This window comes from Aythya marila, assembly GCF_965140915.1.
Source record: "Aythya marila genome assembly, chromosome: 21".
Classification (NCBI taxonomy): domain Eukaryota; kingdom Metazoa; phylum Chordata; class Aves; order Anseriformes; family Anatidae; genus Aythya; species Aythya marila.
Genome location: NC_139062.1, coordinates 3354225 through 3425006, shown reverse-complemented (window position 1 = coordinate 3425006; position 70782 = coordinate 3354225). Strand labels below are relative to the sequence as shown.

General features: G+C 44.1%; 2 protein-coding genes across 2 annotated transcripts; both read left to right on the top strand.

The window, feature by feature from the left end:
• The first annotated feature begins 2347 nt into the window (after positions 1 to 2347).
• Positions 2348 to 8716, top strand: UBE2J2 (ubiquitin conjugating enzyme E2 J2). The gene is made up of 7 exons (XM_082777254.1): positions 2348 to 2520; positions 4001 to 4131; positions 4352 to 4392; positions 5239 to 5341; positions 5452 to 5590; positions 6077 to 6157; positions 7616 to 8716. The coding sequence occupies exons 2-7, from the start codon at positions 4001 to 4003 to the stop codon at positions 7898 to 7900; spliced, it is 780 nt and encodes a 259-aa protein (XP_082633380.1). The 5' UTR covers positions 2348 to 2520; the 3' UTR covers positions 7901 to 8716.
• Positions 8717 to 14043: 5327 nt separating this feature from the next.
• Positions 14044 to 40479, top strand: C1QTNF12 (C1q and TNF related 12). Its single transcript, XM_082776766.1, has 9 exons — positions 14044 to 14372; positions 15074 to 15333; positions 26952 to 27071; positions 28201 to 28312; positions 28572 to 28753; positions 32576 to 32684; positions 33191 to 33281; positions 37390 to 37468; positions 38069 to 40479. The coding sequence occupies exons 2-9, from the start codon at positions 15163 to 15165 to the stop codon at positions 38165 to 38167; spliced, it is 963 nt and encodes a 320-aa protein (XP_082632892.1). The 5' UTR covers positions 14044 to 14372; positions 15074 to 15162; the 3' UTR covers positions 38168 to 40479.
• The last annotated feature ends 30303 nt before the right edge of the window (positions 40480 to 70782 follow it).

The following is a 70782-nucleotide window of genomic DNA, read 5'->3' as shown; positions in this document are numbered from 1 at the left end:
TCAGGGTACCTAAATCAAGTTCAAAGAAAAGGATACAGTCTGATAAACTTAACTAAAAGACTCTCAGAAAGTTTTGACAAGGCCATAGGTGGGACATGTGAACACTTCGCATATAAAAAAATCTGTTTATTGTGGATGGAATATGAGCTAATCATGGAACATACTATACAGTTCAAATGAAACTACTGTGAAATGAAAATTTTGTTTCCTCTCAGAGAACAGAAAATACTTTTCCTTGGTTAGTTTCTCTCTTTATGATTTTCAGATTTCAGATTTTTTATTTTATTTTATTTTATTTTATTTTATTTTATTTTATTTTATTTTATTTTATTTTATTTTATTTTATTTTATTTTATTTTATTTTATTTTATTTTATTTTATTTTATTTTATTTTATTTTTCCCCAAAGGTCTCTTTCCCTACTTGTGGAAAAAATATTTGTTCTTGATGTTTGATGTTTAAATAACAAGAATTGCTACATCTCTGTGTGTGGCCCTGTGCGTCCATACACCACTCCAGTTTGCTGCACGATTGTAGCTGTCTCTGGGGTCTAATACGACAGTCACTTGGCACAACAGCTCTGCCTCAATGCGTAGAAAATAAATGAAAACCAAGTACTCCCACTAAACAAGGGCAGATATACTCAAGTGAGATATTTCACAAGGACACAATATTTTGCAATCCCCAGTCTGTACAAACAAAGTTAAGTTTAACATGTATAGATGGTTCCAAATTTGGTTTTCAGCCATCGGTACTGACATCACAGCCATTTGTTTGTATTTTTCCTTCTTGCTGTTGACTAACCTCCACACACCCATATGTAGAGTGCAACCCTAGAAAACAGCTCATACAATAAAAAGGAACTAAGAGCTTAAAAAAAGTGTGGGCTACCACTGCCCTCTGTTGGGTACGGATGAGAAATTCTCAGGTACAGAGAACTGGAAACTCCAGTTTCTATCCCTGTGGAAGATGCCTGCATCTCCTGGAACATAAGGAAAAATTCTGGCCTTTATTGCAATCATGGGGTTTTGCCTATGAATTCCATTTCAGAAATATTATCTGGGTGTCAAATTTCAAAAGCCTTGAAAGAAAAGCAGTGAATTGAGCAGAAAATTCCTCTACATTGAGATACACACACACACACAGATCACACAGAATTTCTAGGTTGGAAGAGACCTCAAGATCAGTATATCGGTGACAACTAGTGTGCTATAACATTAAATGTTAACCAAAATTAGGTAATTTCTTATTTTGAAGAGTTATTTTTATTTGCATGGAGATTTTTGTGTGTGAACAAATACAATAGGAATTACAAGTATTCCAATTCAATATATCTGAAACTCAGTTTAGAGCTGGATTCAAATCACTGCTGTTAATTCTTTTTTTTCTTTTTTCTTTTTTTTTTTTTTTTTAAAACCATCAAATTTGACAGCGGACAGCGAGCTAAGTAAGGGCTGAAGACCCAGAAGAGCTCTGCATTCACTTCAGTGGAGCAAGACTTCTGTGATTACACATGAGATGACCTGGATGTGTGATCCTAAATTAACAAAGAGGTAATACCCATTCAGTTTTTATCACAGTTGGCCCAACTATAAAGGAATTATTTGTTTTGCTCTTCTTAAACATTATTGAGGCAACAACTAATTATATACAGTATGATATAAAACGTTTTGCTCTCTTTTTATGGGGCCATGGGTAGAGTCTTGGAACAGAAATACTGGCTGTGTACTGACTGGCCACTGATGAGTTGGCACTTACACATTTGAGGGATTTAAAGAAGATTTAAATAGTAATGATACTAAAGAGCAGTCAGGCACTGGAACTGTCCCTGGGGGTGTTTAAGGAAAGGTTGGACATGGTGCTTGGGGACACGGGTTAGTGGTGACATTGCTGGTAGGGGATGGTTGGACCAGATGGAGGGCTTTTCCAACCTTCGTGATTCTGTTATTTGGGCGCCGTGTGGCACAATACAGGCAGAGCAGGCAACAAAAGTCGAGACAACCCCGAGTTTCCCCCTAAACACAATTTCACGTGAAGCCATAAAGGCTGAACGTCCATGTCACAATACACTGCAGTGCTTTTGCCACAGTTCTTTCCCCTGCAGCCAACTTGCATGACCGCTTAGAGGTGATTTTTGACTGGAAAGGGGCCGGGAGAGAACCCAGAGGGCGAGGCAGAGCCCAGCACCCCCCTGCCTGCACCCCCGCGGCCGCCATGACGGGGCGGGAGGGAGGTGGTGAGGGCAGCCAGCCGCCCGGACGTGACGTCCGTTCACCCCGGAAGCAGGGCGGCTCCTTCCCGGAAGCGGCCGGCAGCACTGCGCCGGGCCGCCATCTTGGCTGGGAGCCGCGGTCGCTCCGCAGCGGGAGGCGCGGGGGTCGCGGCCCTGCCCGGCCCCTCCTGCCCGGCCCTGCCCGGCCCTGCCCGGCCCTGCCCGCCGCCCCCCAGCCGCTCCCGGCCTCCCTCGCTTGGCCGCCGGGCCGCGTCCGGGCGCTGGAGGGGGCTGCCGTAGCGAGGAGAGGTGAGTGGGGGCCTGAGGGGACGGGGCCCGGCCGCCCCCTGTCCCCGGGCCTCGCCCCTCGCCCCCTGCCCGGCCCCCAGCTGGGCCGCGGGGGCTGTGGGCAGCACGCTGAGGGCAGCCTGGGGGTCCCCTTCCTCCTTCTCCTCTTCCTCGGGGAGATTTCTGGCTGCTGTAAGCGTTCCTGTTCGGTTTCGCGTTTTAAATATAAATATTCTCTTAGATAAACCCCTGAGGGTTATCAAAACCTCGATAACTCTGCGTCAGGAGAGGTTTCAGTGTGTTTTCTCGCAGTCCGTAGTGAGGGGCACTGTTGCAAGGCTGCAGAATGATTTTTTTCCTTCAGTTAAAAAAATACAAAGTGAACCGTAAACTTCTGAAGTAAACTTCTTTAGAGAAGAATTAGTATTTTGATTTAAAGGCAGGTGACTTAAAAGCACGTGCAACTTCTTTCAAGGAAAGCTACCGTGTGTTCAAATGGTGTACAATGATTTTAACAAAAAATGGGTTAAGCGGGGTTATTTTGAGGAAGGTCTGCGTATTTGACCACATGTGGTTATTGCTAGTGACATAAATACCACTTCTCAAGAAATGTATTTGGCTATCTTCTTGAAGTGAAGGAATAAGAAGGTTCAAAGGCATTTCACATACTTTTGGAGTCAGATGCTGCTATCACGTGAGCATTGTCTTATCTCTTTGTACAAACTGCTTCTAAAATCTTTCATTTTCTTCTGAATTTCGAAGTGTAAAGAAGTCACTTGTTCTCTGAGGGAAAGCAAGCTAAATGGCAGTTATTAATTGCTGTGTGTTCTGTAGATGCCCTGTAAGGGGTAATACTTTCTTTGTTTTGAAAACAGCATGGAGTTTCCATTCTTCACACTGACTTGTCTGATTTTGGGTGAGGTTTTTGTCTGGAAGAGAATAACCTGTGCCTGAAGTTCCCTTCTGTAAATTTAACTGAATCCTGAGCAGGTTTAACTTAAATTTCCTCACCCCAAAGTCATTAATGCAATTACGGTGTTTTCTCGTTCGTTATTATTTTAAATAACTGGATGTGGTAGAAAGAGCAAATGAATTTAAACTGTGAATAGTTTCACATAATAGATACTCAAACTAAATTGGAAAATGAATTAGTCCAAAGGACTAAGCCCTTTCAAAAATTATCTTAATGGCGCATGGTCAGCCTAAACACAGAAATGGTTATTAACAGTGCACGTGCGTTCTGTGGGGCAGCTTGTTCTCTTGGTGGCTGTTTGCTGCTTATACATTTACGCAGCAGTTTCCTGGAAGGAGCATCTTCCAGCTTGGATGATGTATGGAGTCTTTTGGGAATGTGTTAGTTGGTTAAGCTGCTACTTAACAGTTATGGTAATTATATTTAAAAATACTCTAGATTTTCCAGAAATCTGGAGCTTCAGTGAAACGTAATAGCTCTACACCTATTAAGACTGTGTTTATTTTATTTTTTTTTTTTGAAAACTAGATGAGCAACAACAGTAATAAGAGAGCACCAACGACAGCAACACAGAGACTTAAACAAGATTACCTTCGAATTAAGAAAGATCCAGTGCCTTATATATGTGCAGAACCCCTCCCATCTAATATCCTTGAATGGTAAGAACTAGAATGAACTGTTCACACACTTGTGGAGAGAACAAGACTTTCCAGGTTGTCAAGTCTGACTCCCTTACTCCTCCAGATTGTATGGGAATCTTGGTTTTGGGAGGTGGCGCATGAAACTGTTTTGAAGTGATACAGCTCTTCATTTCTCTAGAGAAATGGATGGCTGATTGTATGCTGGCTCTCACCCTGCTTTAATTTCTTTTTCTCTTAGGCACTATGTTGTCCGGGGACCTGAAATGACTCCCTATGAAGGTAAAAGCACGTCGTGAAAACGCGCGTGTAGTTTACGCTGTGATTGGCGTGTTTGAGTAATTGCATGGCTGTTTTGAATGGGCAAAGTATAACTATGGTTAATAGCTCTAAAACTGTAAATACAGTTTCAAACCTATCTGACGTGCATGATAGGTTGTTGAAAAGAGTTAGGGATACAACTGACTTAATTTTTCAGTTGTTGAGGGTGCTAGCGAAACCATGTTTGTGTTAAATTGAAGGGAGATGAGTTTCTGTTAAGTAATTACAAAGGTCTTGGAGTAGATAGCTTGCTTTAGGTATCATGATAGTCAAAATAATTTTAAAAAATCCTAAGAAATGAAACAAGAATGGAATTTTTTGAATGGGACTTATTTATCTGCTACCATACAAGCAGCTCTTACTGAGCTGAGGCATGTATTCTCTATGAATTTTTCTAGAGAAAGTGGGGAACAAAAAAAGCTGCATTAATTAACTTCTGCAGCCTTTTGCAAAACGCTTTTAAACGTCAGATTCTTCACAAGGCTTCATTTGTGGTTAGTTATGTTGGTGGGAAACTGATGCGTTTATATTGTATTAAATACACTTGGGCTGATATTCCTTAAACGTATTAGGGACCTGAAAAGAGAAAGTACTGATTGTGATATGCATGTCAGGGAATAGCCTTCAAAGTAAATTTACTGCAGGTGTGGATCAGTATTCCTGTGTTTAGAGGCACAGGATAATGAACTTGGTCTCTAGTGAGAGGGGGTGAAGGAGTAAGGTAAAGGGTTGTATTTGGCCCAGGTTGAGTAGCTTAGGGCTTCATCTTCATGCAAAATAAGTAATTCATCTCTTTATGTAATGCAGGTGGCTATTATCATGGGAAACTAATATTCCCCAGAGAATTTCCTTTTAAACCTCCTAGTATTTATATGATTACACCTAATGGAAGGTTTAAGTGTAATACAAGGTAAGGATTTTCTTCTAACACTTAAGCAATTAACACTGTTTTAGCAATACGTATAACGTGTAATCATTTTAATGGCAAAAATAAACACATTCTGTCTTATATTTTTGAAGGTTATGTCTTTCAATCACTGATTTCCACCCTGATACATGGAATCCAGCTTGGTCAGTCTCAACGATCTTGACGGGCCTTCTTAGTTTTATGGTGGAAAAGGGCCCCACACTGGGCAGCATAGAGACTTCAGAGTTCACAGTAAGCTCCAGATTGTGTCATGTACCTTCTGCCAGTTGAGGAAAGGTTGAACGTGACCTCGAAGTTATCACAACAGCGATAGATGATGTTTTGATATCTATGGAAGAAATATATTGTGGTCTACTGCAAGTGATGGGCAGTCGAATCAAGTCAGTTTTAGGAAGTGTGAGGACGGGGGGAGGGTTTTGAAGAAAATTTCAAGTGTTTTTTGCTAAAAAGTATGCTTTAAATTCTCCGTTAGAAATATCTGCCAAGCAGGCACACCAGTACAGAACACTAATCCCATAAAATGAAGGCACAAGAACGCAGTTTGAGTTTAGAAATCTGTGTTATAGTGAATAATACTGACAGGTATAAAGTTGTAAATGTTAGAAACTAGTTGGCTAGCGGTTTTCACCATTCTTGTGGGAAGTAACCAGATGCAGCATTAAAGTGTGTTAACTTTGCTTGTATGGTACTGCTGCTAACTCTTGTTTTCCTCCACAGAAAAGACAACTCGCTGCACAAAGCTTAGCATTTAATTTAAAAGATAAAGTCTTCTGTGAGCTCTTCCCTGAAGTGGTGGAGGTAAGGGAATCCATTCATGCAGTAATTTGTTTTTCGATAAATCTACACAGAAGTTGAAAATCTAACTAGTTGTTTAGGACTCTTCCAAGACACTGGCTACATTTGTCAACCTTGGAAGCCTTTTAAAAGGCACTTTTGCAAGGTCTAAGAATTAAAAGCTTGAATGTTGACTAAGCTGCACACACAGCAGGTAGGGTTGTGTTGCCAATATTTTAGAATTACACACTATGTTGAATTGAGGTAGGACTGATCTTTGTATATCTGGACTTGGTCCCTCATTGTCCCAGATGTTTTTTTTTAATAGACCTTTACAATCAGAGGTCATTATGTTCTTCCTGTTCAAGTTCTGAGAATGAGTGACATCTTATCAGGACGTGTATCTTCCTTGCACAACACTAACCCTCTGGGTATATTGATGGGCAGTTTGTATCTTCAGCTACAGGTAACAACTGAAGTGTGTAGAAGAAGTCTTACTTCATTGACACCTTTTGGATTCACTAGCTAATTTCCACTCGTGATTCTTGGTTTTGAAAGGTCTTATCTGTTAAGAATGAAGGGTCTGCCTTTGTTCTCTCCTGTCTCAACGTGATTCCTTCATGTAACTTCTTAGTGAGGGAATTCAGTTCTTTCAGCCTACTGTTCAGACTTTGAGGGTTAACTTTCTGGATACCACATGAAGGGAACAGGTCCTGTGAGAGACTGTTTCATGAGCCCACCATTAAACTGTAAGAATGCTGATGCTCACTGTCGCTTGGAATTCTGAGGATAAAATGTATTATGTCAGGCATACTCTGTTGTGTGGTACAAATTCTGTCGAATTGCAAGTCTTAATTACTGTACAAAGAATACATACTCTAAAAATGAGGAAAAGATGTAGAAGACCCTTTTCCAGACGTTTTCTTAAGTGGGGGAGAGATGTGTTTTTGTTGGAGATACCTGAAGTCATGAGGTCATGTTTTGGTAGAACCTAAATCATCAGAAAGATTGTTTTTTTAATTTTTTTTTAATGTGATGTTCATCGATAACTGCTGTTCCAAGTACAGGCAGATTTTTAACATATAATACTTATAGTCTTAATTTTACTAAGCCTCTATGATTTCCTTCTTCAATTTTTTAGTATCTTGTGTTCAGAATAAGCTGGACATGCAAGGCTGTTGATGCAAGAATTTCTCTTTTCTGAAAAAAGCTTCTAGCAGATGTACAGGTGGACTAAAAATAAACTTGGACAAATGATCGCTAGCGTCAATTACTGAAGTAGGTCATTTTGGAGGAAGTTGAGGAGACTGTACAAATGTAGCACAGCTAATTTAGCTTGAAAGATCTACAATATGAGGAAATGTACCATATCCTTTTCCTAAAGTTATGTAAGAACTTGGCTACTGTAATCTGTTCAAAACACCTAAAAGTTTCACTACTTTAATTTGCAGACTTTTTTTTTTTTTTTTTTTTCCCCTCCAGGAGATTAAACAAAAACAGAAAGCACAAGAAGAGCTCAACAACAGACCTCCATCCCTCCCTTTACCAGATGTTGTCCCTGACGGGGAAGCACACTATGGTCAGAATGGAATACCCCTTCTTAACGGGCACGTTCCGCTGGCACCTGCCAATCATCCAGGCCTCCAGCAGGCCAATCGTAACCATGGACTCTTAGGTGGAGCTTTGGCGAACTTGTTTGTTATAGTTGGTTTTGCAGCCTTTGCCTACACAGTCAAGTATGTACTGAGAAGCATAGCGCAAGAATGAGGAGAATAAAAGAAATCCAAGACCAAATTAGAGGTAGTTGCAGAGTGAGTGGGACTCTTTGGGCATCTGACTTTTGACACTGGGATAAACATTTGTGTTACCAAGTTGCAGGTGAAACCTTGGTTGGCTCATGGGTTCTGTTTGGGAAATGGAGTATGTTCAGTTAGTCAGAAAACTAAAAGACGTTCTGCTCACAGATCCTGTTAAGTCAAAGCATTATTGATGAAACACTAACATTTCTAGTGCTTTGATTTTTCTAGCACTTCTCCATCTGTTATTTGAGATTTGAAAATCTTAAGCAAATAAGGCTTTTTACTTCATTGAACAATTTTTAAAATTTAACACTTGATGCATATCATTTTAGTTTCGTTAGCAAAGAGTCTGTACAGGATGCAAAATGAGTCAAGTGGAGAAAACATGGACTCGGTAAGGATTTGGTTAATGTGAACATTTACTACAGAAGATGGCTGTTTGTTTTTTTTAATAGGACGGACATCATTGCATATCTAGTCAGTAGTGATTAGATGAGTGGGAAAATAACACCATGTGTGTTAAATTTGTCGTCTAAATTATCACAATGTAATTGAAGCTTTTATTTGGGCTACAAGAAGTGCAGTTGTCAGACTTTAGGAATGAATAGCCAGAAAAAGTGTTTGAATCAGTCTTTAGTGGGAATACAGATATCCAGTACTGTTTTGTATTTGTTCACTTAGGGATTTCCATTCTGGGAGATACTATATTTTAAAACTGTAATACTTTGTTTTGATCACAAGGTGCCACTGTTGAAAAAATAATAAAAATGCACAGACCAATGGAGAGCTGATTGTGTATTGAGAAAATCTCTGGAATTCCTGGGTTTTGGTAAATGGAGTAAACCTAGCCCTTGTGAAGTTACAAAGTTAAATGTGTCTGAATAACAAATGAGCTTCTTCAGCACAAGCTGAATTAGCCTGAAGTGTCATTAGCTGAAGTAAACCCTTAGCAGTAGTTCTGCTTGCTTAGTTGAAAATTGGCCAAAAAAAAGCAAAACAAACAAAAACCCACAAAGCCCAAACCCTACTAATTTATCTAAGTTTCTAGAAGCTTTTGGCTTGTAGATCCACGTTCCTCTCCGTTCCCCTTCAGATGATTGCAACATTGATGTTTGTTCATGAGAATACAGGGTTGTGCGTAAACACTGAAGCTGCAAGTGTAGTTTGAAAGTCTGAAGTTACTTCAACTTAGTTTGCTTTTTTTTTTTCTCCTGCTTAGTTTTATCAAAGTGCTTTGATTTATCAGAGGCAAACATACTGTGCCTTTAAAAATTGGCAGCGATGTCTAGTCATCTGGGAAGAGTGCACTCACTGTTCATGGTACAGCAAACTGTCAAAAGTGATAGGGTAAAAAGCTCTGCCTCTAACCGTGTAGTCTTCTAGATATTGTGAAGAGCCCAATAAATATTACCTCATGTATTTAAGAATTTTTGAAACTTTTATTTTCCCTTTCAGACTTGTTCTCTCTCTGCTTCTCCTTGGTATCTTGAACTGTAAGCAAAAACATATGGTAAACCCATGAGCCATGCAGCTTAGAGCATCAATAAATGTGACCAATTCTCTGCAATAGGTAGGAATTATCAGAGCTAGCAGAACAGCTTTATACTAAAGAAATCTTAAAGCAGATCTTACTGAGGTAAGGAAGGGAAGGAGAGGATGGAATGTGGAAAAGGTTGATTTTTAAAATGTATTTATAAATCTTTGATTTTGTGGTTTTACCAAATCTTATTTATAACTATTCTTTAATTTGCCTCTTGTATGTGCTTAATCAGCTCTTGTTAAAAGAGAAGCACCAACTGTATGTGTCTGTAGAAACAATAATGTTCTGTCAGTCTGGGGGCGTGCTGTGAAGGAAGGGGGAATGTCATGTCTTTCCTGCAGTGATAGGACTTTCAAGACAGCTTGTTGGAGTGATTTTATTTTTTTTTCCCTCAAAGCATACGGACCTTTAGCTGAGGCTGTTCTGTCTCATAGATCCTAGTATCAGTCAAACATGTTTGTGTTCTCACAATGCCTTTTTTTAACCGTTGACGTCGCCTACAGACAAAAGCTTATAAATGGTTATCTGTGTTTATCTTACGGAAGGTCTTTTGTCCACATAACTGAAGACAAAGGCAAAGAGACCTTGGGCATGGTGTCTTTGCATCTTTTGTGAAAAGTACTTAGCCAAGGTAAAAGAACTAGTAAAATGAGAGAGGTTGATTTCTTACAACACAGCTCATTATGCGGCAAGAAGTTGGCCTTAAACTACACCTGAGCATCTGAAGGTGGGTCTCTTTAATAAGTGCCACAATTGGAAACAAAAACTTTGGTCAAACCCTGGAGATGCTGCATTTTTTTAATGAGAATTGGCTGTATTTAAAAACAACTACAGAAAACCTGAACTTTACCTTCCAAATGCAGTTTCTCTTCAGTACCCTGGATTCAGAGAGAGACTTGACGGTTCCTGGCTTTCAACAAATGGCACCCAACAGCTGACTGCCCCCTTGCACCTATGGCTTTACAAGATTTCAATACGTGTCCTTGCTCCTTGCCTTTGGTAACAGAAGATTTATACCCTTTTGTGTAGTTTATAATGTTTTGTGTTTGTTTGTTTTTTTTTTAAAGCGTTTCTAATAGTATGCAGTATCTGATCTTTTTGTTACCAAAGTCAGTAGATGGAGTAAACCATTCTTTGCCATGCAAAAATGTTATCATGCCCTGAAGCAGTGCATTAATTAATATAAAGAAACTAAAAGCTGTCCCTCAGTATATGATATTGGAACAAATGTCTGGCCCTTCACTTTCATGCTGCAATTTCATAGATTCCTGTAAGATTGTTCTACGCAGACGATAGGGAATTTTTGCAACTTGAATCGTAAGACATCTCAACGGTAGCCTTTAAAGATCTCATGACTCTAAAAATCCTGGATTTGTGTGTAGTCTTAACTTTTTCCCCCTCAAGATGTCAAGGTCACAGGAATTACCTCACTTCAAGCATGTACTGAGGAGTAGAAATGACTGCATTGTAAAGTTGTTTGTTCATAATAAACATTCATGACAAAATGTGAAGTTTCTGTGGGACTGTTCTTGGCAAAGGGATCATTTGAAGAATTGAACTGGATATACGTGGAATAGAAAGCAAAAATACTGTGGTAAAACTGCTTCTCCCCTACCTCCAGATTCTTTTCCTTGGTACCCATTGTATCTGTAGTAAAACACCTACAAAAAGACCTACAGGAAGCAACTTTTTTGCTCTTGTGTTGGGTAGTGCAGTTCTTCTGCAGATAGGTATTTGTCCTGTAATACATCACAGCTGTCACTGAGATGCTGTACCTGTTTTCAGAAGCTACTCTGAAGTATGTAGGAGCTACTATTTACAATGCTTTTCTACAATTGTTTTTTTTTTTTTTTTTTTTTTTTTAATTGTTGTCCCACAGAAGCTAGATCTTTCTTTTTAAAGTAGAAAAATTGTGTTTTCAGTGGAAAGATCACCTGCACACAGGCAAACACACACACACAGAAGGGAGACTATTGAAAGTAAAGTACCCATGTTATCAAAAAGGCTTGTGGGGCATGTTTTCTGGGCAACAAAGATGATTTGTTAGGGTTTATTAGGATCCTTTTATTTGTGGAATATAAAACCTTGCACCAGCAACCTTATTTCACACACGGGTCACTCTGAAGAACCCCCAAGAAATGTTGAGTATTACTGACCTCTTTTCTAGCCGCCTGTCGTTTCCATGGCTTTGCCACAAGATGGGGCAGTAATTCCATCTTCGCCTTGAGTAAGAGGCGGCTGGATGGCTGTGAGCGAGTGTGTTTGGTGGGGAGAGCACGAAAGATCCTAATGAAGAGCTGAAACAGCATCCAGACAGCTCAGCTTGAGTGTTTTGCAGAAGGCAACTGAAGTGCCCATGAGCTCTTTGATTCCAAACTGCTCTTTTGCCTGCTGTTGTATTTAGGTTTGTGCTAGGAGCTGTTGTATATTACCCCAATCGACAGCCTGGGTTTATAACAGGTTGGGAAGCCAAATTTATATCTAAGGGTTCTATCACAGGAGTACTCTAGGCTTTATCTGCTTATCAAGCCGTTGTGTGTGTCGATGAATGGTAATGCGCCTACTACTGCACTGCCTTAAAAAAAATCTCTGCACCAAGGCGTAGGCATTGTTCCTTATCTATAACAGGCAATTCAGGGAAAATCCCAGCTTTTGCCTTTTGGATATTATTCTTAGCATAGTTAGGGAAGGTGGAACTATTTTGAGTAAAAGGCAAATTGCATAAGTAGAGATTGGAAGCGCTAGTCACAAGTTTCTTGCCTGACTGTTCAGTTTCCTTTCCAGCTTTACACGCAGTTCATACGGTGTTTACAAATTGTACTTGGGCTGTTGCATGCAGATGTAATGTGGCTTCTTGCAATACTTTCCTTATTTCTAATCTTTCCTCATGTACAATTGGTGTTGCATTCTTAACTATTCCAGTTATTGTTGCAATGGTTCGGAGAGAAAACTATTTTCAGTCACTTTGAGATCTTTGGTTTGCTATTAAGCTCAATATCAGCCTATTTTTATTTTATTTTATTTTATTTTTTTTTGCAAACAGATTGAATACTGTTTCAGGTGTTTATGCATGGGTAAGACTCAGGTGCTTTGGAACTGTTGCAACCAAGATGTAAGAACAAGCAGCAAGGTAGCAATTTTTTTTTTTACATATAATACAAAAGCTGTAGTGAAGGTTGGAGGAAAGGTAACAACTGTGCTGACACTTGTTGCAGCCCTAAACGGAGAAAATTATCCAGGCAGGAGCTGGTGAGTTAATTTGTCCCAGTGGACCACTTTGCCTTGTGCTTGGAAATGTTCGGATTCGCTTCCCCCAAACCTGAGGATGTAGTCTTGGCATTTGGCTCTTGGGATGAGAAAGGGGATGTTGCAGGCAGACAGATGCAGCCTGTACCAGCAGACCGAAAAAGTGATTACCCCATTCCAGCCTTGAATGTCATTTCTTGCCATGGTGTGTGGATCTGTCAGGCTGTTTAGCTGCAATATGACAGATTGTCCTATTAATGTGTCATCAAGTGCACTTTTACAAATTCATGGCTTGTCTACAACTAACCTGAAAAAAAGAGGCTTAAGTATGAGAAGGCGCCAAAGAAAGTTAAATATTATTAACAAATAAAGTCTGCCACGTAGTTTTGATGGAATGTGAGCTGGTTGGGGGAGGGGAGATATGCTGTTAACTATTTCACTTCTCTGCAACTCCCTTTTTGCTCTCACTTTTTCCCAAACTCCATTTCTCTCCCTGAAAAGGTACTTTAAGAAAACCTTGACTTTTAAGAGTTCTTGATTTTGTGCTCAGATTGTTCGTGCCTCAGTTTCCCTGAGACAGGTAACAGAGACAGCAGAATGGATGCTCCTGATCCACCTAAAGTCCAATGAAATACTGCACTGGCATTACCTGAATTACAGAAAACATGGTAAGGAGATTGTTAAAGCAAGCCTGTTGCTTGCTGACTGCGTGAGGGACTTCAAATTTTTATAATTCTTGGACTTTTTTTGTGGTACAAGCTCAGATCAATTTTGTAGAGAGAATCAGAAGATTTGTTCCTGGTGGTGGGCAACAGGCAAAGATTAGCAGGCTGTCCAAGTGCTTTAACATCTCTCTTACGCAATGTTTGCAGGAGATTTGGATCCTTTGGTTTTCTGCTCTTTTTAGTAATGAGCCCGCCCTCCAGTAAATAAATCAGAAAGCCCCCACTGAGCCAGCCTCTAATGAGAGCTGGGGGGAAAACGTGTGAAGCAGCTAACCCGAGGAGAAAGCAAGAGGGCTGATGTATGGATGTGTGTTGCGATGCTGAGTGCATATTCCAAGCCACATATTTTTAGCACTACCACACACTCGTGTACAGTTTTACAAACTTCCCAGAAAAATGGTGATTTCTCTGAGATAATGAAGGGGAGGTACAGAATAGGGCTGAGGGGAGGGAGGAGGGAACGGGCATTGATTTAAATCTGCCTGGCACACAGGCCAGCTCCACTTATCAGTGAGTCTAATAGGAATGTGAAGAGAATAGGCTTGACAGCTCATTAGAATGTGATCCCTCCTCCTTTTTTTTTTCTTTTTTTTTTTTTTCCCCTTTCTTCAAGTTGATGGAAACTCGTTCAGGAAAGAAGTACTTATTTGCTGAGGTAAAGCAAAAGCTGAGGAGGGTTTTGCCAGTTTTCAGCTGGGGAGAGGAGCAGCGAGAAAAATCAGGCGTTATCTACACTAAGAGGTACCTGAAATCTTGCCTAGTGTGAGGGGAGACGAGGATGGAAAAGACAAGTTTCTACATCCTGACAGCTGTTTGCGACATCGGGACTTGCTGCTCATCGTCTCGTTAAAGAAAAGTGAAGATAAACCCAACCAAAGAGGGAGAGAAACTAGTGTTGGGGAAACTTTTCCTGCTCCTAATGGACCTAGGTACATCCACAGTTTTTTATTTCTCCCTGTTTTAACTTTTATGATATATGAAAAATTGCTCTTCTCCTTAGAAGGCTGAGCTGTGATGCTTTCAGCCTTGTCAGAAGAGCAGTGGCTGTAGCAACCTTGGGTTACAGTTCCGCAGCGTCTTGAAAGGAAAGGATGAGGACTTGTCACTGAGCAAAGGGAGGTATCCTTCAAGGGAGGATGGATGGACCGTATTCGAGCCTGCTTTGAACTGAGCACAACACTTTAAATGACAAGAAAGTGAAATCTGTTGAAGAGGAACAACCTAACAACCCCCCTAATGAGTTTGTGTTGTCAGCTCTGGCCTGAGCAACTGTTGCCCTGAGCAATTTGACTTCTCTGGGTTTCATAGTTGAGTGCATTTTAATCGAGTCTGAAGACTTATTGGGTGGGTGGGTGGGGGGGAATGACACTTCAAGGTGGGTGGCAGGACTTTCCAGAGCCCCTTGTATTTATGTAAGCTTCAAGAGGCTGAATGGACTTACCTCTTTCTTCGAGTGAATCCAGATTTTCAGACAAGTTTATCTGTACCATTTCAATGCCTCCTGCTTGAACGGAGATCTCTCCAGCCACCAGCACACCCAAGCATGCTGCTCGTTTGACATTGCATAGCCCAGAGGATCAACTTTAATAGTTCTAACCTTTTTATTTTTTTATTTTTTATTTTTTTTTAGAGAGAAGTCTGTGGCTATTCCTATTATTGGTGGTGAAGGTTTTTGAGCTTGGAGAGTGCCCTCCTTGACTTGGCCACTCCCTCTTCAAAATGAAGGGGTGCACCTGGGTATTTGTGGCAACTTTACTTTGTCAGCAGTTTTGCCTCTTCAGAGTTATGGCAGCAAAGAAAGAGAGAAAGATGAAGAAAGAACCTAATCAGTATACAGAGCCCTTCAATGCTACCCTGTCAAATAGTGAAGAACTGCACGGGCATCCCAAGGTAGGTGTTTTTTCTGTTGTCAGTGCTTGGTGCAACCCATTTTTGGCAGTAAGGTGATGCTGGTTCCTTTTTTTCATTGATTGAAGCAGTCTTGCCAAAATATCTTTGATTTTCAAAAATGTTCTCTCTTTTTGCCTTTGCATGATTTATTTCCTAGCTTACTGAAGCAATGACTGGAATACAATTTCCAGTGATAATTTTAGAATATGCATGACTGAAGTTCCAAGCCCTCTGGTAGCTGATTTGCTATGAAGGCGTGAGTATTAAAAAAAAAAAAAAAAAAAAAAGGGCTATCTCAGTGCAATAATGATACTGGAATATTAATATATCTCTTGCAAACAAACCTGCTCTCTGGAACATTGTATGAAAACTGGCTTAGGCAAATCCAACAGTTCAAACACCTGAGCATGTCTGAGCTTTCTCACCAGAGAGGCTGGTGATTTAAAATTACAGATGAGAAAATAATTGGTCTATTCACATGATCTGTTTAAGATGATTTTGGCTGTTTCAGGAGAGGATTCAGGATGGGGCTAATCGTGCAGAAGTGACAAGTGTAAGGCTGTGTATGATAAATGAATGGCTGCAGCTGACGAATTGCTAGGCTTAGTGAGTGAGTCCTTAAGGGCAGGATTCTTGCAGCTATGTGTTTGGGGGAATCACCCTAGGCTGAAAGATGCGATTTCTAGTCAATCAGATACCTCGGAATCTTTTACGGTCAAAATTTGCATAGAAAGCCTGGGAGTAGGAGAGGAGTTCAGGAAATTAAAAGCAGGTTCTGGGAGTAGGAGCAGGATGAAACGGGAGACTACAGCACTGAGAAAGGAGGGAGTGTCCCCTATCACACAGCCCTTTTCCACTCTCTCCCACTCGCACAAAAATGTCCCTTGTTTCAAACGGAGGTGACCTCTAAAACACGACTTTGATCACATGCATTAGGGCTGGCAGTCACTATAGCAATAGAGGAACAACCTGTCAAAAATTGGGGCATGGCAGAGGGGGCACGTTAGAACAATTGGGCTGACATTCTAAATATCCTCTTCAGTGCTATTGTGAGAGTAATTGGTTAAGGTTGGGCAAGTCTGGGAAAGAGTCCTCTGTATAAAAAAGCTGGCTGCTGCACTTAAAGTGGTCATTAGGGGACTGCAAGCAGCATTTCTGCAGCTTATTTTTGTTTGTTGCAGGGCTTTGTCAGGACAGGTTGTATACACGCTAAATTCTTGAGGTGCTTATATTCAATCACTTTCTTTCACTTTCTCTAGAACTGCTTCGTCCTCCTTGTGCCAGATAGATAGCTGGGACAACTGCGTTTCAGCCTCTTTTGGAATTAATTTGTCTTGATGCGAAATGTATTGGACCACAATCAGAATATTTTCTGATTGCAAAAGCAAGCAGAAAGCGGTCCTGGTTTATTCGGAGATAGTCACACATCCATTACTGCTAGAAGAAACGCAGCACCCATTCAGAGGCTAGTGGGCATTCATTAAAACAGTGTTTGAAAGTTGTAGTTTCTGTGTTGAAATATTTTGCTTTAAAATATCCATGGCAAAGGTTTGGCTGCTGTAAGAGCTGGAGAGTTCATTAAAGCAGATTCTGCTTAATAAGGATGGGACCAAACCAAATCTTTGATGTAAATGCTCATGAACTCAGCTTGATACACGCTCCAGCGTTTTGCAATACGAACTTCTCTTCTTGGAATCTCTCTAAGGTTGAAGCCCAGGCTCCAGTTAAGCAATGATTTTAAATGATGTGGCTGACTGTGCTGTAATCTACACAGCACCTGCCCAAGCTAGGGGGTTCTTTTACATGCTTTATAAATGCAAATAAAGAATTGCCTCTATTTCTGTTGCCGTTCACAGCCAGACATCCCAGCCTGCATTCATGAGGTACCGCAGGGCAAACAGGACCTGGATTTTTAGGGCTGGTCTCTGGGGTTATTCATGCTGAACAAACTGCAAGCTTTGTGTGCATGCCTCTGGACTAGACTCTCAAAATTGAAAACAGCGGGTCTTGGGATCACCAAAAGCTTTAAATGCTAAATTATAAAAATATAGTACTTCTGAAATCAGCATGGTTTTGCCTCTCTATTGGAAGGCTCTATCCCACCACTGTGCATGTTGCTGGTTGAGACAGTTTCTTACAACTGTACCACGTAAGTTCAGCAGTGAGATACAATTGTACCATGTACAGGTACCTTGGTGCAGCTAGGAATAAATATCCATTAGGTACAATGCCTAATTCTGTAATGCGATTAGATCACTAATGCTTCTGTTAAATCTCTGTTAATACCTTGGATTTATCAGGTTACTTTTCAGGTTTTTTAAAAAGGATTCTCTTCTTTTCCCTTTGCTGTGCTGCCTCAAACCCATGTGTTAGTCAATGTCAAGGTAAAGTGACCAGCCCCTCATTCTGGGTTCAGAACAACAGGCTGTTGACAGAAAACAGCTTAAATGCCCTTATAAATAAAGTACCAGATGTGAAAGATGACTAGCCAGAAATTAGCGGTTTGTAAATCACCAGTAAATTCCTACCTTATGGTGAGCAGTGACTGACAGACTTTGAAGAGGCAATTGGGCTCTTCAGGTAGTTGTAGTGACGGTGAAATTCAACAGCAGTATGGAGAACTGCCTTATTTTTCTGCAGTTTTCAAATGTAGCTTTTTTTTTTTCCTCTGAAGTGTCTCCTTTCCTGTTAATTGGATGGCGAATAATAAAGTAACAGCAAATCTTTCCTTGCCTAACCTGCTAAGCTAAAGAGAAGTTGAAAGCTCTGTGGCAGACGGATCTCTGAGCCTTGCTGAGCAGTTCTGCTTAGTAAAAAGATGCCCTGCGCAGGGACGTGGAACAACATCAGTATCTTATTTCATTTCTCTGCACTACATAACAGGAAAGATAGAATTTTTTTTGGCCTTGTACAGTAAAAAATTAAGGCTGTGTTTACCTTGGAAGTCTCTGTGGCCAGCTGGTAGATTTGTCAAAGCAGGAGCAGGGAATGAAATATTACATGAGCGCAGCGATTTTTACTCATACTGTTAAAAAGGTAGGTTTGTTTACCTTCAACTGGACCAAAACATTTTGGAACAGATTTATCTTGGGAATTGTTTTCAAATCGGAGCTGAGAAAGCTCCCCTTTAACAGCGACAGTGGACAACTTGTGATGAAACCTCTGCCTAAAAGAGGGAGACAGAGATCTCAGTTCTGATAAACCTGATACGTCTAAGGAAAATAGTAAAAGTATTTTTAAAAAATCTCCAGTTTTATCTTTGCTGTCAATGAGGTGTGCTTGCAAAGCACATAAGTTTTTTCTCGGAAACCAATGGACTAAGACCATGAGGGATGGATGCAAACGTTTTTTCTAATGTATCTTCTTAATTTGACAGGGAGCGGCTGGGTACCTGCAGCTGCCAGGTTTGTCTTCCCCTTTCCAGGCGTGGGTCTTGTGTTGCAAGAAGATGAGACATTAAATTAACATTTCAGCAGTAGTAGATGGTCCATTGGGGCTATAAAGCTGACCCTGATCAGGAGTTACTGTTTAATTCCTATCTGGTGTGGTTTTGAAGTGATCACTTGCAGGGTCACAGTGCTCTGTTGTGTGCCCAAACTGAGTTATTTTTTTTTAAGCCCCAGCTACCTTGTGGATAGGCTGAATAATGGCAGTACATGTGCTGATGCTTTCAAATGGAGGAAAAAATCCATTTCCTTATTCTCAATAGTTCCTCTTCTTAGGGACTGACAAGTTGTACCCAACTGTAGCTAGGTTCTCGTTTCCAGAAGTTAAATCTCTCTGTGGAGCTACCTCAGGTAAGGCTCAGCACAAAGTCATTTTTTTCTTGCTTGGTCTATTGTTCTCTTCTGTCTCATTAAATGTCCTCTGAGGACAGCCAGCGTTTTGTGAGCTGCCCAATTTCCATCTAAACTAACTGGCATGGGATTTTATCAGTAGCATTGAAAACTGTCTAGACAATTTTCACACTTGTGGCTTGTTAATCTTAATGGTGCTGGGCTAGGCATTGCGGGATGGAGGCTAGTAAGTATTTGCTTTTTTTGGCATCCAGGTAGCATACTGACTGTGTGTGAGCAACCCTGCTAACTGGGGTGGCCATCTGGAATATCATTTATCGGGTGGAATACAGGGAAATCAGCTGTATCCTTCAGCCAGTGCAGTTTTCCATGCCTATAATATTCTCATAGACAAGTTGATGGAGTTCAGATTAGATAAGTGGACTGAAAACTGGCTGAACTGCATGGCTCGCAGGGTTGTGACGAATGCCATGAAGTCTGGCTGTTAGTGGTATCCTGGTGGTTGATCCTTGGGCCAACGCTGTTTGACATCTTCATTAATGACCTGGATGCTAGGGAAGATTGCACCCTTGGCAAGTGCAAAGCTGGGAGGAGGGGTTGATGGACCAAATGGTTGTGATAGTACCCAGAGGAAGCTTCACAGCACAGGGAAATGGGCCAGGAGGGTTCACAAGGATTTCATGGCATGGAATTGCGAAGTTCTGCACTTGTGGAGTGCAGTACACACCTGTATGCCTTGGGGTCCAGCTGGCTGGAAAGCAACTCTGCAGAAAACCTGGGGGTCCTGGTGGACAACAAGGTGATCATGAACCAGCAACATGCATTTTCAGCAAAACAGGTCAACAGCCTCCTGGGCTTCATTAGGAAGAGCATTGTCAGCAGATTAAGGAAGGTGGATGTGTCCCTCCAAGGGGAAACCTAAACACTGGGAAGACGACATCTAGAGTAGCAGTTGTGGTCCTGGACGTGCTAAAGCGGTGGCAGCAAAGGGCTGTGAAGATGGTGAAAAGATTGGAGCATCCGTTGCATGAGGAGAGGCTCAGAGAGCTGGGAATATTCCGCCTGGAGAAGAGGAGGCTCAAAGTGATCTTATCAATGTGCTATTTACCTAAGTAGGAGGGAATAAAAAAACATGGAGCCAGAGCTCAGTGAAAGGAAAAAAGGCAAAAGGAAATTCCACTTAAATATAGGTGGGGAAAAAAAAAAAAGACATTTTACTGTGAGGGTGATCAAACACTGGAAAAAGCCACAGAGAGAGGCTGTGAAGTCTCCAGCTTTGGAGATGTGCAAAACCTGATTGCATGTTATCCTGAATAACCTGCTGTGGTTCACCTGCTTGGAGCCTGGGGACTCAAAAAGGCAGCCTGTAGATGTCCCTGCTAACTTCAGCTGTTCTGTGAGCTGCTTGCAGGGGTGGTTCAGTTAAGTGTCAGAAAAGCATGATCCTAATTTGGGGAAAAAAAAAAAACTTATTGACTCAGCTGTCCTAATGAAATTTCAGCGATGATTTGAGGTCAATGGGATTTCAATGGAATTTCTGCAAGAAATGATGTAATATTTTTAGTTTCGTTACCCGCTACGTAGGTAAAGGGTCCTTGAAATATTATTTCCTCTGGAAAGCACCACTCTGAGGCACTCCAAAGCATAGGGGAAGAATTCTCAACCCTCTGTACAGGTTCCTTTTACAATCTGGTCTTTTCTTGGCAGTCTCCCAGTAAGGTAGTACCTTGGAATGAAGTCCGCTGTCTTGAAATCTGATAAGACCTTGGTTTTCAGGCAGAAAACAAATGATCTTGAGGCTCATTCTCATTTAAGGCTGCTTAGAAAGTGAATAATTCAAGTATGTTGCTTATGATGTGAGAGGAAAAGGAAGCTGAGGGTGAGTTCAGTTCTATTAAACTTTTTTATTTTTTATTTTTCTAGAGGCGAATTTAATGAATTTACTCTCAATGCTTTTAAAGTTTTCTCAGGAAAGTAATTCCAAGCAGGTGCTGAGGTTCTCCATCCCCAGGTGGGCCTGTTAGCTCGTGTGATGGGCAACTGCTCTTCTCAAGGCTGATGTCCCAGCAGCAAACAAGAAGTGCCCTGTTCCGTGCAGAAGACTTTGTTCAGCCAAGGACGGGAGCTGAAAACTGCCTCTAAGACTGATGCAAGGAAGGTTGGATCTTGAGTGCTAACACCAGAGCTTCTGTCTTTTGGATCAGAGACACGACTTCTGGAGTTGCAGAAGGCTGAAATGATTCTTCTGTCTCTGTCAGATATCTTGGGCTAGGTCTGCCGGGCATATTAATCTTTCTGAATTATTTCTTTGCGGCCTTTTGCTTCCAGCTGAGAACAGCAGCTGGTTCAATGACGTTGCACAGATTGCATTCCTCTGCAGCGAGATTTCAGTCACAGCCTGAAGTGTGTGGCTACATGTGTAATGGAGAGCATTTGTGGGCCTGACAAGCGTTAAAGCCCTGTGAGAGCACGGGAGAGACTAGGCTGTGACCTGTCTGTAGGAAGAGATGTTTCCTTTCAAGGTACAACAAATACCATCCTTCCCAGCATCTCTGTGGTCCAGGTAAAATAACACTGGATTCGTACATCCCTCATGGAAATAATGCAGAATTTGGTCTTGTTTCTCTTAGCTGTTTGTGATATTTTTAAGGTTCATTATTGGCATATAGAGTCCTACATCAAATGTGTTTCCATGTGCTAGATGCATCGTGCCATGCCCGTTCTGTCGATGCTCTGAGGGCAGTTTGTGTTTAAACAGAGGGGAGGAGCATTTTGTGATAGCCATTGAGACAAATGAAGAACAATTTTTCAGTGACCAAACATAGTGGGAATTTAGATAGGAATTCCAGTTGGGATTTGGCTCCGATACCAATCCTAACACTTCAGCTCTAGGGAAAATTCTTGAGAGATCTGTAAAAACCACAAGTGGTCAGGACCTTGGTTTTACATCTCATTAATAACCGAGAGTGTGCATAACCATGAGTTATTAGCAGCTGACATGGGATTTTTTCATGCTTAAAAAAGTGATCTGTCACTTTTTAACCAGTTCCAAATAAAATACACTACTGAAGCAAATCACTTGCTGCTAATTTCATGATGAAGCTGGCAATACTCTTGCTGGTGTAAATCAGGCATAACAACATAGAGATTTATGGATTAAGATAATTGAAATGCTGAGTCAGGTCCACTTTGTGTCTGGCAACTGCTTAATTATTAAGTAAAGAATTTCTAAATGTCATTCCATCACAGATAAACAACTACATTGACAGTTCTTTGAGAAAACTTTCAGAGCAGCAACTTCGGATGTGAAGACAGGACCAGAATGGTTAGGTGTATGTTCTTGGAGGTGCATCTCTCACTGCAGATGGAAAGGATGCTGTCATCTGACAAAAGTGTAAACTTTCCTTGCTTTCTTTCCATCTTTTTCCACTCTGAAAAAGGGTTAGGTGTACTCGAGAACACTTTGAAATGCTTTTTGGATGTACAGACTTGCTCAGTCTTGCTCTTTCTTTTATTCACCCAAACTCTGAAACTACGTTAGTCCATTTTGCTTTGGTTTTTAGCAGAGATGCAGACTGGATCCCAGTATCCTTGAATTTTAGGAAAGTTCAGATACAGTTCAGAAATTTCTCAGGATCCAATCTCTGCTACTTGACTGTAGATCTCTCCTAGTAGTTTCTTCCATGCTGGCTGAATCTTAGCCAGAGGCTGTGTGTGTTTCTGGGCAGTGCACGCTGTTCTGGGAGTTAAAGCCAGAAAGAACCACAGGTTCTGCTTGTGTACAGCAGCCTAAATTACAGCTCAGCTCATCTTTTATCATGAGGAAGGGAAGAGAGGGGAGGTGAAGCTCACGTTGGTGTCATATGCTGGTTCCAAAGTGCTAGGTGCTGTTGTGTTCGGATTCCAAAGCAACGTTAAGAGACCTGATTGAAAGATCATTAAAAATTGCTGGCAGGGCTTCTGTTGTTCTTGGAGGCACCGTTTCGAGCGGTAAGGACTGAGCCTGATTCCAGTGTAGTTAACATGAGAATTCCTCCTGACTCCTGCAAGTTAGCTTTGCTCTGTAAACAGCACCCCAGGAGGGACAAGTCCCCTTTGCTGGGATTCCAAGGCTGTTCTCAGTCCTGACTGATACCTGAGTTGGCTGCAAGGTCTCTCTGGCTGCTGGAGGCTGCCGCTGCCAAGAAAAATAGAGGCTTGCATGCTTATTGCTGGGATTGCTCATGCATGCCATAGTAATTAAATAATAATACCACAAGGATGGAACATTCATTTTAACTGTCAATCATCCTTGCGCTGGAGAAATTGGGGAGTGCCATGGCTGTCTTCTAGAGGGATTTGTAATTTAAGCAGGCCACTGAAGAGGTGTTGTTTTTTTGTTTGTTTTTTCTTTTTTTTTTTTCTTCTTTTTTTAAACTTCAGGAGTCTTTCTTTCTCATTTATTTTTCTGGGATGTGTCATCTGGCTTTCTTTTTCTCCCTGACAAGATGTCTGCTCTGGGCTGTTTCTTCACAGCTGGAACCCCAGAAGGGCTGAGGACATCTGTTTGTCTTCACAATTAATGGTCAGACTCTGCCCATGACTGCTGGCTTCTGTTCCCAGCTGGCATGTTTCCCCATTTGCTCTGGACAGGGGGTTTCTGCCTGTCTTGCAGTCTGGTGGGATATTTGAATAGCCTTATATCCATCGGCAGCAAATGCTGCGTCCTGGTTCCTAAGACTCTGCTCTTGCTTTGTTCTGGAGATTGTACTTCTGAGTTCCTGCCACACGAGCTAGCTCTTCTTGGAGAACAAACTGATTTTATTTTTCTCTGTGACCCAGCTGTTGTTTTGCTGACTCCTGTTAGAGCACTGGGAGAATACTCCATCCTTGGGTGTTTCCATTAACAAGTTACTTCCTTCTCTTTTGTGAAATGCACAGCAGCTTTACCACAGACCTGGCAGTCCCAGTCAATGGGGGGAAAAAATGCATCTGCTTCCTTTGGGCAAACAGCACAGGTAGGCTTTTACCTGCTTATATATTTATGAGCTTTTTAAACTTGAGTGCTCATAAACCCAGTCCCCTGTAGGTGTGAATTCACCTGTGTGGTGATGCTGCACGCGTGTGCTCTCAGATGCTGTGAGGAAGAAAAAATTGGTAACATCTATCAGAAACCTGTAGATTTCTGTGAACCTCTGGTAAATATAAATCATCTTAGTCATAGAAATAAATTTGTAGCTCCTGTGCTGTTCTAAGGATATTTCAAGGTTTGTGAACACTTGTCTTGAGGTTTGCATGTTGGGAAAGATGGAGAGGTTTGCATCAAAGGACCTTCTCAGCCTATCTTTGCTCAACTGCAGATTTTTTCAAAGCATAAGGAGGAAATCAATCTGTAATAAAATAATCATGTTTTAGAGAGGTGTGACTAACTTTAGAATAACTGGGATTTTCCATGGTGCTCCATTTCCGTGAATTTCCAATGGGCTTTTGGAAAGTTACTGGAACAGTGAAAAGTCCGGTGTGCTGTAAGTAAACATGACAGATAATTTAGCTAAAACAACTTTATGGAATGCCTTGACAAAACATGATCAGCACCTAATTATAAATGTGGGTATAAACATAAAAAGTCTGTTGAAGACTAATTTGGGTACAGAAATAATGAACTAGATTGGTGTCAGTGATTTGTTGTGCCCTTGTTTGAGATGCACACTAAATTTGAACACGTTGGGGAGTGTTTAACCATAACTCTGATTTATTTCAGTCAAATGTGTGATCAATACAGCAAAATGATTTGGGTCACCCTTGCTTTGGCTTAGCAAACAAATGCCAACTGTTCTCATTGGCAGCCATCTATTTGTAGGGTGGATAACTGGACTTCCCACACGGAGCCATTCAGTAGGAATAGATATCTCTCTGGGTCACATCTGAGCAGTAAATCACCCAAGATTATCTGAATAGAGAAGACAGAGTTGGGTTCCTAGACTTTCTGAGATGTTTAACTAACACCCCTGCTCAGCTCGCAATGCATCTGTGGCTCCTGTGGAGCTGTTCACACTCTGCTGCTTTGTAAATGATCTGGTGACCCAAGCTGTTTGGAATAAATAGTTGTGATCACATCAGCTCCGAATCCATGGACAAGTGCCTTGTACTATGCTCATGTGCCTGGCTGTGTGCCAGAGAGAGCTTTCCAGGCTCTGCATCAGCTCAGGAGCACCAACATTCCTCATGAGCTCCAGCTGGAGCTCCAGCAGGTTTCTGAGGTTTCATTTCATATTTATTCTGCATAGATTTTTCATAGCAGATCATACAGACCGGGCTCTCTTCTCTTCAAAATGGACTTGCCCTGGTATTTCTAGCCAAAATTTGCAATCCTCTATCCAATTCCTGTTGCTTTTGAGGAGAGGTCACTGTTACTGTTAGGGCCACTGAGTGTAGAGCTGTGGCAGAACTGTGTCTGCTGCTGTGAGATTAGCAGGAGCTTAATACCCAGGGGCAAACAGATACTTTGGGATCTGAAGAGTATGCTCTTGACTGATTTTCCTTCTATGCTTTTTCCACATCCATCTTGTTTTCTTCCTCCTGAACGGTGATAGATCAATAGCGATTGATTTAAACTTGTGGTCTAGAAATCATTTCATATTGTTATTCAACCCACCACCGCCTTGTGTTGCTTTCCTGCTGGAAAGTTACAATTTTCTTCTCTGTCTTTTTCATTAATGGGTATGAAAACCTAAGCATGATTCATGAAACTTTGTGAGGACTTGTGCTTTTATCCTCACTGTGATGGACATCTGAGAGGCTGATATGCCGACAGCCTGGAACCCCGTAGTCAATGGTTAATTGGTCTTGACAAGAACTTGGCAGGTATTGGTAAGCAATGATTTCTGGTGCCTTTTTAATTTAGAGTTCATTCCAAGCCCAAAGGGAAAACAACAGGTATAGCTGTTTGATTATTTACTCCTGGTCCTGTATGAGAGCTGAGTACTGGGAACTAGGGAGCCCAGTAGTAAGTGGACCCAAATTCCTAACAACAGAGCCTCTTTTCTGTCCAAACTTTGTTCAGAAGTGATCCAGAACTGTCAAGTCTAAACTTCTCTAAATGATTTCTGTGATTCTGATACAATTTCAGACCATAGGAAGGGGCGAGATAGATAAATTTGCAAATTCACATCTACTTTGTTGTCAGGCGTGGGCTTTATTTTTATTGTGAAATGTTTTTTTTTATTGTGAAATGGTTTTGTTTTGCTTTTTCCCGTGTGCACATTTGTCATTCTACCAGCCTTTGATTTGAAAGCTACGGAGCACTTCAAGGTTTCCTGTACATTTTAATCTCCCTTTATCTCTCAATAGATCCAACTGATAAATATCAGATGCCAGTGGTGAACAATCTCTGGCATATGTGCAAGTTTTCTGTGGCACGTATTAGGACTGGCAGAGCGCTGAGTCTTGGTAGTTTGAGAAAGGTCCTCAAGGCACGCTGGCTCCCAGCTCTTGGCTTTCTGATCCCTTCAGTAAATGGAGCTGGGACACCTGCAGGAGGTCACGTATTAAGTTACGAGAAAGGATTTTGATTTTTTTTTTTTGTGATGCTCCTGTAAATGAGCATGGATCCAAAGTGTCATGGATTTGGATAATATCTGATTGAATTGCTTGCTACAGAAGTGGGATAAAACAGAATTTTACAGTGGACCCTAAACCTTCAATGTCCTCCCAGATGCAGTGTGTTTGGATCAAGGATTTGGTTCAGGTAGCAGATGGCTGGTCTGGAAACTTTCTATTCTCTGAGTTCACAGTGGCCAAAGAGATGCAACGTCATCAGTGCTTGCTCTTGTTTCTCTTCAGATCCTAGAATCTCCAGACCCACGAATCACAGATCCACGGCGGACCTGGATCTCCTTTGTTCACCGCCCAGATGATGGCAACACCTCTAAAAGGAGATGCAAAGGGAAAGACAAGAAATTAGTAGGTTATTTCTAGATTGACATCAACTAACAAATGTGCACTATGGCTTCCCTTCGCACTCTGTTACACAAGGTGTTTTGTATGTTCCAGCTTTTGCTTTCCCAACCCGGCATGCTGTGTTTTCAGTTGTTTGTGTTAAATTTTCCAAAGTATTTTGGAGAAGCTTGGGACAATAAGCGTGTATGCTTTGTAAGATAAGTGTCTGTGAATTCCATTGTCAGCACTCATTTTTGTTTATACCAACTGTTTCTTGGGCTGAGACTTACTTGTTGTTTTTTCTGCTCAATAGAAAGAAAATTAACATTTTTCTTCTACAACTAGATGAAGCACAAGCAGCTTAAAAGATGCATTAATCAAGGCATGGAAAAATCATTTATTGCAAATCAGTGAATTGATCACCTGCTGGGTGATCATGTGTGCACTTTTCATCTGCTGCTTAGAAAACACAGAATGTTTTTTATGACTTTCTTTTACTTCTCAGTAGCTGACAGCCTGCTTCCATGCAGGTTTGCTGCAGTTTGGTTGATGAAGCAGGAGCTCCCAGAGAACAATACACATTTAAACAGCATTGATAACACCATTTCATGTTTCTGCTACCAGCTTAAAGCTCTAATGTGTGTAGCTAACCTTTCCAGGTGTTTCGAATTAACCATTTCATTTTTTTCAGAGCTCTGCTGTCACACCAAACATGTATGTGATCGTTATGTCTGAGCAATATATGTTCATGTAAAATGTGGTCAGATGGCTGTTTGAGTTAGCAGAATAAGGCAGAAGAAGAAGCAGCTTAAGTTACTTTGCTGCTTCTTTATCTTCTTTTATCAAACACAGTCTTGTGCCTGCTGTGCTTCACACTGTTTATATGTGCTTGAAGAACCAGTTAGTGTTTACCTGAGCAAAGTTTATCCTCCCTCATAAATATGTGAGTAAATTCCCAGTGCTGGAATTCTCTGCTGGCTCGAGAGCCAGTTTAAGATTTACTGCATCAGGCTTGGAGTTGAACTGATATCAGAGGGGGTTGCTCACGTGGCTGGCAGCCTTGTAGAGCTGGCTCGTGGCTGGGAGAATTTTCAGTCTGCCAGTGCAATTGCCTGGTTCTAATTCTTGTGTTTTTCTTTGGTTACTTCCTTAGCGTGGCCTTGTTGGGCCCCCAGGACCTCCTGGCCCTCAGGGACCTCCAGGAGCACCTGGTGCTGAAGTCACCCGGGAAGTCCTTCTGCAGGAGTTTAAGGAGATATTAAAAGGTAAAGAATGTGAGAGCTTTGAGTTTCTGTGATCAATTCCTTTCAGTAAGCACCATGGCAAATAAGAAACTGGCTTTGCAATGTTTACCCTAAAGCATTTCCCTACCTGATAATCAGAAGTTTGAAGAAGTGTTTCCTTCGTGCTGGTTAGTTCAAGTTGAAGAATTGAGTGTAGAGAAATCTAATCACACAGCTGACAGTTTCATAGACCAAGTGCTTAAACTAAGCCTTTTTTCCTCTATTTTTTTTTTGTCCTCAGAAGCCATTGAGCGCCGGGCATCCCTTGCTATTTCAGCTCATCCTAGCCAGCTGCCTCCACTCCTGCTCTCCTTGGAGGAAGTTTCACCCCACAGACGTGTGGAGGAGGCGTTCCATTGCAAGCTAAAAGGACAAGTCGTCGTAGATAAGAAGACCCTGGTAGAACTTCAGAACTTCCAGTCGGTGAGAAGGGATTAGAGACTGAACCTGTGCAGCTCCACAACAGCCACAGTGCGTGGATCAGCCGTAGTTCCCCCAGTCTGCAAAGCTGCTAGGTGGCTCTGTAGCTAAAGGTGTTTCCTGAAGGGGAAGGCTGATCCCAGAAGCTCATCTCAGGACTGGATACTGTGAATATTGCACTACCTTTTTATGTAATTGACATAAATTGGACCTTATTCAGTGATTTCAGTCCTAAAGCTCAGCTGCAGTAGAATGGACAGTTAGCTATGAGTTGTCTTCTTCCTTGCCAGAGGAAAAGAGGCAGACTTTCTTTCTGTCTTGCATCCCAGCTGAGTCTCATGACAGTTCTTACTGAAGTTCTAACAGGTCTGTGCAAGAGAGGGCTGTCTCACAGGTCTAAACAGCCAATTTCTATTTCAGTTAATGAGAAAGACCTGTCCACATTTGACATTCATCTGAAGGATGTATTCCTTTTTTTCAATGCAAACCCTGTTTTATTCCAGAGTAATCTTTGGATGTAGAAAAATGTCAGAAGGAGGCAGCAATCATCGATTATAGATCTGTAAGCCCAAGGGTGATCATTTGTTAGATGAGTCAGTCTTGATGCTAAAATTCTTTAGATATTGTCTTATAGAAGACAATAAATGTTACCTATATAATTTTATTATAGTCATATTTAAATTACAAGCACGCTGTCGTGGGATGCTGTAAGTCATTATGAGCAAGCTCTTGAATTTGATGATGTTAAACCTTCTGCTAACCATTTTTGAACCAGTTGCAAAAAGGACCTGAATGTGAAGTATAAATGCTAGTCAAAGTAATAGCTAAAAACTGTCTGTGCAGTAAGGTGCTGAGCTTTCATCCCATCTAGATGAAGTCCCATCTCTGCAGAATCCTGTCCAGCAGATCTTTTTCTATGGAGTACTTTTGCTGCTAGGACTTCACAGCTGCAGGACTAGAGGCAGTGGTTATGTTCTGGATAGGGTGCTTTCCTGGATCTTTCCCAAATACACTTGTGGAAGCCTGGTTTGACAGCACTGTGGGTGCTGGCACAGAGGCAAGATTGTACTTGAAGTGTAGGCAGGGCTAGAGAGATCTGCTGCCTCATTAATTAGGAGGGAAAATGTGAATAAAGACATCTCAGCAATCAGCGCGTAGGCTGATGCTTCCCATGCTTTGTTATCGTATGCCTAGCTTGTTTCTAATTGCTTCTGGCCCTGAAGCTGATGTGGGAGGGCTGGCAGGCCTCTGGATGCCAGCCTTTCATTTCAGCTTTGGGACAAGAAGTGTCTGGTTTTAGCTTGTGTTCTGATATAGGGGAATTTAACAGGGAGGGAGACGGTGGTTGCTCCTGCAAAGATGAAAACATTGTCTTTAGACAGTCTAAGGGGGAGAGAGAATTCCCCTCCCTCCACCCTGTCAGTTTAATGATGCAAAGGAGCCAGCGGTTTGATACTTCCCAGTGAGATGATAGGGAATGAATATAATTCCTGGCTTTGGAACTTATCCAAAACATTTTGAGATACATGGAAATGAACATGGGCTCAGAAAGGGACTGGTATTCCTTTGTCATTTGAATGCGGTGTCTCCATCACTCTGACCTTGAGTATTCAGAGAGCATATAATGGTTTTCTCATCTTCCCATGCTAAATTTCCTCCACGAGTGTTCATCCCCTCTCTTCTTTGTCTTCCAATGTCCTTGATATTTGGAATTAAACATGTTGTACTCCCTCTATCACACCTCTGTTTCCCGTATCTCAGACTTTGGAGTTTCTGACAAATTACCTCCTTTTCAAAGAAAGAAAATGGCAAGAACTGAAGTAACTATAGCCTCTGACAGGCTATGGAAGTGGGATTAATGTGAGGCTCAGGAGTATCACTGGAGCTGGATCATTCAAGGTTAAGGTGGCCCACATGTGTTCATTCTGGAAGATCTCAGGAGGAGTCCTGGTGTCTCTAGTGCCCTGAGATCAAGTTAAATGTCTGCCTTTAGTAGCTGAACTTCATTACTGCTTTGGGAGATCCTACATGCATTATTGTTGCTGTGCAGGCTTGGGTTATCCATTATTTAATAACAGATAAGTCAGTGCATTGCTTTCCACAGTCTTTATCACCGAAGAGCTAAGCTGGCAGTTCACATCTCAGTTCTCTGCACATGGTTCCTACTTTCCACCAGGAAGGAAGCTGTGGAGTGGATGGGGGAGGCATGGGGATAAAAGATGGACTGGGGAAGAGAAGGTGATCTTGGTTTGTAGAAAATGGACACTGACTTGTTTGCTTTAAGTCTGATTATTGAAATAACTGGCGTACAAGTAGTTTCTCAGATGTAAATCCCTGCAGTGTTGGAAGCAGCTGGGTGAGCATGCTGCTGTGAGACAGTAAATGCAACAGGGAACTCTAATTGGCATGAGGTTTAATGGAATATTTTTGCCCAGAGAAACCTCTCCCTTCTCAGAACCAACCCTTTGCATTGTCTATTTCTATGAGTAAAAGAATAACAAAGCCACAGAAGGCATGAAGAAACAGGAATGCTTTATCAGTGATAATTTACTGGTGCCTAAAATTGCCTTCCATGCCCATCCAGTGGTTTTGGAATTAGGTTGCTGATTCTGCTAATAGCTGTAACAAGAAAGGAATGAATTAACAATGCAGAACAGTTTTGCACATACGAGGCTTGGATCTGCACTTCCAGTGATGTAAATTAAAAATAGCATTACTGAAAGTGATTGCACAGTGATGGCATAAGAGTGGAATCAATCTCATTCCACAGTCTTTGCTGCTAGGTTAGCTGTTAGATCCTCTCTCACGTAGAAGAAACTTAGTTCCTTTTTGTGTTTAGGTGTATCTGTTCACAGGCACACATCAGTGCACACTGATAAATGTAGATACGTTTGTAAAACATTTCCAGTTAGGTTCTGTGGAATTTAAGTCTAGGTCTGGATCTTGATAAATAGGGACTGGGAATTACCCTGTGAGCCTTGCTTGGGATTTTGCAGGTTAGTCGTTTCCTTCTACCATGCAGTAACTCTATGCAGGCACCACCTGCAAACCAAACGTTTGCAGCCTTTTACTTTCTTTCAGAGAGAAAGCAGCTAAGCAGTTCTTTTTCTTTTCATTTTATTTATTTATTTATTTATTTTTTTAAGTATAATAGCACCTGTAGCAACATCGCTATATGTTCCAGCTCTTCCTTTCAGACCCCTCTCTCTATCTAGCATAGGAAAGTACTCAAATTTTGGCTTATTGAGTTCTGTTGAGATCGCCCTGTTAGGCACTCATGCATGTATTAGGGATACAGCAGAGTGTGTGTCTCACAAAGGCAGGTTTGAACTGCTCTTCCGTCCCTCAGGACCAATGCAGGACAAATCTCTCAGAACAGCATCCATGGGAATGCGTTTACACTGCACAGAATGCCCTTGCGGTGGAAGCAGAGTCTGACTAATGTGCTTTCTTGGCCCATTGAAGCCACTCTTGCTTCTCCCCAGCTCTAGCCAAATTCATATCAGACAGGCCAAAACTAACAATAAACATTTCTTGCAGAGTTTATTTTAGTCTAAGTCAGATAATCTGCTGTGAGTTTGACTTAAGACTGCTCCCTTGCCATAAGGAGAATCTGCATGCTGTTTCCCTAGGTTTTTTGCCTAATCGGTGGAATCCAAGGCTGGAAGAGAATGAAACTAAATATGGAATCTGTAAGAATATGAACAGTTGTTCTTTCATAGTATCAGAGCTGTCTGACTCCTACCTGAAGTGGCTGGAGAGCCATGATTATTTCCTCTGTACCTCTACTTGGGGACTTGCTCAATGTCTGCTCTTATTTTACAGCCTCTGGCCAAAGGAGCTTTTCTCCGGGGGACAGGATTAAATCTGTCAACGGGACGTTTCACAGCACCCGTGTCTGGGATCTACCAGTTCTCAGCCAACGTCCATATTGGTGAGTGCTGTCCACAGAAGCCTTCCCTGTACTGCTTGAGAAATGCAGGAGGGAGTCCTGGAGAACTCAATCTCTGGTGGGTCTTGTTTGATTTGAAGCATGTGCAATGTCAGCCCTTTGCAGTGAGCTCTCCCTTTGGTACACCATGACCCAAAACCCCAATCTTGGGCGATTTCACAGCAGGCTGCTCCATGCAAACCAAACCAGTCAACACTCCTTAGGGAGGGTGAGCTTAGGCACCAAATATATTTATGTGCAGAGTGTGTAGCTTCCAAAGAAGACATTGGATAAAATAAGCGTGATGATATAGAACTGAATCAAGACATTTTTGACTCTAGCTTGTCACCAATACAATTGTTTGTTTAATCATTTGGTGATGAAGCACCTAGAAGGGTGCTTTCCTAGGAAGCCGCAATATTACTGGAATCTATTTCAACCCAAACACTAGGAAGTAATTTTCTGCTGTGTTCCAAAAGTGTTTATCTTTGTTTCTCTGCCTTCCCCAGATCATAGTGAGTTAAAGAGTAAAGTCCAGCTCCGAGCCAGAGATAATGTCCGAGTGTTGATCTGCATCGAATCTCTCTGCCACCGATACACGTGAGTTACTGCAATGCTGTCTGGGCAATTATTTTTCTCATATGGGCTGATGTTTCAACCAGCTGTGGAAATCAGGTTTACCAACAGTGAATTTTATACCAAAAATGCTTGTAGAACTTTTCTGAAAAGATGGATTCCTTGTAGCCCTTAGGCTTTGTGTGTTTGTTTTTTTTCCCCGTTTTTTAACTTTTCAGTGGATGGTGTCAGGTACTCTAAATAGCGGAATAAATATTACATATGTTGAGAGAATTGTGAACGGAGCGGGCTGAAACTGGATGTAGCTAAAGGTGCTGAGTGCTCAGCTATCATCATAAACACACGGAGTGAGAGAAACGCTTTAATTTTGTGCTGGAGGTTGTTAGCTCAGTTTTACAATTTCACCTGCCTCCCGAATGGAATGCACACCATCTCGCTAACGCTGTCACGGGACTGTTGGGGTGATGAGAAAAAAGAGTAGGTGGAAAATAGAGGGGAAAAGTGAGAGGCAGAAAGAGCAGGGCTTGCCTAAAGGTCTCTCATACCTTCTTGCAGCCCCTAGCTGCCTTGTGGAGCTTGCTCAGATGACCAAGATTAATTTTCCTCTGCTGGGATTCATTAGTTAAACCTCTGCTAAACAAGTCTTTTGTTGAGGCCATGGCAACGTTGAGTGCTGCTCTTCATGCAAAGGGCCATGCCATAAGCATGCTGTTGGCTGCTGTTTGCTGGCTTTATCATCCTTCCAGCTGTAGCACATAGGTGCCCTGTGTCTCAGAAGGCCAGGTTGCTGAGGATGATGAGCTTGGTGTGCTTGACTTGGAGGAAAGCAGCTGGTGAGCCCCTGGGCTGGGCTGAAATGCACCCAGCAGAGGGCAGTGCTGCTTGGGTAGTGGTCACTGCCTGGATCTGTGGCTGGATCTTTGTCACTGGAGGAAAATTTGCCTCTACAGGGCTTGCAGAAGATCTGCCCTGCCTGCAGCTCCTCCAGTGCAGCTGTAGCAACAGCCTTGCAATAGCACCACTGAAATACGTCCATAAAATGACTCCACAGGTGCAGCTTAAAACCCACAAAACCATAAATTTGCTGCAGGGCTGGCTACTTCAGCCCTCACCTTCCCCGTTCCATGACTCAGAGCGCTGCAAATAGGACTGACCTCTCCACAGGCATTTCAATTTAGAGGCTTTACTGGGGGATGAATTTGACACGAAGCCTCATACAATAAATACCAGCTCTCTTAGGTTTCTTTGGCCTGTGGAAAAGACTCGACTGGCGTCAGAGTAGCCATTAGTAGCTAGGGTAACAAGGAGCTGCGTGCCCATTGACCTGATGGGAAGTCAAGGAGCTTGTTGACTGGAGCACCTGGCACCTATTCAGCCTTGTAGACTGTTTTATAACAGTCTTTTATGATTGCAGCACTTAGCTGAGGCAGTGACGGACCGGTTGCAGTCTTGCACTTGTGAGGAGTCCTTTAGATCTTGTTAAGAATGGACATGGGCCTGATCTTGACATCTGGAATGTCTGTTGGCACTGAGTGATCTGGGGAGACTCCAGGCTTTTATTCTCCGGGGTGGAACAGGTAGGAACAATAGGGCAGAATGATGCTGCCCTTTTTGCCCGTAGCTCTCACAAATCCTCACTTACAAAATCATACAGAAAATCTAAATTCCATTTTCAAGTGTCACAAATGCTCCTGATTTCTCTGTGGTTTTAGAGTTAGAACAAGCAAAGTGAGGTAACTGAAAGTAATGACCTGAATATGGGTAAAATTTGATTGTCATTCTTTAGCCATCTGTGGGGAATGTGCTAATGGAAAAGGCTCTCCTTATATGTTCATCCAAAAATTATTTTTAGAATAATTCTTAGCTATATCTAACTACTTACAAATACAAATCTGATTTACAGAGCCTATGAGGCTGTTGCATCTTGGCTTGGAACTTGTTTGTTTCAAAGCACTGCTGTTTTAGAGCCTGGAACACTTAGGAAATCATTGTCACTCTGTGCCCTTTCAAGAGGGTAAGACAGATAAATCACTTTGAAAAATAAATGAAGGTGCCAGTGGTGAGTTTTAATGATTCCACAAATTCCCAACTGATTTAATTAAGGCATCTGAGAAAGAACAAAGTTGTTTTTTTTTTTTTGTTTTTTTTTTTTTTTTTTTTTTTTTTTGTCTCTAAGGCTCATTTCTGTTTGCAAGGACAGTGTCCCTCTGTGTCTCCTTCTCCCCTCTGTTGTCCATTCAGTCAACCAGTAACATTACTTAAGAATGGATGTCAGCCTCTGATTGCAACATGACTTTAGTCTTGTTTACTTGTTCTGGTAAATGCAGGCACGAGATTACCTAACAGGAAGCTTCTGTGTGGATCGTGGAAGCTACCAGGACTTTCACATTGCAGGTCTTTTAGTTGAAAGCTCCTAGCAAGGTCTTCGGGTACCATCTGGGATGTGTGAACAACCTCTTTGTCACATACAGCCTAGGCAGGTTTATTGGGATGTTTTTGGGATTAACTTGCCACGTGAAGAATTTATAGCTACATTCTCCAAAGAGCAACAACAATAAAAACTTTTTTTTTCTTAGTCAGAACTGACCCAGCTGTTAATGGTTTAGATAAAGTTCTCTGAAGTCTGACTCAGTTTTCATCAGTTGCCCAGGCTTGCGATTTACTGTCAGTTGTCCTGCAAAGCTGTCCTGAGCTGAGTGAGCTGGACAGCAGTGGGAATAAAGCGGGACCAGCACTGGCTCTAAGGGAGACATCTCTCCCTCCTACGGTGGGTGAGAGTGTGACTGGTCTGTGGGATGGAAGGAGGATGGGTGGAGGGATGGGAACCTGTCTGGACAGACACTCTGCTGGCACAGGCTGAGCTGCTACCCGTACTTGTGGAATTTCCTGGGGATGTCTACGTACACAGTCATTCATTTTAGGGAGCTGAAAGAGCCCTGAGGGCTTTCGGCTGAGAGAGATGGAAACTGAGAGGCACGGAGACAGTTGGAGTAGAAGAGATTAATGGTGGGAAGTTCCCACCCAAGTTAGGCTTTTGGCAGGATATGACACACAGACTGAGCTCTTCAATCAAGGTGGTGCCAAGTGGCTTGCTCTCTCAGGGCCAAATTGCCCCTACTTTTTGTGCACATTATTTCCTTGCAAGGGGGCTGGAAACAGCACGTTTGCACTTGCTAGGTTTCGTCACCACCCCTTCATGGAAAAAAGGGAGGGAGGGGGGTTGGTTTGTGTGGAAAAACAACTGGATCTGCTAGCACTGGCTAGGCAGATTTTGGAAAAGCCAGCCAGGCATGGAGCTCTGAGCTTTCATATTGCTTTGGAACTGAGCTTACATGGGTGGTTCTGATTGATGCTGTCTCAGGCAACTCCTTCCACCCAAAGTCCTGTAAGGAGTAGTTCTCCAGAAACTGAGGATGCCAGAGTGGCTGTCCTACATGTTACTGCTGCAAGGAATAAGATGGGAACAACATTATGATATTAGAAAAGAACCATGATGGAGGGGTGATCTGGAGCTCTCCCTCAAACTTAAATTGAATCAGAGTTATATTTTTAGCTTGTGTGTGATCCCTGATCTAAATGGCTTCCCAAAAATAGCTTTCAGCTGTAGAGTACGTTTTTTTTCTTGCAAAGGCTGTCTGCATATATTGTTGTGGTGAAATAGGCCTTTCACACCTTGAAGATGAGCTGTTGTATATAGCTAGCTCTTTGCAGAATAACAAGAGTATAAACTGTTGTGGTGTTAGACAGGCTGTGGGATAGCTGGCATGTAGATGGGTCTAAAGGACACGTTCAGCTTCTGTTCCAGGGTGAGAGTTAGAGACCACAGGGTCTTGAGAGAGGCCCCATTGAGAGGAGGTGGCTCCCTCTTTCTGCCTGCAGCTGAATTTTGCATCCACAACCCTGTGTACTCTGTGGGACTTCCTTAAGTTACTGCAGTGAGGACGAGGTTCTGCTGTTCTTCTTCCAAGGCTGATTTCTGCTAGAACCAAGGCCACCAGTTTAGTACAGATGGACACTGGCACACCAGGTCCTATTTCTCAGGAGGCCATGAGACCGTTGCTGTTCCACATACAGCTGTGTTGTAACTGCCTCAGGTGCTTAACCTGTTTATTTTTCTTTTGCTACTGTTTAGGTCTTTGGAAGTCATTGCTGGTTTGGAAAGTAACAGCAAAATCTTCACGGTCTACGTGCATGGCTTACTGCAGCTGCAGGTAAGTCTTTGCAGACTGGGAGGCACAGTTACAGTTTGCTGGGCACGATGTGGAGTTATTCACTGGCAAGGCTGAATTCTCACCAGGAGGTGGGAAAGCTATTAACCTTCTTTTTGAGGTTAATGAAGTTATAGTCACCCCAGGTATGTCATTTAGAGAATCTTTGACAGGAACAGGAGCAAAGAACAGATGTTGTGCATTCTGATCTTAAGCCACGGAGGTAGCCTTCTTTCTGAGAAATGTTTTAATGAAAACAAGAGTTTTTCTTTCTTAAATCTCCTCCTGTATGTCAAGATGGCAGTTGTATTTCCCATTTTGTAGAAGGGAATCTGAAGTGCAGATGGCCACGTCTGTGATCACTGAAAAAGACACTGGTGCAGTAAGGATCTAGTTAAGTAACGAGCCTAAAACAGTTTCCCTGCAGCAGGTTTCTTCCAAGTCAAAACCTTAGTGCTGCAGTGAAGATGTTGGGCCAGATCCTGTTCCCATGAGCCACAGAAAACAGCAGGAAACTTCTAGGCTTAGTTCATGGCACTGAAATGCCTTTCTCCTTTTACACTGGGATGAAATGTCAGATTTTCCTTCTTATTCTCTCTGCAGGCTGGCCAGTACACCTCCATATTTGTGGACAACAGTGCTGGAGCTCCCATCACCATTCAGAATGGATCAGATTTCATGGGCATGCTAATGGGCGCATAACATCGTCTGCAGCACTGGGTCAGGGAAGGATACAAACGAGAGCCTTGCAGTATATATTTGACTGAAGAAACCTTTACTTAGACTCTTGAAGACTGCTTCATGTAACTGTTGGCAACTTTACACGAGCAAAGAGCCTTTCCTTTTGCAGATACTTCAGCTTGCTTTCAGAGGCTACTGCTTTTCAAGGTCCACAGCAGTTCATTCATCATAAAAAAAAATACACTTTTATAATTCAGAAACAAACTGTAATATTTAATTTGTGCTTCACCAGATGCTCACTGAACAATACACTGAGATATGGCATTTGATACATTATAAATTTATTTCACACAATAACACTTGTAATCAGCACGTCTTTGGGATTGATTGTGGGGTGTTTAAGTTGGTAAATGAAGGATTGAGGGGGGAGTAAAATAGTGACTAAATTCAGTGTGCTGTGGAGGAAGGAGACAAGAATTTGTCAACAAAACTGTTTTTCATCCAGTTGTAAATGGTATAGGCCCTCTCATGTCCAAACTTAGATATATTTGACAAGTAGCAAGTTGAATTCTCAATGCCTGCACCAGAGATGGGAATCCAAAGTCTGAACTGTTTAATTGTGGTTCTCTCTACCTAGGTATTTCTTTGATGTTACTGATGAAGCCAAATACCTCGCTGCCTGCGCAGTTTTGTTTTTAAGAAAAAGTGAGGCCGATGGCACCAGTTCTAGCATGAACTCCCTCAGTCATGTTCTTATGTTTTAGTAAGATATATATTTGGCTTTGGACTGCATCACATACGCAGCATCTTCTCAGATGCCATATATTCATTTTCAAATGTATCAAATGCATTACGACAGTTGTCCAAAGGCTGGCACAGACAGCGAGGACAGCAGCCTCGAATCAGATATGTCACCTGCTTGGTGCTTTTTTGACTGTGGTGAAATAAAGAAAACACAGGACAAGGCTTACTTCCATCAGATGGCATGGGTAAAATGGAGTCTGAGTTCTGCTTGTTTGTTGGAAGTGCTGTCAAAGACTGTCCAAAAGCCAACCTGCAGGCAGTGAATATGTTCTGGATTTTCACAAATCTGTTTGCAAATGTAAGCATGTGAGATTGAGCCCCCAAAGCTGCTTTGAAAATAGCCCCAGGCTATAAACTCATTTTAACAAAGTGAATGGGTGTTGTCATTTCAGTGGGTTAGCATGCTAACCTAAAAAATTGTGATTAAAAAAAAAAAACACTACTCATTTAATGTACTTCTATAGCTTTCCCCTTCAACAGAGTCAACAGAGACTTGGCCCTTTTATTGGTGCAACTTAACTGAGGAAATGTTTGTATAGCAGCATCATAAATAATGTTAGCAAGGCCCCAAATGGAGTCCAGATACTGTTTTTTGAGCACTGGCAGTGAAAGGAAGATACCAGTTGTATAATGTTGCAGTTTATGATCAATTTCAACTTCTTCATGCAATGAAAACAAAGACTGCTGGGGACAGAAAGTATGAATAAATGTCATCTGTTGCTGGGTCTGTTGTTCAGGCTGATCAATATACGATGTTTCTACAAGCTCCAGGAACACTGCTGTTGAGGCTGGTAGCAAAGATGTCTTATTTCAAGAGCTGTGGGAAAATCTGCCTTAAAATAAATACGTCTGAGGCTCTTTATCTCCATTCTAAATACCTAAAGATTGATCTTAAAAGCAGGACTAAATGGTATTTTTCATTCACTAAGAATGTATTAAAATACCTAATGGAAGAGTAAGGAAAGAGTATGTGGAACAATCCATTAGTGCTGTTTCAGATATACACAGATAAATTCCTCTTTCTAGTCAATAAAACACAATTGTTCTAACTGGACATGTGAATCAGATACTAACTCTTGCTATACAATACATGTGAGCAATTCCTGTGGATTTTTTTTAGTACCCTGTTGTGTACTGGTTATTTCCCTGGCATAGGGGAATCCACAGCTATTGAAAGACAGCAAATTGCCACAGTAGTGATTTTTGGAGCTGCACAAAGTGTATAACCCACATGCATATCGCTGAACCATATCAACAAAGACGGGTTGTTTGCACTGGATTTTGATGGAGTAGGTGTAGTCAGGGCAAATGGCCTATATCCCAGCATGTATTACTATCCTGTACTTCCTACGGCGTGAATATTTGTAATAAATCGGGCTGTTACTTGCATGACTTGCAGCGACATAATCACCAAGTGTTGTGACGTTCAATGTATGTTGTTATACCTATGGTTTTTTTTTGAGAAAAGTCTCACTGTTCTTGGTAAATCAGAGTTAAAATATTTATTTTGTTGTAGAACTAAAAAATGTTTATCAGAACTCGTTTTGGGATTTGTGACTCTTCTTTTTCCCTGTTTGTTGTGTTCTACTCCTGTGAATTGTTCTGCCTTTATGTATGTATGGAGTGCTTTCCTGGCAGGTGGTTCCCCAGTGTGCCAGAAGCTAAGTGTATAGTCACAGTGCCCTGAGGAACACACTGACTAAGCAGTGATGGCTTAAATCCCCCCTGGCAGAAGGAGTAATTTGCTTGTGGTCACTGTCAGGGACAGAAGCAAACCTCCAGGTCTGGTCTCTCTTCATGTTCTCCTCCAGCTCTGGTCTCAATCCATGTTCTGCAAGCCACGTTGCTTTTTTTCATTTATCCAGTAGAGACTGTTTGGGTCAGACTCAGTCTCATTCGTAGCCTAGGGGAAAAGACAAATTAGCAGAGGAAAACCAACACTTGAGTTTTTCCTGAGTCCACTGCCACCAGTGGGAAACTTGTGAGTTTTCATTTTCATCAACTCTTTTTATCCTCAAAAGAAATTTCCTGGAGGGTCTTTCTTAAGGGGAGTGAGAAGGGTTGTCTTTTGGCTGAATGTTGAGCCCTGAATGCTACCAGGCTGCCATTCTCTTCCATCCCCAGGCTTTGGCCAGCAGTATGAGCATGAGGCTGTCTCTCCACCAGTAAGATGGGGCAGAATGTGTTGAAACAGCCAGGAACAAGCTGAGGCTGGCCTCCAGTGTTGAGGTGCAAGTGTACAGAACTGCTAACTAACGTGGGCATGGCCTCCTGCTGGGCCGTGGCTGACACAAATGCTATTCGATGCTTCTGTGCTCTTTGGAGGCTGAGGAGATTAACGGTGTGAGAAGCGAGGTTTCAATGCTTCTCTGTTTGTAGTCATAAAGTTTATAGTCCACGAAAACACAAGAACTCGGGAGGACTAAGTTCAGTATGAAGGAGTTGTTTGTAACAAAATTAAAGCCCGTGTGCTTGAGCCTATGGTTTAATGGCCAAATGAGCTAATCCCCCCCAACGGGAATGGCAATTTGTGCAAGGGGGCAGAAATGTGAGATGCACACAGATTAAATGGCCACTTAATGTGCATATCCGTTGAGATGCTGACATCTTCAGCTTGGCCTTTGTATGTGAGACCTGTGAAGAGTCCCTCTGTCAAGAAGCTTGGTTTGGACTGCTGAAGAGGAAGAGCAGGAAGACTTTTGTATTTCCCATTAACAGATGCTGCTCCTAGCCCAGCGTGGTGCATGACTGGAACTGAGTTACATGGCTGAGAGTTGTGCTAGTCTAAGGTAGGCTTTAGCCAGGCACTATCTTCTCCTAAATAAACTGAAACTCCATTCAAATAACATTTTAAAACATATAAATATACATATATAACATATATATAATATATTTCAATAAATATATTTAATCTTCATTTAAATTTCTAAGAAGCTTAGTGTTTTCAGGGAAACAAGGTAAGGAAAAGCACATCTGCTTTACTGGAATACATTTCTTCCTTGCCTTCATCTCAGTTCTTCATGGAAATATTTTCCACACAATTACCTTTGAAAAGCTTCAAGCATTAGTAATTTCTACTTGCAGTCAGAACTCTGTCCACGTATTTACCAGCTAGTTCAGGAACATTCTCAGGAAGGTTGCAGTGACATGGATGAGTTAACACTTACTGTGTTTTTGCTGTCTTCTCCATGCACTTGCTCACTCTTCCTCCTGGCCCCTTTGCACCAAGCTGTGCACCCTGCGTGCAGTTTGGATCCAGACAAAGCCAATGCAAACCAGCCTGGGTTTGCTGGAGTCAATGCTGTGCTGTGTTCACTATCCAGGGTTCTGACATCTCTTGCGTGGATTTTCCCTACCTGAGAGCTTTTGCTTGTGAGATACCAACCCTGAACCTGGTGTTCCTGGCCCAAATGGCTCTCCAAGCTCCATGTTCCTGTCGTTGGATGCTGCATTGCTGTGGTCACCACACATCCCTCTTACACAGGCTGTGATGTAAACAGACTGCTTCTCTGCTTAGCTTTTATTTCAGGAACAATAAACCAAACCGTCCTAGGATGAGCATGGACTGGTAATTTCAATGTCTATAAAAGTGATTATCTTCACTCATAATTCCTTATTCTAAACAGTCTGGCTAAAAGTTTCCAGCTTCAGGCTAAAGTTACTTGCTTAGTGAGATGGTGAATATAACCTCATGCTGCTGGGATGTGTCTCTGCCCTTAGCTTAAGGGTTGAGGCTAGATGGTATTGCTAAAAGGCTTTTTTAGCTCCCTCTATGTTGGGTTCCCCCTTGGATTGCCTTTCAGGTGTGTTTCTGCTGATGTGGCCACTTAAACTTTGTCCTGTGAGCTACACGGACAAGGGACAGCTAGGTTGTCCCAGCTCTGCAGTTGTCACTGCTGCTGAGCTGGCTGCCTCCAAAGGGCACGGTGCTGTGCAGGATCAGCCCTTCACACGTGGAACCTGCAGCTAATTTTATTTAATTCACACAGGGCCTTGGACAGGCTGTGTTGGAGTTAGGAGCTGAGAAAAGTCACTGCTGTAACCCCAGGTTCATCCAGCCTGCAGCCCCATGCTTTCTTCTACAGACAAGTAAAAGTGACCATCCAGACACCAGGATCCAGCCTGTGAATATTTTCCCTGGCTGGGAGCTGACAGGTTATGAGGTTTTAAGTTCTATTCGAATTTCCAGTTTTGTAAATGATCCCGATGCCACGCTCCAGACTGACTCCAGGGGTATTTACGTTGGATTAGCAGCAGATTGCCTGCCTCTCCTCACGCAGCAGAAGAAGGCCCGGCAGATGTAAACTCCCCTTGAATGGCGGGCTATTAACCTTCGAGCAAAATGATGAGTTTGTCATATAAAACTCTTGTTATAAATAGGCACAGGTTATAAATCAGGCTTGGGGACGGTGATGAAATCCAACAGGCCTTATGTCTTCTTCATAAACCACTATGTGAATAAGGATCATGCCACAAACACCCAAGGAACAGCTTTCCTGTACCTACACCAAGCTTTCCTGCATAGACCTGTGGTTCTGTAACTACCCAAACAAATAAACCTGCGTAGTGGGCAAGGGGGTGGAAGGAACCACTGAGAAATATCTTTATTCTTGGTTATATGCTCAGTTAATCAACTCGTGGAGAGGCTCCAAATGGAGATAAGGATGGAAATAGCAGCTTGAAAGCTCTGCAGCAATGGAGAGCTCCAGGGCTGCGTTGGTGCTGTTGTGTGGCTGTCTCTGCAGGAGGCCCCTTCCTGCACTGTGTCAGCACAGCTCAGGCGTCCCCACACACAGTGCTAACGTGCCTGGAAACGTTTTCCCTAGCATTAGGACTTCTGAGAAATACTTGCCACACTGATGAAAAACAAGAGAGAAACCTGGCATCGCATGGAGAACAGCATCTTGAGTTTCCATAAAACTTTCTTCCAGGTTTTAAGGCCCTAACTCTTAGATCCAGAAATTGCATTTAAGATACTCGCTTCTTCATTAGATCCGCTCTGTACTCTGGTTCATAACTGCTGCTTGTTTTTGCCTTCTTTTTGGCAAAGAAATCGTTGTTTGCTGTTTGTTTGGCATAAACACTGAAGCTAGTGAAGAGACAAGCATGCAAGCAGTGTTTGTTTCTCTTCTGCCTGCTGCTTGTCCTCCCTCTAGCTGGGGCTGCCTTGCAGAGCACTGGAAGAGCAGCTGGTCTCTGGGAAGGAGTCTCAGCCATGGTGCTTTCAAGCTTCAGTAAATGGGAGAACACTTCAATATAACTCTAGCTGCAAGAGAGAAAAGCTGGGCCAACTTAAACTGGCTGAAAACAGTCCTTGAACTAGCTCAGGTGTCTCCTTTGACAGGGCATTGACTGTTTGCTGTGTGTGGTGTGCTTGGAGTCTAGTAAAGATTTACAGAATGAAGCTGTTTGTTTGTTTGCTTTGTTTAATCAAAGGTCTTGAGGGCTGCTGTAATTATCAAACCTCTTTTTTTTATTTTATTATTATTATTTTTTTTTTCCCAGCAAAGGGCACGGGGAGTTGCCAGTAATCTATAAAACAGCAATGACAGTCAATCTGGGGGGAAATGATCTCAAGCATTATAAATATCTCCTACCAGGTTTGGGTTTTAAAGTTTTATGAAGTGATAGAGGTTCTGGGGATGTTTTTTACAAGAGACCGGAGGGCGAGCAGCAGGGGCAGCTCGCAGGGATAGCTGCGTTACGTGCTGCCTGCGGGGCTGGATGCTGACTGCAGCTCCCTGAAGCCCTGGGTGTTGTACCCTCAGGGGATGTGTGCTCGCCTGCGGGATCAGATATGTCTGGGAGCAGGAGAATGGAAAGATGTGGTTTCTGGCACCCTCTCTGACCTGCTTGTTGGCCTTGGGCAAGTCTCATTGTTAGTGTCTTCCCTATTTCAGCTGGCAGCTCTTTGGGAAATGGGCTTCGGTGGGTTCCTGCACCCTATGTGTTGGGCCCATGCAAGGTTAATGAGTGCTTGTGTTCTGGAGCTCGCTTAGGTTGCCCTTAGGTATTGTTTGGTAGCCCTGTATGCCAAGAGGAACACTGTCTTTGTGAAGAGCAGTGCTGCTTTACAAGCTTGATTAACTCCTGTTAATATTGCCACAAATAGAGAGCATCAGCTTGCTGCTGCAGAGGACGGGGCATTAAAGGGATTGGGGGCTTGTGCACGAGGGCACTGGCATTGAGGGATCACATCTGCCTCCCACTTGGGGAAGGAGTCATCAGCTTTCCTGAAACCTTCTGCTGAAAATCAAATGGAAACTTCCCCAGCAGCGGAGGTGTGTCCATTCCGGAACCTTTCTGGGTAACGTCTGGATAACTTCCATTGTCTGGGCTGTTTTTCCCCCGTTTTCTTGCTGCCAGAGGTGTTCTGCAGTCGGAGGTGAGGAAACGCTGACCTCAGAGGATGGCGTTTCCAGTTTCAACCACAGGCAGGAGCTACTGGAAATATCACCCCTGTGAAGATTCCAGCCCTGCTCTGCTGTCTTCTGTGGTTTGCATAAATCCAAGTGGCTGGATCCTCACCTGGGCTGCACCAGCATCATTCCCCTAAGCTTCAGGGGGCTGTTCTGGTTCATGTAGCTGTGGCTGCCCAGGTAGACTGAAATACTTCCCCATTGCTTGTTGCTGGATCCTAACCTTGTCATTACCTTAACGGCAGAGAATCCGTAACTGGAATTTCAGACTTCTACCTCTTTGATCTCCTCCTCGCTCTCTTGTGTTGTCATGATTAATGACAGACTATTTGAAAAATGCTGCGGTGTCTGACTAATGCAATCTGAGGGGTGGGCAGAGTTCCTTATTTCCTCCTGTTGCAGACCTGTTAAGTGACTGGAGAAGAGTTTATTTTCCTCTTCACTTTGTCAGAGCTTTTGAGTGCCTGGGGCAAGGAGGGGGTTAATATTCTCTGCTGTGCTAAAAGCAACTTTTTTTTTTTTTTTTTTTTTTTAATCAATTAACCACCTATCTTTCCTGGTCCAAAAAAGAAACAAAAGTATGTGTGACATCCAAATTCTGCACATAAAAGTCCCATTTTATATTAATAAAATGTATCGAGTTACTTATCTGGAGGCTGTTTGTCTTGCAGTAAGATACTTGCATCAGCTAGCAAGTGCCTCCGTGGCTCTGTGCATCCCACCCTGACCAAGGATAGCGTGTGAATTACCAGCAATGGGTGGAAAAAATAGTCCTTGATGGAGAGTGGGAGCAATGCTGCAAGAGCAGCCAAGGACACCTGGGATCTGGAGATGCAGAAAGAAAGGCATTGATGGTCTGCACAACAACAAAAACCCCAAGGAAAACGTAAATCTTTGGTGGTTTCTCATGTCTTCAATGCACTGTTCTTCTGGATGTTGAGCTGCTGCTGGCATGTGTCAGTGAGGTTTGTTCTGAGAGAGAGAAGCAGAGCTGGTTACTTCGTAAGAGCTTGTTCCACGTCCCTGAGGACCTCACAGTCCTGCAAAAGCAGAAAGGTGCTCAGGTAATGAGAGGGCAGGCTGTGTGGGCACTGCTTGCTGCTGAGCCTGAGATGTGAACCAAAACACAGCTGCTTGCTGGGCATGAAAACACTCAGCCTGGTACTTCTGTTGCTGTAGTGCCCATCTCAACAACGCCCAGTTAGTGCCAGAAACAAGTAACCTCTTCTGATGGGGCTGCCCTGTGATCTAGGGAAAGATTTTGCTCAGGCTTTTTGGGAAGGTCCTGTCTGTGCCAAGGGCCATGTGGAGCACTCAGAATGCATTCATTGGTGTCCCCTGGATCTCTGCACAAAGACAAGTGTCCCTGTCTCTGCAAAGGTCACTGCCACAGAGCCGTGGGCAGCAGCTGGAGCAGGCTGAGAAGCCAGGAGCCATGGGCAGGAAGCAAACTGCAGCCAGGCTGGCTCCCGCAGGCTGGTATTTGTGGAATTGGTCCGTACTGACATATTTACTCTTTGTTTTAGAGCAAAGTGCCAGGTAAAGAGGGAGAAGAAGTCAGACAGCAGCGCTAGACATCTCAGGGCTGGATCTCCAGCCATTGCCCCTTGCCTCACTAGGGCTCAATGGGCTACATTCTTCTTTCTTTTCCCCCTGATTTAGACAAATAGGAGCTGGAGCCTTAAGGTATATTAGAGAGTGATAGGGATCTGGCTGATAATACTTTCTGGGCTGTGCATGAGGAAACCATTAGCTTAAATCAGGATGGACAGGATCTGATAACAGGGAGGTGGACGAGGGGGAAATGGGCTGTGCCAGGTGACAGTGCTGATGCTCACCTCCTCTATCAGCCACAGCAACTGGGGCTGAGGCTCAGACCTGCAGGATGATGCTGGGGAAAAGGGGATGCAGGTGGATGGCAAACAGCCACGATCCATGTCCTTTCCCACCTAGCACTGAACCCTGTGTCAGCTCCGTCCCATCCCGCACAGCCAGGAGCAGAAGTGTGTGCGCACAGCCCCTGCCACGTGGAAGCTCACCAGGCTTGTTCATGCTTGAGTTGTCAGTGGAGGCTAATTAAAAAGCATGATCTCACTTAATGAGCGTGAGGATTTTTCTCTCCGTGTTTCAAGACACCTTTAGGCGCTGTCAGACACGGCCAGGCGGCAGGCTCTGACTTCACTGCGATGCCTTCCTCCTCCTCAGGAGGAAGAGGGGGCAGTGACCAGTGTCTTTGCCCTAAGCCTAATGCAAGACAGAGGTCCCAAACCTGAAGGTCTCCCTGGCGGTTTGTCCTTGCAGCTTCTGGAGGACAGACAGGACTGAAGCCTGCTGTGCTGCAGTGCAAAATGCCTGGAATACCTGTCCAGAGACCTCAGTCCTCCTCCCATGCTTCCTCTTGCTTACCTCGCCCTCTCTTTCCAAGCCACCATTAATGATGTTAAATCTCTCTGGCTGCTTTTGTTGTTAGCTTTCATTGCTTGGAGCGAAAATAGTAAGAGCTGGGAATTCCTCTTCAAGGCCTGATGAACTCAAGCCATGTAAAACACCATCCAAAATCAGCCTCCCTCTGCACGCCACCAAGCTGCAGCCCTTCAAACCAGCACGCCAGGTGCCTGTGCCCAACACCCCTCGCTCCCCAGGGATGCCCGTGGGTCTGCTGCCCCTCCTTGTCCAGCCCTGCTACCGGAGAAGGGAGGTCAGCTGCTGCCCGTTGCATGCGGCAGAAGCTGGGCTTGAAGATTGTGTTTCCAGTCCTCAGGGCTTGGAAGCCACCCGCCGTGGTGCTCATCTCCAGGAGGGGCCGTGCCAGACGAGCTCTGTCTCCACTGGACCACTGAGACCAGCTCCCTCCCTCCAGCTGGCCCGGCTCAGCCCAGCCTTGCTCATGTTTCCCCCTCTCCTCTCGTGCCCAGCGGAGTCACACAGGCATTTTGGGCCATAGGAATGTGCTGTTTTGACTCTGCAAACTTGGTGGGAGCATTCGCTAAAGACGCTCTGTAGTTATATCAGGCCCAAAAGGAGGAGGGGGGGGGGGGGGGGGGATGGAAAAAATGACTGCTTCCAGCTGCGGCCAGGTTCCTGCTTCCCGTGTCCTTGTGCTGCAGGCAGCCTTGCCCAGGGACTGTGCTGCAGGCAGCCTTGCCCAGGGACTGATGCACACAACTTAATGACCTGAACGAAGCTGCAGCGTATAGCACAGAGCTGGTGCTTGTGCTGAGAGCCCCTCGGTTTGTGTTGCAGGCCCTGGCTGCTGAGGATCCAGCAGTTCTCCTGTTGCACAAGTGGCAGAGCTGTGGAGCCATGCTAGCTTGCCTTCTGCATGGACTTGTTTCACCCTGTGTGGGCTCCAGTCTTGTCCTGGGGTTTTAGGAACTGGCTTTCCCACCTCCCTGCATTAAAAACTCAGTCTTTTCCCATTAACCATGGGAGGCAGGATGCCTGAGGTCACCTGTTTGGTGATTTCAATCAGGCCATCTTACTTCTTTCTAGGTTGTTGGTTACTGCCTTTCTGTCACAAACGTCTTTGAAGGTATTCATATGCCTCACGAGAAAAGGAGGACAGGAGAGAGAAAACAGGATCCAGCTTTCAGAACCCAGAGTGCCTTGTTTAAAACATCCCATGCATGAAAATCTGAGCAACACACAGCCAGAAAGCACTGAGAATGCACAGAGAAGTTGATTGGAAGTGCTGCAGAGCTCAAGACAAGGCTGTGCTCTGCACATATCCCTTATCTCCTTCCTCAGGCTCCCTCTGGTCCTTTCTGCTGTGATGGTTGGTAGCCAGGAGTGTGACTGGCTGGCTAGGAAAGGGATGGAGATGATGGGTAGAGGCAGCAGGGAATTCACCTCTCATTGCCTAAATTAGTGGTGACCCAGGAAGGCTCAGGATTGCCTTGAGAAAACACGTGTAAAGTGATCCCTCCTGCCAGGTCTCCTTTGAGGCTTTGCTGGAGGAGGCTGGGGGTAGGGAAAGAAAGCAAAGATCCCGCATCTGATCTTCTGCTTCCAAGCCTGGTTTTACTGAGCGGTGCTTTCTTTTCCTGGGGGATGCTTGGTGGTTTCCTGTAAATGCATTCCCCCCCCCCCAGAAAGAAACAGCCTAAATTTCTCCCACTGGATGCTTCTCATGGATTATCTGATGTGGTGAGCACTCTGCTGTGATGTAGGGAAGGCTCTGGAGAGAGGAGTGAAGGGAATGATGACGTGCAGGGAAAGCTCCTTGGCTTATCTTGAAGAAGTAACCCCAGAGGAGGCTGTTCCTCTTTCTTCCATTTGTAATTAAAGTGAGAAGAGGGAAACCCCAGGCCTCTAAAGAATAAACGCGTGGTGGTTTTTACCCTACTCTGACAGAGTTGGGAACAGGCACAAAGAGGGACATGGGACCCCTTTTGCCAAAGTGCCTGCAGCAGGAGCTGGCTGGGGAGGTGTATGGGGGGAACGGGAAGGATGTTGCAGGACGCGGCTGGTGATCGTACCAGAGCCTGAGTGCTGCTGTGAGCCACATGCTGGAGTGACTTGCCACGAGTGCTTGCCCACGAGGCTTTTGTCAAGTCTGGCTGTCTGAGCAGGAGGAGTGCTTTCTTCTTCCCTGCAGCCACCCCCCATCTGCCTTAGGCTTTTAAAGTCATGCTAGAGAGCACAAGCATAAAAGAAACCCCAGTCGAACCCCGTGGTTACAGCACTGCAGCCCAGGACACTGCATGCCGTGGCTGTTCATTCTTCTGGATTGTTTAACTGCTGCTCCTGACAGCAGATTGGTTTGAAACAGCTTCTAGCCAGAAGAAAGGAGCGTGCGATGCCGAATCTCCTGTGGTGAGACAGGAATGATGCTCCTTCTCCTTGCATTGTGTTTCTCATTTTGATGGTCTAGCATCTTTTCTGCATATGTCTGGTTCATTGCTTTCAAGAGAGCTAAGTGCAGTTGTCAGAAACTATTATTAAACTAAGCTCAATGCTGCCTACCTTTTGGGTGCATTTAGAAACGCATTTAAAACGAAGCATTTAGAAAATTCAGCTGCACATGAGAACCCACCAAAGATGGGAATAACCCTTCCTGGAGGTGAACAGTCCCAAATCTGCATGGGTGAGAGCCCAGAAGCAACACAATTCAAGCCCCAGGAGCCACTGGGTGTATTTCCAGAAGGGCTCTCCCAAGCAAAGCAGGACTGGCTCTGGCTGCCTTGAGAAAAGCAACCCAAGTGTAGATAAGCAGAGTTATTTTTGTAGTAAGGAGGATTAACAAGGTCAGTTTTAATCCTAAACCCACATCAGCAGCCAAGGTTTGAAATGCTCCTGCCCAGAAAGGAAAACTGCAGAAGAAACAATGAGGATAACTCTGCCCTGAGTGACCAGATGGGAAAAGACTCTGAAATCTTCTGCATTTACTTACACTGCTTTTTGTTGCCAGTGGAAGCTGCCTTGAGCAGTCAATGAAGGGAGAGCTGCCTATTCACTGACAGGCTTGCAGATTTATATTTCATTATTTAGCTGCCACAAAAGGCTCCCCATTCCTGCAAATAATTAACTGCCTGGCACTTCTCAGGGCCTTCAATTACACACCTGCAGAAGTATTTGCCTGATCAGGACCTCAGAGAAGAGAATCAATAAAGAAACAAGTTTAATGCAGCTTTTAAATAATCAGTTTGGTGTTATTTCTCTGCTGCCTTACCCATAAAGGTGAAGCCTTTATACTCTAATGAGCATTACCTTCATTTCAGCCCAGCCTTATAGCCTGAACATATTTGCTTTGGGTAGAAACTGCGGAGGCCAAGGGGGTGAGCCTTTTGAAAAAATCAAGTTAATTTAATTCTGGCTGCTTCTGGCTTCAATGGACTCCAATAAAAACAGAAGTCTGATTTCTTAAGCACCTTGCTTTAAAAGCTCATGCTACTCTCAAAAGGCATAGCAGGCTAACGTTATGATGCTAAGGGCTGGCTGAAATGGCTCCCACAGACCAGATTTTCTAAAGGAGCTTTGTAGATCCTCATGTGTCTCCTGAGCAGAGAACAAGTCTTACTCTTTCAGAGATGTTTTCAGCATCTGCTAGAGCTCAGGGTGCTGTGGAAGGCAGTTGGAGGGAACAGCACTCCCAGGGCAAAACTGAAGAAACAGAGACCTCCTCCTGCAGGTCCGTAAGCTGGTCTGACCCTTGCCAAGCACGTGCGTAGCTCTCTGCCAGGTCTGCACGAGAAGCCTAAACATTGGGAAATATTTACGTTGTTAAATGACTTGTGTTAATATAGTGTTACACTGAGATGGTGCCTCTGTGAAGCAACTGCAAAAGACAAACCAAGCTGGCAAATGAATATATTGTGTTGTAGTATGTGTTGGTAATATAGTGTATTATTTGATCCTATTACATCAGTATTATATGAAAATAACCCAATGCTGGGTTATTGATTTCTGATTTGTAGTGGGAGTGGTGGCTTGCCAGGCTGCTAGCTACTGGTAGAAGGAGGAAATGGATTCTGGATGCTTGCGACTGATGCTGAAAGATCAAGAGAGAAGCCAGGTTGCATCCCCGCTGCTCTTTGTTGGCTATCCTTGGGCACTGTGTGTGCAGCAAGCTGCTGGGGCTTCTCAAGCCACCCTTGTGAATATATAAGCAATAACTCAGAGTATAATAGGGAAAATTCAAGACCGGAAAATGCAAGTTATCTGCAACTCTGTTTTCAATAGGTGGATTTGGTAATAACAGACCTTCAGGTATTGCTTGGTGCTGCTTGGCCTCTAAGGCTGTGACTCTGCTGATCTGCCCCTCTGAGGATCCCAGCTGAAAGAAGGTGTAATGCTGGAGAGAGGGAAGGAGGGATTGTGTGGAGCGTGTGTCAGGAGAGTGGAAAAAAAGGAGTCTCTTTTCCAAACCAACATCATTAAAGAAAAAAAGCAAATCACAGAGTCTGCAAGGAAGCCCTTGAGGACAAAGATGGGAACAGAGTTGGGCAATGCAACAAATAGACCATTTTTCATCACAATCTCATAACTGCTGTCTTGTTCCCAGTCTGCTCTTATGACAGACTTTGCAATACCCACTGGGGACTCTTCTAGGACACAGTGCTGTGAGCCAGAACCTCATTTAACATTATACCAGGGAAACTATGCTAGGCAAACTGGAGCCACGGAGTCAGGTTTGGATCCAAAGTACTCTTTTTTTTTTCTTTTTTTTTTCTTTTTTTTCTTTTTTTTCCTTTTGGCTCCAGAAGCCCAGAGCAAGGAATGTAAATTGGCTTTGCAGAAGTATGTCAATTTTGGTGCCAAAGTTTCATTTGATATCATCTCTGTCTGGCACCTACACAGCAGGTGCTTCCCGAGATGACCTGAGGCGCACAGGCACAACGCGAGCACCGGGTCGTGCGTCTTGCACGAGGCTACGTGCCGCTGCCTCCTTGCAGCCATGGAGGCTGTCTCCTGACACCATGCCCCCAGCCACAGCTACAAATGGATTTTGCAGGAAGGCTGGCTGCTCCAGCCTCCTCCACCGCTACCCAAACCAACGCGCTGCCTCACAATCCATCACGCGAGCGATAAGCCTTCAGTGCTTGCTGTGAGTCATCCCTACAAACTCCATGCTGAGTCCTGCGGAGGCTGAGTGAGCTATTTGCTTGAGTAAAAGGTGCTCAGAGGAGTTTAGGATGTAGACCTGGCCCCCTGCGAGAAGCATGCCCCTTCTCCGTCGGCCATCAGGTTTGTACCTCGGTCTCTGCTAGCTCTCAGCCACAGGAGGGGTTCAGATCCTCATCTCAATAGTGAGCAGGCATCAGGTGAAACAGGCAAGCCTTCTTCAGTATTTGGGTTTGTGGCCAAGAAAAAGGACAGATCTTGGAATAAGAGCAGTTTGGAGTGTCAACCATGTCCCAGGGAAGGGCAGGAGCATCTAAATGCTTACATGGATTTCTAAGCAAGACAAGACTCTTAGTATCCTCTTGTCCATTCATCAGCCATGTCAGATGCGACACGCTGAGTTGGGAAGGTATAGAAGGAACGGGAGTCAGACCAGCTAAAGCCAGCCTGCCTCTGTGGATGTTTTTCTAGTCTGGAATTGTTTAAATCCACCAGGATTTACACTGAGCCAGGATCAAAACACTGAGTGCCCCAAACCCCCACAGAGTTTTCAAGGTGAAAAAGGACTTTCTATCAGATTCCTAGCTAAAGGAGTATGTTCCTACCCTGTCCTTAATTGTTAACATTTGAGAGAGTCAATTAAATTGTTTTCATGATGGAGTAAGGATCTTTCCTCTCCTGCACTTCCAAGGTCATGTTTGGTAGCAAACTCCCATGGAAAGATTGCAAAAAATTCCTTGCTGGAAGATAAGATTAAACAAAAGTCTTCTGGTGAATTAACAGGCAGATCACTAATCGGACTTAACCTCTCTGAGTTAATGCTTGCTGACGGGTGATTGTTTCAATTAATTCAAGGTGACAGAAACTGACAGCCTTTTGAGGGAAAGGCTGCTCTGTCCAAACAGGAGATGTCCTCTAAAGTACCTTTGCAAATAAAGCAGTAAATAGGAGGTTTAAACAAGAGGAAGGTACCTTGTGTAAGGCACCTTCTTATATCCTCAGTACTCTGCAGAACTCTGCACAGTTTGCTCTGCTCTTCCATCCCCAGATCTTTTGGAGTGTCTCAGCTTTGTACCTGCTCTGCATTTCCACCTGAACACACCTTTCCTCTCCTGGTTAAAGAGGAAACTCTGCCCTGTCCCTGCCGTGGGTGTCTGAACTCGTGGGCGATCAGGCCAACCTGTCTCCTGCTTACAGGTAAAATGTGCTCTCGTTCTGTGCCTTGGAACTGTAACGTGAGATGTGATGGAAAGGAATGGTGATATAATATTGGAAGAATGTTTCTTTTAGCTAGAAGCACTTTTTCCTGGGCTTTGTTTTGTTTTAAGCAGACACAGCCCTGAGTGAAGCCTTTTTAATGTGATGTGGAGCAGTGTGGAGAATTAGTCATTTAGATTGAAAAAAGCAGGACGTAGCTTGGCAGAAAGCAGTGAGGATGGCGTGGCTAAAGCTGCAGGATTTACAAGGAGACAGGTGAACTGTCCTGCTGCAGTAACATTTGGCTGGAGGGATTTGCAAGGAAGCAGCATCGCAGTTACCCCTAGCATGCATACAACAGCTACACAGAGTTTGGTGATGCCACTAGGAAGCAGAATAAAAGTGTCTCGTTCTCAATAAGTTAATCACCAGCTGCTAGTTAAAAATGCACTTAGCCATGCTGGGCAAGAGACTGTTTACAGAGTAGGTGCAAAGCCAGGAGCTGCAAAAAGAAAGGAAGGAGTTGAGAGAGAAAGGAGACGGAGCTGTGTACAGAGACAGAGGGCCTGGTGTTCGACCCATGGGACTCGCAGGGGAAGGAGGCGGCGTTCCCTGCCTTCGCTCCTGTGCCTGTACCCTCGAGTCTTTCGGGCCGCGTCCTCCAACACGCCCCTGGCTTCTCCTCCCTCGCAGCCAGACAAATTGGGCCTCGCCGAGCGTCCTCCCCCAGGTGCCCAGGCGCCAGGCCGTCAGCGCGGCGGTGGCGGAGGAGGCCGCAGACAGGGAGGCTGCTGGCGCTGAGTGACAGCGCTGGCCTCCCGCCAGCGGGACAGCAGGCCGGGCTGCGGCGGCGACCCGCGGCCTTTTGCAAACGAGGTGCCCAATTAACCACCCTTCTCCAGTCAGAGATGAGTTATTCCTCCTCCTGAAACACAAATGTGTGTCGTGGAGGGGCCTTGGGGTGCTGCTCCTTGGGTCTCTCCGTGGTGTTGCTGGAGGACGGTGTTATGGCTCAACAGGGCTCCTGGGGATTTAATAGCAGGCTTCTCTGAGTAAGACCGGGTATCCTAATTAGCCTGTTGATCCCAAGGATGTGCCGTGGCCTGACTGTTTGCCTTCCTGTGATGAGTGACCAACTGATTCTGATCAGTGCTGACAGCCTCAGTGAGTTAGCGACCCATGGGGATGCTGCTTTTAGCCTGGTTTTGCAGCAGACAACATCCACTCCCCCTGCCATTTATTTTACCCTCCCTCCCCCTTTCTTTTTTTTTAATTGCCAGGCAATTTGCACCAAAAAAAAAAAAAAAAAAAAAAAAAAAAAGGTCTGGGCTCTTTGCCTGGCAAAACTATCCTTTCCGTCACAGAAACTGAACTTGAGCTCCAAAGCATTATGCTATAGTCTGCACCAAAACTCACTGTGGAGAAGCATCCTGCTCATCCCATCCTTCTCTGAGGCTCAGCTGTCGGTAGCTGCTGGTACAGGCTGTCCTAACCTGCTCTGAGGGCATTCAACAGAGACACTGGGCTGTGGATAACTGTAGGGGATACTGGAAAATGAAGTTCCTGGTCTAATACACCACAGCCCCTAGAAATCAGCCTTTTGGTCATTGATTTTCAAGCTGCTGTGGAGCACCTGTGCTGTGTGAGAACAGAGTCCGGCTCGTAGTCCTCAGAGAAGCAGGTTCAGAACTGAAAAGGGAGTTTTGTAAGGGTGAAGCCCAAGTACCAGGGATGTGCTTTTGATAGTTCATGCTGCAGCACGCCTGCTGTCCAGGCAGCACTGATCCAATGCAGAATGGGTGCTCTGGGACTTGGTTTTCCTCTGCTGAGGGGGGCAGCTGACTCAGTGATGAGCTTTGGTACTGGAGCAAAGTGATGGAACGGGAGCCTTGCAGCAGAAATCGTTCAAACAGATTAAAAAATAAATTTTTGGGTAGTTTCCCACAACTGAGGTTTCCCAAAATATTCCAGAAACTGTGCATTCGTTGGTCAGGTTCATATGTCAGACTTTCACGGTGAGTTCAGAGAATGGAGGACCAGAACTTCATGTGGTGTCACCACAAGCGGAGGAATAGATGTTACTACTCCTTTTTGTGAGAGGGTGGTTTCTTTTTTCTTTTTCTCCAAGCACACGTTCTCTTTCTCCAAGTACACGTTGGTTTTCTTGCTGTCTCCAGCTTGTGCTCTTTTCTCACTTTGATCTTCAGATCAAAGAGCAGAGGGGCACAGGAGGTGGAGGGGACGGGCAAAGGTGGGGGGCAAGTTGGTCACAGAACATTACATTTCCCAACAAGCAAGGCAGAAAGGGGGAAAAAAAAAGATAAAGGAGAAGTGGAAAGTAAAAATAAAAGCAGGGTGAGAAAAGTCAAGATGTTCTAGAGACGGTTGTACTTGTGTGGCGTGCCTGCCCAGACCAAACCATGGGACCCAACATGGGCACGGGGCTGGTGCTGGCTCCAGTCTGAGTGCAGAGCATCCCAGCCCCAACTGCTCACACCCAGAGCACCATGCAGAGGGGTTTAGGTCCCACACAAGTCTGATGCTGCCCCCAGCACAGGCAGCACCCATCCTGGTGTGAGGCACCAGTCCTGGATGGACACTGAAGGCAAGCTCTGTGTCCCTGCTGGGAAATAACGTGGAGAACAGAGCTGGCCGAAGTGCCAGCTGCTTTACAGTCAGGGATGATGCACGGTAGCTGGAAGACAAAAAGTGCTGGGAAAGGCAGCTAAGGCTCCAAAAGAGGCTGTGCCCAGCTGCTTCACGAGGAGGAATTCCCCCTCTGTTTTTCTTACTAGAAGAACATTGCCCTGGAGGAGGTGGGAGCTTTACACCGATGGAGTAGCTTCCACCAGGCTGGAGCTCCCAGCCCACCTCTGCCCCTTCCCTGCCTTTGGGCCTGGCAGTTGGATGGGGAGAGGATGATGTGCTCTCCTGGCTTTAGCAGGTAAGGCTTATTCTCAGGAATGAAGCCTTGGAAGGAGATAAACAGGATCACCTCTCCCTGTTCCAAACCTCTCTTTGATGTGGACCAGCTTTCAGGTGATGGCCCATAGAATCAAAGTGAATAGATGAGCTGTGGGGTTGTGAAACGGAGATTTAAAAAAAAATATATTGTTTATTGTTTCATTGTCTCTACTAAAGACGGTGCCTTTCCAACCCTGGCTGTGGGCACAGAGCCAGGACATATCATGAATTACAATAATAAAAATAATTTTCACTAGGAGGGTTGGCTCCCTTCAGATCGTGCAGCTCCCTCCCTCCCTCTCCTCTCTGGTAAATAGCTTTAATACCCCGCAGGCGCCAAATCACTTGACCTAGGTTAGCCTGTGAACTGGGATGCTTTCTGCTCGGCTGAGTGGGCCGGAGCCGGGATTTTTCCTCCCATTCTCTGGCTGTCAATCCAGGTAATAGTCAAAGCCTTATCTGAAATGCATTAGACTTTCAGCGAATTGTCTGGGCTCCGGGCCCTGGGTGCTGAAGGCACTCGTGCGTGTGATGTGTACGAAGAGGCGAGACGGTAGCTTTTAACACCCCTTGCCTCATCTCTCCTCTTGGCTGGGGTTCAGCAAATCTCCGCAGTCTGCCAGCAAGAGACGTATCCCTCTGGGTTCAAGTATGTAGGCAGTGGTAACTGATCGGCGACGAGACGCTTCTCCGAGGTGCTCGGCACCCAGTTTTGAGGCTATTTTGCCTAATATAGGAAAGTTGTGTCAGAGATGTGGATGGTTTCCACAGAGGAGAGAAAAGCAAGGAAAAAGGAGAGGGCATGAGAAGGGTCTGAGGGGGAGGATTTTGAGAGATGTTTAGGAACCTGAAGAAGTCTACTTTGGGAATGTTCTCAGCTGGAGAGTGGAAATAAGACTTAATTCAAAATTAAGACCAGAGATCAGACCTTCCATTTTATCTTCCTTCATAAAAGAGACCAAGCTTTACCTTGTGGGCAGACATGGCTTGAACTCAGGCTGGAGTGGCTGCTCCAGAGAGGCACCTTGTCCTCAGCTACCCACCTGGAGGGGTTCTGCTCCCCTGGTAGCTGCTCCCAAAAAGCTTTCAGCTGACTAACATGGAGAGCAAGTATCTCAGCAGATGTTAGATCCTGATGGGTGCATCTCTTTTACTCACTGTTATGACCCTTTTTCTGTGGAGTTAGGGGGGATTCACTTATCAGTAGTCCTAGTAGTTTTTATTTGTGTTTTTTTTTTTAAAGGTTGATTTGCTTTAAAAAATGTGCTGAACACCTTCAGAACTATTTAATATATTATTATTATTATAGTTTTAAAAAGAGTTCAGGGGCAGAAGAGAGAAGGCAAAAGTTGCCTCTCCTGTGGTATTCTTCCACAGCCATACAGGCAGCTGGCCTCTAAGAGCTTTGAGATTTTTTTTGATATTTTGAGTATGGACAGACTGTGGGCTTAGGTATTAAAAAAAAATTAATAAATAAAACAGGAAAAAAAAAAAAAAAAAGAAGGAAAAAAAAGAAACCTACTGCTCTGCTTCCTAGCTCCATCTACTAGACAATAAATAACTTATGCTGTACTTTTAAGAGTATAAATTTCAATTTGAAAGCACAATTCTCTTTCCATATGGCACTCAGTGAATCAGTACGTTAACATTTTTTCCTCATAGCTATCTACATTACCAGGTTTGTGCTCTCCAAGGGGAAGAAATGACCAAAATCTCTTATTGCTCAGCCTGATGTTGCTGAAACTTCAAACACTTCCATGCCCACTTTGCCACGGTGATGAACACTCCCTGCTTTCTCCAGCCCTTCTGCTTTCTCCAAAGGGAGAAGATGCTGAGCAACTCCTGGGCACCAGCAGCACCTTTCAGAGAGAGCTGAAGCAGCAGCAGAGCACGTTTCTCATCCCACTCTTGTACCAAGAGGATGACCCAGCATTCAAGGCTTATTACTTCCATGCTGATGGGAGAGGAAACTGGTTACAAGGGTGGTCTTTTGGCACCGTGTAGAAATCAGTTAATGCTCAATGTACCATTTCCAGATAACCATTGAACAAACATGAATGAATTCAAGAACCTCTCACTCCTCTGTGCTAGAGGGAAGAGACATCTCTAATGCTATTGAAGGCTTTGTGAGGCAAGGTCTGTCATTTTCTACATTTTTGCACAATGTCTAGCAAAATAGGCTGACTATAATGCAAATAATGCTGTTATTAGTGGGTCAGCCTTGACGACTAGGAAGCCATGATTCACAGATGTGTAACAATTGTAGTTGGCAAAAGGGAATGAAATGGGGTAAAAGGAAAACACATCAGAATGTCAATGCCGCAGGATCGGGGCCAGTTCAATATATGTGGTTTAGGCAGCAAATTCCTAATTTGCAATGGCATACAGAAGAACTTTATAGGAATTTAGAGGTTTGTCACTTGAATCCCATTTCAGCCTTCTGGAAAATGCTGTAAAGAAGCTGTCAACATTGTTTGTGCCTTTTTCTCACCATGTTAAAACAAAACCTACAGGAACACAGAGGATCGAGATGAGCTGACTGCTTCCCTGCACCATCTCCTGTTCAGGCATCCTCCTCTCAGCCAGAACCTGTGGAGGTCTTACAGAAAATCTGCTATGAGAGCAGCATGAAGATGTTTCTGCTGGTATTCCACAGGTACAAACACCTCTCTGCATGGAGAGCTAGAGCTTTTGGTCCTGCTGTGAAAACTGACCTGATATATATATTTTTTCTATTAGTAATTAGGCACTTAGCTGCAAGGAGCAATGTTTTAACAGATCCAGAAGCCTGTCTGGGGGACAGTTATCCTGCAATCATTTTTCTGTCATGGTTTAAGAACTGGAAAATGTGATAAATTCTGCTCGAATTGCAAGGGGATTATTTGTCTAATGTTAACACATTTGACCCTCTCAAATTGGCAAAGGATAGAAGACATCCCAGTTAACCAAGACGGTACAAGCTGGATTAGTTCTCTTCTAGAGAACTTTGTGTAAAGGGATGGGAATTGCAGTGTGAGCCTGAAATAAATGTAGCCCTTAGCCTGAACAAGGCTGGAAAGGCACGCCACTGGGAGGACTTGTATGGTGCTGCAGTTTTTGAGCGGTGGAATAGTTCAGTAGCGGATGCCATGGGGCTGAGGACGAGAGCCAGCTTGCCTTTCCCACTTCCCCTTCCTCTGTTTTGTTTTGTTTTTCCTTTCAGATTCTAATGATCCTCATCAGAGCTTATTAACCACTTAACCGTAATCCTGTTGGAATGTCTCTGCCTCCAGAGCTACTCTTCTTACCAGCTATGAGATCTGAGACAAATCACTCATTTATTCACGGGCTTTAGGTATCCAGTGATAGGAACTGCAGTGAGAAAGCTGCAGGGAGCTGTGACACTTCTGGGGCATGCCCAAGCCAGCAAGGGAAGCTGGAGGCATGGGGTGTTGGTAAGCAGGATATGACAACAGGCATGGTCAGTGCTGCCTACAGTGGGATTTGCATGGGTGAGTCTTCTAATTTAAGTCTTTTGCAGAAATGGTCCTCAGGAGGGGAAACAGAGGGACTCTACATTGTGATGGGAGAATCCACATCCTTGATGGGAACTGGAGATACTTTCCAGGGAATCTTTCTTTCCCATCATCTGTTCTTCTTAGCTATTTGCTTTCACTCATTGCCCAGCCTCAGAAGGACAAAGCAAGTGATCAAAAGGAGCTGGAGCATCTGAGCAGAGGCTGTATTGGTGTCCCACCACTGGGAGGACACAGTCGTGTTGCACGCTTGCAGCTGGCCAAAGCTAAGGGAGGTAGAGCACTGCCTGTGTGAGTTTTGCAGCAGGTTTATTTACTCTATTTTCACACTTACCTTGGCAGTGGTGAGGTGAGCTGAGGGAAGTGTGGGGAGAATAATGCTTTAGCACATAACGAATATGTTTTCCTCCAGGTTTGACCCTTGCTCCCACCATCAAATACTCCATCATCCTCCTGAAAAGAGTAGATGAACTGTCTGCAGGCACTGAGTAAGCAGGGGAGGTTGGTTCTGACATTTGTAAGGAGAAACCGTTGTGGTAATGTTGCTTGGAAAGCTGCTGTGCGAGGCTGGCCAGCAAAAGAACCTTTAGGGTTGGAGAAGGAGGGAGAAAACAGGAAAAGTCGGAGTTTCACAATGTCTGTGCTGAAAGAAACAAGAGGCCAGGTCAGCAAGTCCAAGGCCTTGACTGGAAATCCAGAAGCAGGGCTAATTTATGGTTTGCTAGGTAATCTTTATGGAATTCCAGGAGTGAGAAGCCATTCACTGACCCGTTCCGAGACTGCTTCTTGTCCCTGGGCTTGGCCAGGAAGGAAGTCGGAGCCCTTGCGCTCACAGTGATCTTGCCCGGGGGCCAGGGCTGTGATCCAGGCCACAACCACATCCTGGCCTCCCAGCCTGGGCAATCACCATCATGTGCTTGCCCCACAGCTTGCCGGCAGCGGGTGCAGCCTCACCTCAGCAGGGCACCAGGAAAGGGTGCACGGTGGGATGCTGAGGGTGCTGGTTTGGACGTCCTAGCGCCCCTGGGGTGCTGGCAGAGATGCCCACCAGAAGCTCGTTGAAGCCTCACTGGTGTGATGTCTGGCTAGACCCAGTGCTGTTCATCCCAGCTCTGCATTGTTTGAATCCATAACAATGTGGAAGCTTGTCCTTTTAGGCTTTTCCAGGCATAACCTGGGTTTGCAATCCCTTCTGTCAGGCTGAAATACATATTGTTGCTCTGTAGGATACGGTCTTGATTAGGTCGTAAGGAATCTTTTTAAGACTTTGTCTTGGCTCTCTTTAAATCTCTTAAGATGTCTTCCCTGCTCCTTTATCCTTTGCCCTGCTCGTTTGAGCAAGTGCACGCGGTCATGCTACATAATCCAACCTCAGATTAGTATTTCACGGAGGTAGATGTGCTACAAATAAAATAGGAAGTTTTCACAGCTCCTCTATAGTCAATGCCAGCCTGATTCTTTATTCTTATGTCCTACAGCAAAGCCATGTGCTTGGGGCACTGACTACTGGGGTGTAAATTCAGGTTCTGCCCTTATCAGGCTGAAACAATCTTCTGACTTCTGTGTATATTGTATTTTTTTGGGTGTTTTTAGAAGAATTCCACACATTGTCAGTAGAAGGAGAGTGTGCAAGAAAACTTGACGCATGTAGTACAAATGGATGGAGTCCCCGAATGGGAAGGAGGGTGACAACTCTGGGGAACAATCAGGAAGGAAAATCAAAGCTGCTGGTGGCTCTTCAAGTGATCAGAATTGTGACAAACCTGTGAATTATGTCAGTATTTGTTACCAGGCTTACCGAAGACAAGTCTCTTGACTTCCCATGCTGGATTTGGTTTTAGCAGGGCTTCAGACAAGATACTTGCCTTCTACACTCTCTTGTTTAACTGCTGGTAAAATAAGGAGAGGTAAAAAGGGTTTCATTTATTCTGTAGATGAGACCCTGAAGACAAACTGGTGCAAATCTTCACTGTCCTCAGAGGGCTGAAACAAAAGAAAAACCTCCTTCACATGGTGAGCTCTGTTCACAGCCCCTTCTTTCTTTGGAAGCCTGCTGCTGCCCCTTGCTGCAAGACAGAGAGAGACCTTAAAGGCATGGGTGAGAGCACAGCTCTTGCTCAGACTGCAAATCTTCCAAAGGATTAGGGTTTTACTTCAAATAGAGGAATGTAAATGTGTCTGGCTCCATAGCGGCTGGAAATTTCTCGCTGGAGCCAATGTTGGGCCATACTTGGCGGTGACAAGACGTTTGTTTGCCCACCCTGGTTGGACTACAGCTCTCGGGCTGGAAAATGTTAAAATGGGCTGTGCGTGCTTTCGGTGTCATAAAGCAGAGCCGGGTGGGGGAGGGCTTAGGGGAGGAACTGGATATAGGTGATTATTCTGCAGCACTCGCAGTTGTGTGTGCTAGGGATGGCAAGCTGGGGGAAGAAGCTGGGTTCGTTTAGTCTGACTGCAAGGCTGGGAGCTTGAGCTCATCTATTTTTTTTCCCCTTTATTTTTTTTCCTTGTAGTTATCACTGTTTCCTGGCATTTTGTCTGCTTGTAGATTCATGAAGGTATTTGGGGGTCTAAATCTGGGGATTTGGCATTTAGATGCCTTTGTGCTTTCAAGCTCTTTACAAATGGAGAAAGGTATCCTGCAAGTGAGCAAGCAGAAAGAGAAATGTCAGCAAAAAAAAAAAAAAAAAAAGGCAAATTGGCCTGCATTTAACAGAGGTGAGCAGCATCGTGCACAGCACCAGCACCCCTGTGTATGCTGCTAGCGGGGCCTAGGGAAAAATGTGAGCACCTATCACTGTGCTGCATGCACAAGGAATTTGACAGACCTGGGTGCCTGCTCACATGTGTGAGGTGGCTGGTAGCAGCACCGTGTTAGCCCAGTGTTCTTGTGTAGGGCAGCAGCACAAAAGGCTTTGAATATCTCCTAGGTCACCATGCAGGAGGCCATGCCTGCCGAGGAGGATCTGAATCCTCTGAATGTCCTCTGGTGTCCCCACGGGGTGTGTTTTGCTGCTGTGCATTGGGGTTAGAAGATCACAGATCCATATGGGGTCGGCAGCTGCCTACCTCTGTGCTACCTGCAGTACAAATCTCCAATAAAGACAGCCCCTCTCTGCAGGACAGGAGGGCAGAAATGTGCAGCATACTTGGATTTCTTCTCTTGATCTCAATAATAGTCAGAAACCGGCTTTTGCCAAAGCTCTGTTCTGAAATCTAATGTCTATATCGAAGTTATGGAAGTTGTGAAACAAGCAGGGCTTTGCTTCAGAGCAGCACAATTTTAAATGTGCGTGAGACAAACAGGCCTGAAATTAATGCTTAGGGAAAGTAATAGTGGGGCAAATGTAGCCAGATTTCAAGTGTAGAATGTCTCTTAAGTTTTAAAGACTAACAAAAAATTGACAGGAGTCTGTTCAGTGATAGGGCCCAGCCTTCCCTCCTTCCCTGCTCTTCGGACAGGAGATGGGCATCACAGCACACGGGACCAGGGACTGAAAGGTGCAGGTTCAACCTGAGTGCCTGGCTGACTTCAGGCATGCTGCCTTTTTTTTTTTTTTCCTTCTGTGATTGTCTTTTGAATACAATGGGAAGAATAACAGTGCCTTCTTCAGGCTATGACTCATTTTTTTTTCGTGTAGATTAAATGCTTTGATCTCCACAAAGGACTAGCTGCTCGTGGTAGGTGATGGGAAGCCTAAGAGGGCCAAGAGATATTTGGCTTTGATCAGCAGGGTTTTTCTGCGTTATCCCATTTTGGACAGTGTTCCCTTGGAGCTAGACATCCTTAACTCGGTTGGAAATAAGATGTTATGTGTTCCCATGGCTTCCAGGTTCAAGTCATCAGTGGTAATTTAGAGCTCTGAGAGCTTTTGTGTTTGATCGTCCCCTCTACAATGAGCAATGGGATATACAAGTTACTGCTCTAGTCCTTAACAAGGGGAAAAAGTAATGGATAAACTTACCAGAAATACATGTGTGCAGCTGATAAAGTGATCATGCAAAAATGCCAGGCTGCGTGAGACAAATGTACTGAACTCAGGGGGTTAGATGGATCCAACGTGCTGTAGGAAAGCATGGGGAAATGGTTGGCTAAGGGCTTGAATCAGGGGTGGATCTGTGGTCATTATCCATTTAAGTCCTTCATCTTTAATGGGACTTGAAGCAGATCTTCTGAAGAAGATTTTCTGAAGCCAGTGCTCAGTAGGACTGTAGATGTTGGTGGTCTGCTGGCTGGCTTTTTCCCTTTACCTCCATAAAGCAGTGTGAAGACGTGGAATGATATTCCAAAAACTGAGATCTGTATTTCACACTGACAAGCGTTCATCTCAGTGAATTTATGATCTCAAGGGGCTACAAAAACAGTATCAGGTCGTCTTGAAAATGCCTTACTGCTCCTTCCCTTCCAGGAGACAGAGATGAGGTGCATTTGGCCAAAGTGAAAGAAAACAAGAAGGCAAGGGTGTAGTCACTGTTGAACAGGGAAAGGACCTGATATGGCTGGACAGTGGATGGAGGAGGTACAGGGAACAGTGTTGTCTGTAACAGGGCAAGCTGAATGAGAAGTGTTTTGGCAGGGTGTGACATTGTCCTTTCTCCTCAGGGCTGGAGTGGCTGTAAAAGAGGCTCAGTCCTCATTTCATCAGTCACCTTGGTCACCTTCATCCTAAACCAGTTTCTTACATGTCCCTGCCCGGCCTGACCCAGCAAGAAGCGGGGTAGAACTGCACGCATGAGATATTTATTTAGAAATAAATCAAGAAAACCTTATCCCAAGCTGCATCTCCTTTCTGTTTTTTGAGAGCTTTGGGGTGAAGCTCTTATTTGCCCCGTTGTCTTTCCAGCAGAATTCTTCCCCTAGCTCACAGCGAACACCAAAGCATCTTTCTCTCCTGACCCTTACTGTCCTTTCCAAAGAAATATGTTCAGTCAGGGGTTTTGACAGGCTCAGTGCTTTAGCCCTCAACGGCAGTTTGTATTTACATAAGTGGAACACTAATATTTACTTAAGATTATGCTGTATTTTTCACGACTGAAGGGAAGATTATGCTGCGTGCTTTTTATATTTCGGAGGTGGGGAAGTGGAATGGTCCCATGGCTTGCCTAGAGGACCAGAGACTTGTTCTGCTTTGCATTAAGTATGAAAATTAGAGCAGATGGGTGACTGGGACCAGAAACAACGTTGTCCAAAAGCAGTGGAAAACCATGTTGTTGTGATTTCTCAGGAGAAGCAGCACAAATCAGCTAAACAAAGTTGTATACAGCCAGAGAGAACCTGTGCCTAGCCTGCTGCTTCCTGCATCAGGCACTGCAGCTTACTGAGGTTTGCTTTCTTTGTGCAAAACATCACCAGCCAAATCCAGCTCTGGTGACAGTCCCCTGATGTGGGGATCAGATGCAGCTGTATCCTTGCTGACCCTGAGGATGGGAAATAACTCTGCCGACTTCAGCCAGGGCTGATTTATACCAAATGAATATCTGATTACATAGTAAGGAATACAAATATCTTAATATTTATATTCTGTCAGTATCTGAGAGTTTATGTTCACTAACAATATGTTCGTTAACTACTGATATATAATTGTAATATAGCAACAGCAAAAAAAAGAGCTGGACAAATATTAGAACAGAAAGGACCTGCAACTCAGACGCAAATATCTTTAACCCAAACATCACCAATACGTGCAACGTTTTGAATAAATTGGTAGCAAGCATTCCTTTCCAAAGTTAAAATCTGTTTTGAAATCTACTCAGAATCACTTTAATATTTATATAACCTAAGAGACGAAATTCCCACATACTGAAAGACACAGAAATAGTTTTGTTCCAGGCAATCTGATGGTGAGCCTGCAGCTCTGCCCTCAGCATTTCTGTTGCACAGGTGACAGCCACCTAGGCATGGTCCTGCTTGAGCTGCACCTGTGCCTCTCCTGCAGAGGTTAAGGCTCTCTTTTAAGACTGAAATATAGGGGAAACTGCTGTGAAATGGGTTGGAGTTTGGCACCTTGCATCTCTCAGCATCTGGGCCTTGGTTCTTCACCTCAAACCATCCTGAGCATGGGCCGTATGTCACTTGCTGGCACAGGACGAGGCTGTTGCAAGAGGCCTGTCCATGTGTGCTAAGGGAACCAAAACAATATGCTGCTTCCAATCTGTCCTAAATCACGAGCACTTTTAATTGTTCCCCCCATCCGGCAGGCAGAGCTGGCACCAGCACAGACAATGCTCTGCAGGTCTCACCAGCTGGCGGGCTGGACCTTCCAGATTTAGCCTTGGCATCGGGAGTTTAACTGCAGGCACCAGGAAATCTGCTGGCAGCAAGAGGAGAGGGAGGCTAGGAGGCTGTCCCCTAAGGAGAGAGGCCCCGGTGTCGTTCCATGTGCAGGATTTTCCTTGCCCACACAAATGCACTAATGGCATTACCACCAGGTATTTAAGCAGCGCGTGAAAAGGGTTGGGAAGAGGCTAGGGATGGGAAAGCCCAGGCTGCTGTGTTTCTCTGGAGACCACACACGTGCTGTATTTATGAACCAAAGAAACAAAAACGAAGTTGTCTCCCTTAAAAAAAAATAAAAAAAAATAATAATACCTGACTAACAGAACTGTGTGGTCTGGCAGTGGCTCCCTATCCTTTGCTTAAGTTACTAGAGAAACAAACACAACCTTCTTTAATTTTTATCACTTTGCTCATATTTCTCTCCTGTTTAAGCCTTTGAGAGAAATCCTGGGAGTAAGCTTTCTAAAGAAGCAGTGCCTTGTGACTAGCGGTTGCAGGAGTCCAGGTTCAAGAAGGGCTGATCATGGAGATCATACGACCAGACGCCCGGAGTTGTTCCTTCTGAGAGTGGATTGAATTCTTCCAGCTTGCCTTTCACCTCCCCAGGGCATCATTTTGCAGCATGGTTATGGGTGCTCCTTGCTGCATTTAGCTAACTTCCCCCTGGCAATCTCCAACAGGAAAAACCCCATAGTTTTAAGAGGCTAGCACACAGAGCATTAAGGTACTCACCAGCCTTTATCAAAATTTGTGGGACAAATGAAAAAGTGGCTCCTCTACCTCTTTCCAGCAGCCCTGATGTTTCAGCAGTTTGGGTGCATCTGAAGCTGAGGAAAGAAAAGTCCCAGGTTTGTGGTGGTTTTGGTCCTGCTTCCCCATGGGCAGCCTCCAGGGCACCTACACTGGCTTTTCATCTGGGGGAAGCAGGTATCCATCCCTGCTGCTCTTCAGTTTTAATTGTAATTATGTTAGGATCTTCAAAGGAGTCCTTTAGGACAGACCTGGCTTATACTTCTAGTAAGGGACAGTTCCTTCCTTCCCTGTATGGGGAGAGAAACCAATAGGTTAATGCCACGTCCAGCATCGTTCAGGTGCTGGGTGACAACGGCAGGTTTTGTCTTCACTGAACTTTGCATCGATCTCTGCTCCATCACTTAATTAGCCCCATCCAGAATACATTAAGCAAACAGCGTCTGTCTGCCTGCCCACCCTTTTGGCACGTTCCCATCCGAGTAGTGGTAAGCCCCAAAATATTGGGCGCCAGCCAACAGAGCCCTAGCAATCCCCACTTGGCAACCTTATTAACGAGCGCTCCTTCCAGCAGCTCGAGCTTTGTTGTTGCTCCTGCTTTTCCTTTGGGTTTGTTTCGGCAGACAGGGTGCATCTTTGCAAATGAGGTGGGTGATCTCCCCAGCTTCACCCTGTGGGGTGAAAGCCAGACTTAAGGTCACCTTAAAGTGCCTGGTACACCTCTTGCCAAGCTTCTTCTCAGTGCTCAGGCAGTAGCAAAAGTTTCCCCAGCTCCCAGCATGGCATCGGATACTGGGAGGATTCATCCCTGGGCTCTGTCAAAGCTCCAGAGGGACAATCATTAACATATATATGTTTTTTTATTGGCCTTGGTCAGCTTTTGCAAGGGTGGTTTTAATTAGCTCTGCTCAGCTATTAAGCACCTGTCCAAAGCCTGTCTGGCTGCAGAAAAGCAAGTTAAATAATTTGGGAAGGTCTGCGCAGTGCCAGCCAACTCTCTGCTCACAAAATGAGCTGCTTGGGCCAGCGCTGGCACTTCTATAAAGGAAAGCTGGTCCCTTTGAGGCCCGGGTCTATCTGCTTTTATCACTCTTCAGACTCTTGGGTCCAGCTCCTTGGCATTCACTCACAGCTGTTTGATGCTTCCCCAAACAACTGACTGGAGCTCAGGAGAAGGGCAGTTCTTTTCTGAGAACATCTGCAGACAAACAACTGCAGCTACACGGGGAAGGCTAAGCATGTTTACAGCTTGGGTTTTCAAGAAGCTCCCCCAAATCTGGAGGCGTTTCTGATCTGAGTTGTGTGTGTCTGCAAAAATAAACCAGAAAGCTTGTGAAAGCGAGAAGGCTTCCTGCAATATATCCAGTATTCCTCCTTCCATTCCATCTGTAAAATACCTCGGGAAGAACATTTCCAGAATCTGTATGTGCAATGGCGTGAGAGAGGAGCAGTGGTGGTTGTAACCTCGGTACTTTGAACTGCTTCCTTTTTTTCCTTTTCCTGCCTTTTATCCTTCCCTCTCCCTCTTCCATCATGGGAAAAGAGGACTGTGCTCTCAGGTCCCTCCCTGTGGCAGAATCAGACTTGTAGCCAGTTCCAGATTCTTCAGAAGCCCTTTGAATTTCGTGATTTGATACCTGTGAGAACTTTCTAGCTTTATCAGTTTAAAATATTTCTGCCTGGGTTTCAATTTGTGCTGTTTGCATTGAGGGAAGATTTAATACTAAAAATAAAATGAAGAAAGGCTTGACAGCTTAGGGCATTTTCCATGGAGATATGGGCTCAAGCTCTCCTTAAGCAGAGGGAATTTGGCTTGGGGATGGTTTCCAAGCTGCTGCAAATTTGCTAGCCCTTTCTTTCTGTCCTGTTAGAAACCACCCTTAGTTGTACTCTAATGGCTTCATGCATTATTGTACATTAAGAAGAATTTTAAACCCTCTGTAGCTGGCTATATGAGTAAAGAGGTGGTTAATTATTTACCTGTCCTCAGGAAGAGCAGCCCTCTCACAGGAAGGCAATGCTCCCAAATTTTGGCTGTTGTTAACACAGTTGCAGCTCCAAGTCAAGTGGTTTTTGAGCAAGAGGAGGTCTCAGTACATCACAAATAGATGCTCCACTTAATCTTTCTGTCTCCTGACAGGATGTGGGCAGCACATCAGCAGGAGGCACTGCTTTATGACTGCGCTTGCTGCAGGCAATTCCAGCGAGGTATGGCAGATACTTATCTGTAGGTGGTAATATTGTTTCTTTATGATTCGGAGGGACTGATGTCTTGGGTTTTGCTTTTGTTTTTGAACTTGCTGATATTTGAAAGGAATTGTCCATTTATGCATGCTTCATAAAGCTGATAGCATTTAGGAAAAAAATAATGAATATTTCCAGAGTATTTTACTTTGTTTTCTTTAAGAAAAACAAATAGAGCTAAAAACAAGAGTGAAAACCTCTTCCTTTGGAGTCTCTGTAGCTCAAATACATCAATATTTTGCTTGTGTATAAAAGATGCATACATCTGTTTTTGTTGTTGTCTCTATAGACACCACAAAAAAATGTGACTGCAAAGGACCTCCAGAGGTCAGTCAGTCCATCCTGCTGTTCTCAGCCCTGCTGAGATGAAGGGATGTGTTGTTTCACTACAGGGCTGAAGAACCCTAACCATAACCCTAACCCTAACTCCGAGACTTTTGCAAAGTGGGTAGCCACATTAACGCATGAGCTATGCCTGCTGCTGCATTATTAAAGGCGCAAGCAGCACTACCATAGTGCATTTGCTTGCAGGAAGTCATGCAGGCATCCTGAGCCTTTCACTAGCAATCTGATTAACACGGATAGCTTCTTGTTCAGTCCTTTTCTCACCTTCCTGTAGAGCTTGTCAGAGGCAGAGTTGGAAATGGAGCTTAGTATACTTTAGACCCACCCTCTTGCGCTTTCGAGGATAAATTCTCTTGCTTATCTTGCCCTGCAATTCCTTGTGTCTGTTGAGTCAGACACAAACACTGAGCTGAAAAGTTTGCTTGGGATGTCAGGCACCACTGGGGTGACAGAAGAAGAGAGAAAGTGAGATGATTCTTTGGAGACTGCCTGGGGCCAGCAGCAATTCCCAGTGAAACAAGATTAAGAGTGCACAGAGACAGTGTCATGTTTGGCCCA

Bases quoted from the DNA above. Each gene is read 5' to 3' on its own strand.
- UBE2J2 (XM_082777254.1), top strand. From the start codon at position 4,001: ATGAGCAACAACAGTAATAAGAGAGCACCAACGACAGCAACACAGAGA. The intron at 4,132-4,351 runs GTAAGAACTAGA...TTTTTCTCTTAG, and splicing joins CCATCTAATATCCTTGAATG to GCACTATGTTGTCCGGGGAC. The intron at 4,393-5,238 runs GTAAAAGCACGT...TATGTAATGCAG, and splicing joins TGAAATGACTCCCTATGAAG to GTGGCTATTATCATGGGAAA.
- C1QTNF12 (XM_082776766.1), top strand. From the start codon at position 15,163: ATGAAGGGGTGCACCTGGGTATTTGTGGCAACTTTACTTTGTCAGCAG. The intron at 28,313-28,571 runs GTAAAGAATGTG...TTTTGTCCTCAG, and splicing joins GTTTAAGGAGATATTAAAAG to AAGCCATTGAGCGCCGGGCA. The intron at 37,469-38,068 runs GTAAGTCTTTGC...TTCTCTCTGCAG, and splicing joins ATGGCTTACTGCAGCTGCAG to GCTGGCCAGTACACCTCCAT.